General features: G+C 43.1%; 2 protein-coding genes across 3 annotated transcripts; one reads left to right on the plus strand and one right to left on the minus strand.

Annotated features, from left to right (window-relative positions):
- Positions 1 to 23,484: 23,484 nt before the first annotated feature.
- On the plus strand, positions 23,485 to 24,616 carry pou3f1 (POU class 3 homeobox 1). Its single transcript, XM_070912188.1, has one exon. The coding sequence runs from the start codon at positions 23,485 to 23,487 to the stop codon at positions 24,610 to 24,612; it is 1,128 nt and encodes a 375-aa protein (XP_070768289.1). The 3' UTR covers positions 24,613 to 24,616.
- A 25,893-nt stretch (positions 24,617 to 50,509) lies between these two features.
- utp11 (UTP11 small subunit processome component) lies at positions 50,510 to 52,785 on the minus strand. Of its 2 annotated transcripts, none has more exons than XM_070912322.1 (8): positions 52,623 to 52,785; positions 52,386 to 52,447; positions 52,147 to 52,249; positions 51,872 to 51,985; positions 51,396 to 51,489; positions 51,158 to 51,288; positions 50,864 to 50,974; positions 50,510 to 50,762 (listed from the first exon to the last, which is right to left on the minus strand). In XM_070912322.1, exons 1-8 carry the CDS (start codon positions 52,680 to 52,682, stop codon positions 50,679 to 50,681), a joined length of 759 nt encoding a protein of 252 aa, XP_070768423.1. In that variant the 5' UTR covers positions 52,683 to 52,785; the 3' UTR covers positions 50,510 to 50,678. The 2 variants fall into 2 exon arrangements, with proteins under 2 accessions (XP_070768423.1, XP_070768422.1); XM_070912321.1 differs by having other exon boundaries at positions 51,146 to 51,288.
- Between the last annotated feature and the right edge of the window lie 2,012 nt (positions 52,786 to 54,797).

Here is a 54,797-nt window from a genome sequence, read left to right on the forward strand (position 1 = left end):
TTTTAGTGTTTCATTAAAAAGAATCAAGGAATGTGTGGTTGTTAAATAAAAAATGGGTGAAATAAGATAAAATACATTTGATGTTAACAATACCATTTTTGCACCACAAACACCGTGTAGTTTAACAGTAATCAGCAGCTCATTCATTGAACAGCAGCCTTCTATTTTCTGTGTGCCATTTTGAATATATGCTGAGTTCTTTTGAGCCTGTCTTAGCACTTATGTTCATGTGTGTAATTTTGCAGCATACATGTCTGTGTATGCTCATCTGGTGTGCTCGTGTATGAGACTGAGGGTTTGATTTTGATTTGTAGGGGTGCTCATGTGTCACTTTAAGCATGCATATCTTTGCATGTGTGTATTTTTTCGTGTGTGTGTGTTTAGGCCTGAACCCAAAGCCCTCTAACTCAGAGTGTCGGCCAAACAGAGGCGGGGATCTCTACATGAAATTAGTCTCTGTGGGAAGACAAGAGGCATCGCTGAGGCCTTCTTTTTCAGCCAGTTGGCCCAGCCCACAGCTGCCCAGCCACTGTCACACTGAGAAGCACATGTCATTGAAAGGAGACATTAATTGCCTTGGTGCTATGGCAGGACGCTCACTAGCCGTGCTCAGGTGCACCTTTGCTGCTGCCTTGTAAATGAGATGCAGAGTGTTGGTTACAGTACCTCCTTCCCGGGGATAATTGACCCTGGGGATCCGCCTTGCAGTCCACCCACCCTTCTTCTTTCCTTGCTTATCACCTCCTCTTCTTCACCTCCTCCTGTCTTCCCCCTCTGTTGCCTCCAAGACAGCGCAGGACACCTCCTGATTGGTTGGTAGTCAGCAGGATGGGGTTGGCCCTTTGACCCTGCAACCTCCCTTCCCTTCTTCAGCGTCTTTTTCTTTCTCTTCCTGTCTCCAGCTCCTTCACAAGGGCATTCACGTGGTGATGCAGCCAGCGGAGACGAGAGGAGAGGGAGCTGCCTGACACTATACTTTCCAGACCACAACCTTTGAAGGAGGTGCACAAACCCCTCCCCTCTCTGTCTGTTTTTGAAAGTGCCCCACCCCACCAACCCGCTGCTTAGTCATGTTGTTTCTGTTGTCGCAGCTCCAAGTTTTAATGAGGTGAGACTCCTTGTTTACCACTGTGTTACTGGCTGGGCTTCAGCAGGCGGTGCTGTTTATTTACAGCGAAAGGTCCGCGCCGCTCAACCTTAATCGACCCATGCATCGCTCAATCAGAGGCGAGGGTATGGAAAACAAAGGCCCACCTGTATACCTGTGCACAGTGCAGTGGATTACCTTTCTCATCCCCTCCACTCACACAGACATTTTGTTAAACTTTTATGTTTTTTGTTCTCTCCTCGCACTGCTTTTATTTTTCTGTCCGTCTTGATTGTTAGCTTTGTCCTCCTTTCAAGTTAGTCTCTCTCTCTCTCTCTCTCTCTCTCTCTCTCTCTCTCTCTCTCTCTTTCATGTGCTTTGTTTTTCAGAGCACGGCAAAAACAGTTAGTACAAGTATACACCTGGAAAGCCATTTGCAAGAAGCCTGCGGCTGAAATCGCAGCCCCCTGAGCATAATATGCAAGGTGTGGCAGAGAATGGCACTGTTAATCTTGAAGGATTACTTTCTCATGGAGCAATTTGTCACAGGAAAAGTCTATACTGTTTGCTTATGTACTCTCTGCATATCCTCCTGTACCCTGCGTGTCTTTGCTTCTGCTGACGTGCTTGTGTGCACTTGCTTATGTGTGGGTGTTAAAATGTTGAATTACTGATCTAGTGTAATTGAATAGTGGGCCATCTGCTCGGATGTTTATCTTCATTTTCTTTCTTTTTTTTGCAGATCTATTCACACTTGTATATTTGCACGTGTCTGATTTCATCTTAATATGGGCGTATGTGTGTGTTCGTGTGTGCACGCGTGCGTCTCATCTGTAGCCTTTAACTGTCTGGAAGCCCCCTCTTTGGTGGAGAGGCCAGCCATGGCAGAAGAGGGCTGCGCTTAGTACGTTTCATGCTTAATTCTGTGTCAATTAGTTGACTGCTACCTTCCCTCCAGCAAAAGAACGCAGAGAGAAACACAAGCCCACAGAAATCCTCTGGCTTTGACAGGCGCAGTGTTCAATCATTTATCCCAAGGCCCCGGGCCACGGAGCACTGTCAACAAACATTCCATTGAAATCATATCAAGCCTCTTCTGTTCCCTCATTTTTGTACTCTCTCTGCTCTGCCTCTCACTCTTTCCATCTCCCTCTGCCTCTTTATCTTGTTCGTTCTTTACCCTCTGCTTCCTCTCTCAATATGCTTTTACCCACCTTCGCTCTTCTTTCTCTCTTCTTCCTCACCCCTCACCCTCTGGGGTTTCTCTGTCTCTGTAGCAGGGGTTTTAGTTCTTTCTTTAAGCCGCTGTGCCTCTTCTTCCCTCCTAGGACTTGGCAGCAGAGTGGTAATTTGTTAAGCTGTTCCCTGTTTGTGCTGGTTTCACCCCCAACTTGGCATGCGGTCAAGTTGTGGTCGGATGTCAAGATGAGCACCAGATATACCAAGATCACAGAAAATCATATATTTCAGCTTGAATTTGGTTCAGAGGATATTTTAACAAGGTAGGGATGGACGCATCATAAAACATAAACATCAATCACTGCATTTCAAGTGATACTGTCTATGCATTTGTATATACAACACCTTTTGACTCCTATCTTTTACACCAAGAGAACATATACTTTAAAACCTATGCATATGTCTTTGCAAATGCTTTGCTTTCAATATAGGTTGAAGTTGAAAGGAGTCTTTGATCACAGCATGTGGCGGGACTGAAGATCTATGATCTAACAAATATTGAAAGTGAGCGGAGGTATCATGCACTGGGCCACTCTTTAGCTTTACTACCTAACTTGATTCTTACACTGAGGAAATTAATCATTTTACACAACAATTAAAATATACTGTACAGCGATTTCATATCCATTAACCAATTCAAGGAAAATAGAAATTAGGCTATTTAGAATACATCAGCCAATTAGCTTCAAAGCTGCCATCACTCCAGTTTCCCCCGTTCTTTGCTTTTGGCCCATTGGAAATATGCTGATACAGGATATTTTGCAGGTAAGGTGGACAGAGGCCAACTCTGAGTTTTTTTCTTGGCTTCCTCTGCTCTGGGCTACAAACACTGATGCAGAGCAAAAGATAGAAGAGAAAAAAGGAGAGGAATCTTCCACTCCCTCCCCTCCCCTGAGCATTCGTCCCGAGAGAAACTCAACTCACCTGGGTATCTCTGTGGTGGAGAGTAATAAATAAATGTATTGGATTAATTATTAAAGACAGCCTAAACGAAGATAGATACTATCCTCTGAAGGCTTGGTGGTACCACAAGTCTGATCCTAACTCAGATGTTGTTGTGATTCCTGTTTTTCTTTTTTTTTCTTGGCTCACTGGTGGTCAGGAGACATGTACTATAAGTTTTCATATCTTTATTCTATCACATTAGACAATTCCTATTTGATTTTGCCTACTGTGTTCTTCATTTTCCAACAAATGAAAGATTCTCACAGTGGAGTGGGCATAATAACAGTTAGTGTGCAAAGAAAAAAAAAACAAATGTCTTCCACCAGCAACGATGCCTCAAACAAGTATTCGAAATTAACCCTGAATACATGACAACACTAATAAAATGGATCAAAGGGCGTACTTGAATAGGGTCTTTCTCAGTTCACTTTGAACAGTTTTTGGTGGGTGCACTCTCTTACTCAGCACAACATGAGCCACCCACAACAAAAAACACAGAACCTTTCTGCAACAATCACCACAAATCCAAACTTTTGTCAATTTATTTCTGAAACAAAGAAATCGTATTAAGAAAGATTATTTGCCCCGGCTGTGATCATCAAACAAAATGCATAGTGTGTCTTTGCACATGCTAGCCAAACAGCCTAAACTCTCCTCTGGCTATTCAGGTTTACCTCCCACAGCGGAGTGCCTCTGACTTGACAACTAGAAATCCAGAAGACAACAACAGGGCCCTTATATCAGTCCCTGGACAAAGCCAAATTAATATTTAAAGATCATTACTAATGCCCCGAAGTGAAACACAGAGACTAGGTAATTAATTGATTGAGCTGGGTGGTCCGCAGAGAGATTAGACCGGATGAGTGTTGTTTATCTCTGTTGTTATTGAAGTATATTTGATTGCTTTGAGCGAATGATTTCCTATTGAATGTAAAGAAGGGGGACACGCTTCTGTATGTTTGACCTGTAAGGCATATGCAGTGAGTTCATATTCTTGGAGTGATATAATCAGTTGGGGATTAATTGTCCCTTGTGCTTTCCCACAGTATGTATGTAGTGTAAATTTGCAATGCCAGTAATCTATTGTACACCACAGTTTACACTGGCGCTAAGTGGAATCTGTAGACCTGTTTTCACAAGCTCGTATAACAAGTGGATGGATTTCCTCTGCTGATAATAGCAGATGCACTTGGCAAGACAATAAGATGTGTTCTACATCATTTGGCCCACTTCCTGTATCAACTGTTGGATGTGAATTGAGTGTCAACAGAGTGCTAATTGTTGTTCGGCATTTTGATTTATCACAGGCGCAAGCCAAGGGAGAACAGAGGATGATTTTGCATTTGGCAGGCTGTCCCCATTCCCCAGCAGCATGCCAATGGTTTAACTTCCTGGTGAAGATTCAGTACCTTGGATAGAGCCGCCTGCTCTGTCCACATGCTGCATCACTCTATCCTATTTCCATACCGTATACAAATACGTGTACTATTGTTGACTGCACTATTTTGATCTGTAACTAAGTATGTTTATTCAAGTGTTGTACTTGTACTCCACTTGAATATTAAAATTTTTGCATTTGCGCCGTCACATTTCAGAGGGAGACATCAGACTTCTTACTCCACTAGATAAATCTGACAATTTTAGTTACTTACTGGTAAAATAATTTCCACATTAAAACATATGAAAAGCTGATAAAATAGGATGCATTGCCGGGATTTAAAGATGTTTTTAAAGTTGAAGCTAGTCCAGTACCAACTGGACTTCTTTAAATGCATGAACAAAACAACAGTTTAACACATCCTTCAAAACATCCTTAAAGGGACTATTCTTTCTAATGAGAACCTAAATCTTTGGTACTTTTGAAGCACAATTTGCTGCTGAAACTTTGGAGGAACTTAGATCATCTCTTTAGATAACTTTTCTACCACCACTGATGCTAGCAAGAAAATGATTGTAATGTATATTTTTTTACTAACAATAAAGTTACAAGGCATGCATTGACAAATGTCAATTAAAGTTCAACTTTGAAAATCTATTAATTTCAGACTTGATAACTTTTTTTTACCTTATTTTTAAATATAAAAAAAAAAAACATTTTCCCAGCTGTGAGCAGCTCTTCCAATTCCATTGTGTGTTGTATTGTGCAACATGAGTGTCGATCAACATCACACTCAAATAGAAAACAATTTTAGTGTGTATTCTGGCATTTAAAAATATGCTTAATTTTGACATTTTTCCAATTTAAACATACAACATACCCCCAACACGAATAGAATTAGCATATACAGTAGCACATGATAGGGACACTGGGTATGTGGCAAAGCTTTTTTGTCATTTTTTTGACTGCCTTTTTCTGGCAATGTAAATGTGAGCCATCATACACAAAACACATAAATAATGTTTTGGGCAGCGTATTGAATAAACTTTTCTGAGTTGCCCCAAATGTCCTTGGCTTAGAACACATGAAAAGGTGTTCTTTCTTTCTTTTTTCTATTTTCTTTCCCTTTTGAAAGCATCTTGTGAAAGGAGCATTCAAGAATCACCAGGTTTTTCACAAGTTTTTTTGGAGATGCCTGTCATGAATGAACATGACGGTGTGTTCCAGTGCCAGCTGGCAGAGGAAGCCTAGCACGTCCCAGAGATGAGCGAAGGGCCAGCTGGATGCCCGCCGAGAGCTTTAACACACTCCTCACCATTGCTGCAAACTCCATCAGCCCATCCTGTTAACTGACACAACACAACACTAATTGTGCATTAATCAGTGGGTTTAGTTACCCGATCCCATGAGCCTGTGGTGCATTTCAGTGGTGGTGAAACAGAAGTCGAATATTTGTGTTTCACTGTTCCATGGCTCCCTGGAGTCCTGATTTTGGCTTTCTGTTTGGCATGTAGTTAGTCAGTCGGTTAAACTTGTAGTTGAGATTTTCAGATTAGATTTAAAGTGAAGATTAGGGGTTACCGTAGGTGAACGCTGGCTGGATTTAAAAAGTGAGTTTTATTCATGATCATCAGTGTGACAGATGAACGCTGGATTCAATCGGATATTGTCAGTTTACATCTCTTACATTTGTTTTAGGCTTTAGGTCTTCACCACACAGTGCTGAGCTATGTTACTTGCCTTCGACAACTTTTACAGTAGTGATTATAGGTAAAGCCCCAATTCTGTATCTTCACAACTTCTCAACCAAATTAAGTGCAAGACTTTATTCCTGTGACTGTTGAGAAAGTGCGTCGTAGAGACGTTGTTTTATATATAATGATTCTCCTGAAATACAGTAGGGACCCTAAACAGCCAGTCATGACTGTGTGATATAGAGGAGGTACTGTGAGAAAATGTTCATTACACAAACGTCACTGAGTGGCTTTGTGCTTTGCTCATTTTTCTGCTTTAGGCGGTAATCAATCATCAAGTCATTTATCTCACACTGGTGCAGAGTTCTTTTTATCAACTGCCAGACTGCCTCAGCTGCTCCCTCAGTATCACTGACTACAGGTTTGTTGGCTCACTTTGTAGAAATTACCACTAGATAAAAAGTGAAGTTCCCATGCCTATCTGCTGTATGTTGTTATTATGAAAAATGTAACCTTACTGAAAGAGACACCAGATATTTGAAATGTAATGTTATGGTTATTATTTAACTGTACAACAGACAGACTGATTCACTCTTTAACTCTTTTTTTCTTTTTTAAAGGTAATGGTCAGTAACAATTTCGTCTACCAGCATCTTCTCACACAATTCATGTAGAGAAGTGAAGTGAAGAGAAGAGAAGTAGATATCAAGAACCAGAAACAAATTCTGGAAGGAATGCTTTTGCCATAAGTCACCCTTTGCATTTTTGGCCTCTTGGGATGTTAGCCGTCACAGATGCAGCATGTCTGGCCTCCCTCTACTGTGGGTCAAAGCTGGCTATGTCTGTGGTGGTAAAGCACTAAGGAGCGTGTCTGTCTCTGTGTGTGGGTGTATGTGTGTGTGTGTGTGTGTGTGTGTGTTGAAGGGGGAGTTGGAGTGTGGGTGCATGCAGATGGTTCACAAGCCAACCTTTCAATTAGGCCCGGAGTATAAATATCCGTGGCTGATTGGAATGTGGCGGCTGCTGGCACAAAAGGCTCTGCTTGGCCTGGCTCCAAGACCCCATCGCTCACTCACTCCCTCAGTCATGCTGGAAGCTGCCCAAGGTTACTCCGTCAATGGACGCAATGATTTCTAACTCCCTGTGTCCGCTGCGACCACCCTCCCTTCTCCATCCCTGTTTCCATCCCTCCTGCTCCGTTTCCCGCCAGCTCCATAGCTAACTTTACATTTGAAAGAGGCCTTCAGTTGAACCCAGTTGGAGGTTTGATGTCCCTTCTTTCCCCTCATACGTTTCTGTGCATCAACTGGATTTTGAAATTCCCATTGCAAAAGGTGTTAACTGTGTTTTCAGCTTAAACATTTCAAACAAATTTTCCCTATGAGATTTTGTATATACTCATATATATATATATATATATTTCTGCCCACAGCAACTCTTTGGGTTCCAGTCCAGTTCCTAATCTTATTTAGCTAATGCTGCAGGTGAACAGTCCCTGTATCCCGCCTGGGGAGACCCTGTATATCCTTCACAGATTATAGGGATGAGCTCCCAGACAACTTATCCCTCCGTCCCAAAAGCCTGTCACTGTAAGCTGTCTGAGAAATTATCCACACACCCAGACACATGGTGGTGAGGGTATGAAATGACAAAGCAGAAATGTTTTGGGAGAAGGATATGTTATCACTGTCACAGAACGATTTTGAAAGTTGTGTAGTGCACAGCCTACAAATAGGATTGGAATTATTTCTTTTACAAGGTACTCGTAAGCTGCTATCTTTTCACTCTTGATTTTACTTTTGATAGTTTGAGTTTCTCAACTTTTCTACTACTTTTTAACATCCTACAAAGTTGCAGTGACTAAAAAAGGGCCTCTGTAGCTACATTTGAAGATTTCTCATGTTGTCCTCACAGTTTCTCAAAGCAATAGAGTCATGCCCCACCAATAATATCATATGCCCTTTGTTAAAAAACCTCCCCGTTTCTTTTATCCCCTCACCCCTCCCCCGGCCCCCCTTCTCTATAACCCACCTACCCAAGCTGTGTCAGGGAAGCCCCCCAGTCTCTTATGCATCCCTCTGGAATCAGGAGAGATTAAAAATTAGGGGATTAGGTTCCCCTCCTAACCCTGTAATCCAACAAAACAATGCTTTCTAACGTCAGGCGAGAACTCCCGAGGCGTGGGTAAGTCCTCCATGTCAGTTATTCCTTATGGAAGGGTTCCCTCGGAAAAGACGCGTACTCGCTTTCTGTCTCCGACCACCTCCTCCATCCCAACCCCCTTTTTTTATGATGCAGGGCTGTAATGAGGCAACATGGGAGATGGGGCCTAATATCTGCTAATAGGGTCAATGGAATAAACTGTTTTATAGGGGTCACTGTTGGCACAAGGACGAAGGGGCTGCTAAATGCTTGTCTCCTCTGGTGCCAGTTGTAACTATGATTTTTTTTTACAACAACAATACAGTGTCAGGCAGTAATAATGATACCGATAACACTCAGGAGCCCCGGTGATGTAAGACACAGGCAGGCTACTGAATTAAAGCCCTGTTTTAAATATGTCAGTGCCACGCTCAGGCTGGAGCTATAGCTGGCCATGGGATGCACTCCTTTAATTTCATCGCTCTGTCAGCTTTTATTAAAACCCATTTGTCACAAAGAGAGAGGGAGAAAACGAAAAGGAGAGGGAAAAAAGTAGTGTGAGTGTGTGTGTGTGTGTGTGTGGGGGGGGGGGGGGGGGGCACAGATGGAGAGTGAGAGATGCGAAAGGAGGAAGGGGGGGAAGAGAGATATAAGAGAAAGAGATGTGGAGACAAAGAAGGGTGACTTTCCCGAGGTGCTAGATAACAGAAATTGTTGTTTTGAGGAGGGGCAAGTGTTATGGGTGGTGTTGGGGGGGGGTGCAGGAGGGATGGGTTGCCACCACCTTGGGGAGTGGGTCTTAAAGGTGGAAGACAGGGGTGGTAAGGAGGAGTGGGAGGGTCTGAGGGGCTCAGCAGGAGTGATTAATGATGAATCTGGGGTAGCGTGGACCGGTGGGACTCCCCATCCCCGTCTCCGTCCCCATCCTGCTCATCCACCTTCCCCCCACCCCTTACCCAATCCCCAGCCCTCGCCACCCCACCTTCATGCCCATTTGTAACTGTCTTGGGAGGGGCCATCAAGGACCTGGTGATGTGCCCCCTCATTTTCTTGAAGACAAGAATGAGAAATGTGTCCAGAAATGTGTCATATCCAAATCCAGCTCTTGAGATTTCTTTTGGAAGGCTACTGTTTATTAATGTCATTGACTCAAGAATAATTATTCTTCCACACTTCTTACAAGAGGAATTCCTTCAGATCTCAACAATGTGTTCACACACACTCACACAGTGACTCACATGCTATTCAGTGTAAAATGAACATGTTTTGATGTTTCCCTTATTGAAATCCTAACAGGATTACGTCCGAATTCTTGTCTTTCATTTTGAAGGTTTGAGGAAATCATGGGCGGAGAGAAACTTGCGCGGCATGTGCATTTATTTGTTTTCGCTGGGGACCAGGCTAGGGTTTCTGCCAGAGAGTTTATGTGCCTGTCTGAATGTGTGTGTGTGTGTGCTACAGAGTGTGTGGCAGCCACACTTTCCTCTGTCAAACAGCTTTGACTTGGCGGCGGATTCTGAAATGGCATCAAAGTGGCCTGCCGCCACATTTCCACCCCATCCTGTGGTCCCTTACTCCCTGTCATCTACCTCTAAGCCCACGCACCCCACTACCTACAATCAAAAGAAAATTAAATGATTCATTATATCTTCCCGCCTTCTTCACAAAGTAAAAACATGAAAAATAAAAGACAAGAAAGGGCTTTCAGAAACACTTGTTCAATGCATTTTACGTTCTTCTCAGTTTCCCTCGTTTCTCTTTCTAACTGAATAGTACATGATGGCACTTGACGGAGAAGAGGAGGAGGAAGACGAAGAAAAGGAGAAAGCAGAAGGAAAAAGTGAGTGAGAGAGAGGGAATAAAATGAAGTGTGACAACATATGAATTTCAAATATCCGAGGAGACATCAAAGTGCGCCATCCGGGGTGTCTCTTCGACAAGGACACTTTCTGATTTTTAATTCCGTCCCCTGATTGTATCGCCGAGGCCCTAACGAAGAACGGAGGAGCAACGCCAGTCAGTGGCATCAGGCAGCGAGAGATAGAGCAGGAAGGGAGGGTTAGAGTGAGGGGGAAAGAGGGGTGGGGGGGCATAGAGGAAAGAGAGAGTAAGTGAGATCAGAGGGGGTTAGAAGAGATAGATAGAGGAGGAGGAGGAAGGAGAGAAGAAAGGAGAGCCTCATCCAAACACAGGCGGCTGGGCCCTTTGTTGTCGAAGCGATCATAGCTCCTCTTTCATCAGACAGAGAAATGGAGAGGAGAGAAAGGAAGAGAGACAGTGAGAGTGAGAGCGATCCTCTCCTTTTTCCGCTGGGGTGACAGGGACATGGATAGAAGGAGGGCAACTTTTTTCACCCTTTGCACATATCAAATCAAGGCTCTTCTTCCAAGGACTTATCATGTTGCACACACTTTGAGAGCAAAATGCTTACAAGTGTAGCTAGGGGTGCATGTTAATATTATACTCACTTTAACCTGAAACAATATGTCTGTTTACACTCAGTCGATTAGCTAATGTCAACACAGTGTCAACACAAACTGTTATATATTGCTAATCGCTGGCCCTGTTCACTCTTCCTCCGCTTTACAGTTCAGACGGCAGCTCACTACCACAGCAGTCTAATTGCCTGGGAGGTTCTCAGCAGGAGTGTGGCAGGCCTCTGGCATTCCCATTCCTGGCAAAGCTCTGTGCCAGTACTGCCGCAGTGCCAGCCCGCCCTGCCCTGCATCCACGCCAGGGGTCTCATAACCCAGAAGGATCCCCCATGATGGGCACTCCCCACAAGGCCTCTTTGGAAACGGATGGGAAACCCCAGGGAAGCAGCAGAAAGGTTGGAAAGGTCATATTACTGGCATGTATTCGAATGTAGTGCACGCTCTCCTTTTCTCTCTCTTTGAGACACACACACACACACACACACACCATCATATAGCAATCATCATTTTTTTCAGGACTTTATTACATGTTCGATAAAAAAGCAAAATCACATTCATCCCTGATATTATCTCAAATATGATAATATGATGCCAATATAAAAATCAAGTCATGCACTCTGAGATAAAAGCAAGAACTAAGAGGGCAGATCAGGGTCAGTACACCATTTAAAAACGCTTTTCTTCTTTTAAAGAGGGAACAAAACCAGTTTAACTGGTGCCATCAATCACAGAGATGGTGAGGTTAAAAGCATAAGACTTAAGGCTCTTGTACTTTACAAGTCTGGATGTAAGGGCCCTCCGGTCCACACCAGAGTGGAGGCAGAGCTGCAGGCGACTATAGCAACACACCTGGGTTTTATAGCTATGCGAGTGTTACCTATCCCTACATGCGTTACCTCATGGGCTTATGTCACAGCGTGGGGTTGTGGTCTACAAAACTGGTTAGAGATGTGTCTCAAATCTGTGCTAGTTGGTTAGAAATGCAGTAAAGTGTAACCATCCATTCATTTGATTCAAGAGGGACAGTGTGACAGCGTGTTTAGTAATCATTTTGAATTAATACTTTTTTTCCCCAGATCTCAAAACTATTAAAAAGTAATAGACTCAATAAAGTCTCTTATATGTTTTAACAGACTACCACTATTTTAAAAGATTCTTTTTTTCACTCTCAAATTTGGCTGAGACCTTGATTGACATTATGGAACAGCATGTTGGAAGATGAGTTTTGAATGTTTAAGGCTGAAACTGATTTTATATGATAAGATTGCCTTGTGAAGTTAAACTAAAAACATATTCAGCGATAAAACTAAACAAACAAAACTTTTGACTAAACGGTAACATCCTGCTTTTCTATCAGATCAGAGAATTAAGACAGAAGGTCAAGCGCACCCATGCCATGCACACTGCACCACCCTAATACACAGACACACTCACAAGGGCCCCTCCTTGGTTATGGAGAGGGGTGCATGGTGAAGCAGCTGGGAGACGTGGAGCCACAATGGCCCTTTAGGGCGAGACAGCCCTAATCCGTCCCCCGTCCGACAGCGCCAGTGAAAGGAGGCCTGTCAATCATTGCATGGCACCCTCGGGTCTCTGAGATGGGTGTGCTCAGATTTAGGATTTACTGTACCCCCTCTTTTGTGTCTTATTAAAACCTCTTTGCAGACAGACAGAGATACATGTATGCACGTGTGTGCATGCAGGCACACACACCCACAAACACACACATGCATATGCAGTTTGTTGCTTCTTGTCGGTCACAGCTTTATAAACCCTGTCTGAGCTTATGTGTATGTGTGTGTGTGTGTGTGTGTGTGTGTGTGTGTGTGTGTGTGGGGAGAAAAAAAGACTAAAAAACAGAAAGAAATGCAGATGAATGATAGATTAATTTGTTTACGCTGACACGTCATCCTTAAAGAAACGCCAGACCTCAAAAAATAAAGTGCACGTCAGACAGAAATTCATTCACATTTTTTATTTAGATTATTTTGCTTAATCATTACACAGTAAAATTATACTTCACTTGCTTGTACATATGATGAGGACATTGTCAATTCAAATGAGCAGTTGTACTTCAAGGAATTACATGCTGCCTATGTTAATGATGGAGACAGCCATGTAGAAGCAGGGAATGGGTGACGATCATTTTGGATACATTTCATAGGCCTGTTGTTACACACACACACGGTTATGGATGGAGAGGCAACCGTACAAACAAATAAGATGCAAAGGCAAAAACACATGCACACATACACACATTCTAACACACACACAGTAAACAGTTATTTAGAGGTGTCAGACACTGCATGTAATATCTTCTGGCACAGTTGCTGTGTGCGTGTGTGTGTGTGTGTGTGTGTGTGTGTGTGTGTGTGTGTGTGTGTGTGTGTCAATAAGCCATCAGCTGAGCTGAGCTGCACTGTCCGTTGCAGCTGGGTGATGGTGATCAAATCTAACAGACAGTGAGGACCGGAGCACGCTTTCTGCCTCAGAGACATTGAGACAGAGAGAGATAGAGAGAGAGACAGAGAGAGAGAGAGAGAGAGAGAGAGAGAGAGAGAGAGAGAGAGAGAGAGAGAGCGAGCGAGCACTAAGACCGCCTCTGGCCACCATTATCTCTTCAGCGCGTGACTGTGTCCATGTGAGTGTGACAGTGTGAAAAATAGAGTGTTTGTTTGTTTACTTACTGTGTGTACGCCTGTGCATGTTTGTGTGTGTGAGTGTTTGCTTGCTCATGTGTGTGCCTGTCAGTGGATCCAAGTGAGTGTGTGTTCATATTTGCTGTTCAATATGCTGAAGCCCATCTCACTGACTGGGAGATAACTACTGAGCCAGATGACATGGCGGGAAGATGCTTCTTTTCAAGCGCTAATTCAACCCCTCCAGCCAGGGTTAAAGCTCCTTAAACTTCTCCCTATTTCTCTCTTGGACGACATTCATTCATCATAATTATTAAAGTGGACAAACTTCTCTCCGGCTACAAAAATTTTTTTTTTACCTTTTGTAAAATTAATTTAACCTGCTGCTATGGGAGAAGAGAGGAGCTAACCCACTAAAAGAGCACACTGCAGGTTTCAGGTAGTAACTAAAGGTGGACGGATTGATCATATTTGCAGACAAGACAGTTGATATTTTCAAAATTCAAGTGGACACTTGTCAGAAAAATGTAAACTTGATTTGTTTAAGACTAGAGATTAGACTAATTTGTCAACCAATTTACAGAAGGGTCTAAGTACAGGATATAGATCCATGGAATTCAAGAATTACTGTCTGTCTTATCTTCTATGTTTTATTTCCTTGTATGTAGTGTATTGTCTTTTTATTTATTATTGTGTATGTACGCTTTTATTTCCCCCTACTGGGACAATAAACTTAATACTCAAAGCAGAAAATAGTCAGCTCCAGGATGTTGCTAACAGAAAACAGTGCAGAGCTGGGCTGGCCGGGAGACCCACATCATTTAACATACTGCCAAAACTACCCCACCTCTGCAGCCTGAGCACCCCACACACTCCATCCACACATCAGTCACTGCTCGCTGTGTGTGTGAGTGTGTGTCATTGTGTGCGAGAAGAAGAGAAACAGAGATGAATGACCGTCTAATAACTCACACAATACAGCTAAGCCCCATAATGAAAACTGTTGATAAGAAAAATTAACATAAAACCTAAGTGGTACAGAACGAGACAGTGGACATAAATGAAAAGGCTCCAGCGCCATAAATCTAAACCATAAACACAAATATATATGACTCACACACGTAACTCAGAGACTTCCTCATCCTAGGCTGAAAAAAATGACCCTAAAGGATATGTACACATATCTGCTTCATCCTCATTTTTGCTTTTTGTTAGTTCCCGCAGAGCCGGGCCCTCCACTCATAGCACGGTGCAGTAAGTTTTAATGGTAAATCAACAAAGGGCCGACATGAAAGAAAGGCTAGCTTTCCAGTTTGCAGGGTGAAGAATTATTCATCAGCACTGTAGTGTTGCACTGCAGGCGAAAATCCTGCAGCAGCGCTCCATTTTAATTGCCAGAAAATGACTGTAAATGATACAGAGAGAGAGGAAGAAGGGGGCAAAAAAAGGAGACAGAGGGAGAGAGAAAGGAAAAAGAGAGTTGGAATTGGAGGTATAAAGAACGGGGGGGAAAGGACACCCCCACCACCAACAGCTGCCCCCCAAATTGAAGGCCATGGTGATAAAAAGCTATGTGGCAATCAGAGAAGTGGAGTGTCCCCCCCAGCAGCCTAAAAGAGAGATAGTGAAGGGAGAATGAGGAGAGGAGGGCGAGGGGAGCGCCATCAAAAAAGGAGTGGTGGGATTAGGTCTGAGAGAGAGTTTACTACGCTCTTTTTGTGCGCCGAACCTGCAGGATTAGAGATAACAAATGTTAGCCGAGGACGGGCACCTGCTGTGAGCCGAGAGGAGGAGGAGGAGAAGAGGGGAGGAGAGGAGAGAAGAGCTAACCCGCTAAAACAGCAGAATGGGCTTTTGTGGCCCCGTGCAGAATTAGAGGAAAGAGGGCTGAGCGGGGGAGAGAGAAGAGAGGATAAAGAGGGAGGGAGTGCAGGGGCAAAGAAGTGAATGGAACGGGTACAAAGTAAATTTGTAATTGTCAAACAGATGAAGGAGCTGAGATTTTGTGGAGGAGTAAACATTGAACTTGCTAATCTGTAGACCTCAAAGCCCGCTCTGCTCACAGCGACTGCAACGCTGTCGCCAATATGCGTTTCTGTTTGCTTGAATCGCATGGCCCCCGTAAATCCCGAGATCAAACTCCATGTAAAACATTTTTTTTTAAAAAGAATAAAGCACAACAAATTTTTGAACTTTGTGAAGTCTCTCAGCTCTTATCCATCCCACTCGCTGTGTCCTAAGTACCTTTGCACCATCCTCCTCTCCATCTCTTTCCGCCCCTTCGCGGAGCTTGGGTGTGTGTGGCTGAAATTGCCGCTGGGGCCTGGGGACCTCCCCGCCTGCTCTCTGCAATGACCCCAGCCCAGGAAGCACTCAGACTGGTCAATCAACAATTAAAAGCCTGTCTGTAGCCACTAACTCAATTCAACCACTCAGCTTAGTGCTGCGTTACAGCCGAGGCACCCAGACAGAACCGAGACAGACTCAACAGCATTGACCCCTCCGCTCCTCCTCACATACACACACACGCCGTGGTCCGAGCTGGTGTGGTCACTCCTACATAGCCTTACCGATGCTTGAACCTCAAGGGGGATGTCTCGGAACAAATGCTTCCCCTAGGTAAGCAGCAGCGCAGTGGATGCACACGTGAGGCAGCGGCAATTTACCTTGAGGCCTGGCCTGGACAAAAAGGTCACGACCTCTCTCTTGCAAATGTCTTGGTACCTGCACTTCAACCTGAGGGTTTAACCCTGCTTAGCGTTCAATACAGAGTTTGACCTTTTCTTTGGTCTGACTTAAGGCATTTACTGTAGTGGCCTGTGCATTAAAAGAGTCAGTGTGTGTGTGTGTGTGTGTGTGTGTGTGAGGGTGTGTGTTTCCAATGCAGACATACATCCATGGACAAAAACACAGTTGATTAAACAAGCACTTAAATAGAAATTTAATTTAAATAATAAGACACACACCAACACAAATATATGAATACGAGCTTTCACCCTCACGGATACACACTGACACTCTTTTACAAACACACACACACACACACACACACACACACACCCTTGCACGCTTCACTCACCCCATATGTTTCCTGTTTTACTGTTTCATCATTCACTCACTGTTAAAAAAAAAGACTTGGAAATGTAATATAAAAACAAAAGGCAGAGAATAACTGCAGGGGCTGGTAAACGAAGCATAAAGACCCCGAGTGACCGAGGGGAATTATTTGGCTCCATTAAGCAGGCATTAACATGAATTACTATCTAATTAAAATTAAACAGCTCATTAATAACTTTGCGGTGGGGCCTTAGTGTGGAAGTTCTCTGGAGTGTGTGTGTCTGGAGTGTGTATGTGTGTGTGTGTGTGTGTGTGTGTGTGTGAGAGAGAGTAGCTGTGTTGTGTCGTGGCCAAGAGAGCAATCAAGTGGGATAAAACTAAGCAGCTGCCCCAAAGGAAAGTCAGGGCCTGAGAGGGCTTACCTGTGGAACAAAACAACTATCCTGAATTAGCCAAGTGCAAAGAAGATGTTCTTCACCAAATAAAGTTAACTTTATTCACAGTTGCAGTTGCAACAGCAAAAACTGTATTAAAACAAACCAGAAATCGGCACCCCTGTAGCTTAGAGGTTAAGGTGCCAACCATGAACTGCAAATCCGACTGAGGCCTTTTGTTGCATGTCATTTCTTCCCCTTTGCTTCCTGTCACCTCTTTAATGAAGGCATGCAAATGTCCATAATTGCACTTTAAAAAAGTAAAATAGAAATCCATGTAGACTGATGAAAAGTCTTAAAAACTGCACAGCACAGTGTGGCTTTGTCAGGTGAAGACTTCAGATTGTCAACGTATCAATAAACCAGATGAAATGAAAATGAATGTATTTTTTGGTTTAGAAAACAGTTTTTAAAAATCTTTCTTTAACCCAATATTGAAGGATTTTTGTAAAAAAACAAAACAAGGGGCCATGTAATCCTTCATATAAAACCTGACAACCACCAAAGACTTTCCCCAAAAATACAACAGCAACAACATGTCTACATACTGTAAGTGAATAAGTGATTCTGTCGTCCTCACACACACACACACACACACACACACACACACACAAAGTCATGCTTGTTCGTGCTCAACTATGAAATAAAAGGGTAAAGATGCTGGAATGGAGCCAAGCAGAGTCATGAACAACAGACTTTCCATATCAGGCAACATGTTTGCACACTTGCACACACACACACACACTGTGACAATATGTGTGAGACACGTCGACTCACTCCTGCTGTGTCCTGTTTGGGTCGTGGCCTTCGTTGCAGCCTTGCAGGATCTGTCAAGAGAAGACAAGACAGGAACAGAGAGAAATAAAACGAGAGAGGGTCAGAAGTCTCAAGATCATCGTGTTACCGGTGTTGTCATCATCGTAACAAGAACACATCGGGGGAGAGAAGAGTGTGGAGTGGCAGGCAGGATTGCTGGAGACACGGTTGATGCTGAATGAGGATGGCGATAATCATAACAATAATGATGACTGTTACCATGACTGGCAGTGACAACAGACAGCCCATATGCACAAAAACAATGCCACCTGTAACCTGTTGCCTGCACTGGTTTACCATAATGCCACATCAGCACTGAGAAACCAAAAACTTCTAAGCCTCTGTGTTTTGATAATGGAACTTCATTGTTGAAATCCACAAGATTGTCCAAAAGCGAAAACTCGACAATATAACAACAGAATAAGGTGAAGGAATAATGATAGATAGTCCTCAGAGATGGTGAGTGAATAACATAGAGAGAGGGATATGGGGTTAGGCCCCAAATGTATGCCAGTGCATGCATCAGCCACCCCCCTCCACCTCTCCCTCTTCTTCCTTCTCCTGGCCAGAAGCTGTTTACCTCTCTATCAGCGATGCTTTCTAAAAGCAGGGACCCCATCCATATTCACCGGCCTCAAATTCCTCTGCTTATCTCCCCCCAACCCTTGAAAAACCTCCCCGTGTTCCCCTCTGCACATACATACATACATAAACACGTCTTTATGGAGGCAAGAGGCAAACGCGCTGGGCCAGGAGGGGGTCGGGGATAAGAATCACCTTGAATTCAAAGTAGAGGATTGTGGGTCCTCGGCGGGCGGACGGACAGGCAGCCAGCCACACAGGCTAAAGCGTGACACACAAACCACGAGACAGGTAGAGGGAGGCTTTAGGGGATGGGAGCACATGTGTGCACCAGGGGCCATTGACAATTCAGGGGATTTGGAATAGTGAGGTGTGATGCTTATGAAAGCGTGTGTTGTTAGATGATATGCGTCATTAGGTGGTCGGTGCATGTACAGGTTATGTTTCTGCATGTGCACGCCTAACGTTTTGTGTGTCAGTCTCTGCTACAAGTGTACATCTTCAACCTCATGGAGTGTGTGTTAGACATGTGGTCAGATCAGGGAAGTCTTTTGAAATTCAGAGTTATAGATATTGAAATTTTGAATGAGATTTTGTTCATTTGCCATAAAGTGACTCCAAAGAACTCCAAAACCTCAAATGACACAAGAAATATCTCTTTTGGCCACCTCAGAAGTTATTCAGAAATCTAATTGGATTAGCTGTTATTCCCAACATGGGGATTTACATGAAGTGGACAAATCACTTATGTCGGTGGCTGCTTTGAAAATGGGAGCAGGAGACTGGCTGATAAGAATTGAGAGTATAAGTGAGGGCTCAAAGAGTGCTTGAGCAGAAGCAGAGACACATGGAGTAGGGGGGACCAGTACCCCGTTCCTCTGCAAGCTGCGTTGTTTAGGGATTGAAGTTGGGAACTCTCTCCACTACTAATTGCGCGCTGGTGCCTTTCATGAATATTCATTCTGGCGTGTTCAGACCCCGCCTAATTAGCCGAGAGATAGAGGAAGAGACTCGCACCTTTTACCACAAGAGAAGCGTTTCCCCCCGTCGCATTCTCAGGGGGACGCTGGCAGAATAGCCCAAGTTCATTAGCCAAAAAAGAAAGGGAAAAAAGTTACCTGAAAAGCACTGGACGATTTGGTCTTCAAAATGGATGGGCAAACAGCGTTTTTTTCCCATTGCATATTTAGTGCCTATTACGCATGTCTATCAAAAAAAAAAAAACTGGAAACGAAATACAATTATCTGATTGAGTGAGTTGGTGGATATTATTCTACTCGCTGTAGTTGGGGCGTACATCACATGAATTTTAAAATCTAAACATAGCTTGTGGCAGGTCGAAATGTTCCCCCTGGAATTGAGGAAGATTTGTATTTAACATCTAATATGAGGCCGAGGCCGTTTTAAGAGTGTGAGTGTGTTATTTTAGGTATACCTGTGGTAATAAATCCCGAGGATTCGGTTAAACTTCATTTCGAAATTAAATATTTGCATATTTATAGCCTTAGAATGAGGACTAAAATAACCATACTTACTTTTCGCTTTAAAAACCTCTGATGCATGTTTTAAAGTAGAGATTTGATTCTTTTAAATTGTTTTCTGATAAATAATACAATTTATTATTTTATTTTCTGCTCTTATTTCTCTCATTTTATTGAAGAGTACAGAATAATTTCACAATTCCCCTTTTAACTTTTTGTCATACGTCATTTTTATACATTAGGCTATTATTTATTCTTTACACTGCATCCTGACTGCACTGATACCCAGTCAGAGAGGGAGACAGAGGGAAACTTGATTAATTGAAGGGTCGATGCGGTCCTATTGGTTGAGGTGCGTCCTAACAATAACTGCTGCATATTAAGTAGGCTGGGGGAAAGATTAACACGTGACTGACTGAAAAAAAGAAAAGGCCCTTCATTCTAATAAATAAACCCATAAATTACAGCAGCACATAAATACACTCACTGCGTTTAGATGAACATCTTTTCCAAAAGTTAGAAAATTGTGTTTCGTCAGCAAAAGCATGAGTTTAGTGTCCTGTCCTTGTTAAAATGTGTTTTCAGAGTGTGAGTTTTAATGTCCCTCCAGTTCCTGCATGTTCACATTATGTCGAGACATCACAGGAAAGAAACTCGCGAGAAAGTGAAGAATAAATCAGAGACTTGAGTTTTCAGGGTGATACAAAGAAAGGACTTGTGCACACACTTATTTCTGGTAAAAGGGTCACCCAACTTCCTCGACACTCATCTCTGCGGTTCATACTCAGTGTGCCTCGCAATTTCTTTCCTTTTTTTCCCCCATTCTATTTTTTAAATCCATCATATCGAGCTCATTTCCAGCCGCTTTTCCTGTACGGCCTGTCATTCACCACTAAGTTCTGTGTGATCCCTTTCATCGAGCGCACCATGGAAACCTAGTGCGTCCTGGCAAAAATGCACCTCAGCGCACACAAGGCCATGTTCTTTACAAAAGGGCCAAAGCATCTGGATCTTTCTTTTCCAGCAGCTCCTCGCTGGCATGGCAAAGCACAAGACTGGGTCTGTGTGGCAGCAACCACTGCTTTTTATAGACTGGTAGACAAGAATGACTGAATGGCTAACGCATCTTCATTAACTGAGAGCTGCATGGAGCTCCGGTCCCTTATAGCTGTGACACACAGCCTGAGGTCTCTCAGGAGTTTAAGACTCTGGCAATAAGAAATGTTCTGGCTGGGATTTCCCATTAACAAGTCGCGTTAGAGAAGCATTGTCCATCATTGTCTTACGTGTTATTTTTACATTGTATACGATTTCCCCGGGTGTTACACTATTAATTACACAAAATAATGCTCAGTTGAATACAGATATGTATTGGTAGGTAATGTTATTATAGTTCAGTCTATTCCATGTTAAAATAAAGCAATTTCATCATGCAAATTGTTGTTTCTCGAGAATGAAAGAAAAACAATGTTTGCAAAATGCAACATATTAATCATCAGAAGTGTTTCTTAAAATGAGACATATTACAAATGCCGACGATAAAAAAAGATACATTGCGTTAGAAACATCTTCCTATATCTTAAAATCTGACTTTGTTACTAATAAATTGCCCTAAAATGACACGCAGGTAACTCGCGCGGATTGTCTCCCACTCATCCCAAATAAATATATAAAAGGAAGGGTGGACAAAAACCACGCCTTTCAAGAGATGATGACGAGCACCTGTGACCCCGACAACATTTTCCACACACACACACACACACACACACACACGCTCACACACACACTCGCTACATTGTTAACGCTGGAGACAAGAGTACAGCAAGGACGCGGTCACAGCAGAAAGGAGACAACTTACCTTTTAGTCATGTAGTCCCGGATTAAAATGAGCACTAGAGTCGAGTCGTCCTGTAAATAGAAAGAAAATAGTCGCATGGGGAAGATGACAACAAACAAACACGCGGCAGAGATAAAAAGGCAAAACATTGCTTTCAGGTAAATGATTAAAATGGGACTGTTGCGCCTGAAAAACCTTCCAAAACGCTCCTGTTTTAGAAGGAGTGGAACATGTGCCTGATTGCAGAGTTTTAGGCGAATGGAACGGGAGAGATGTAAGATTTGTTTAAAGCCCCGCATTTCCATTTAAGAACGTGATTGTGTTTGCAAAGATCCCTTTCAATCTTCGCATCTCCCCCCCTCTCTCTACCCCTCAGCGTCTCTGAGGCTGCTTTGCAATTCATAGAATTGGTAATTTGCTATTGGGACAAAACGTGAAGGGAAAAATAATCAGATCAACCGGGAGAGGTAGTGAGGAAGGAGCCAGGAGGAAGAAACACAAGGTTTCTCTCTCCAAGTTGCTGCCTAGTAAAATGCTTCGAGAGGTAAATGATATAAGAATATAGCTTATTTTATTTTCTTGAACTGGGAAAATCCAGAATAAGTGCAGCAGCAGCTTGGCAGTGAGGACACAACGTCCTATAAAAATTAGATGTGATTGTTTTATGATAGATTATAAATGATTGTTATCAGATATGGCATTGAACCTCGATAACGTCTGTATTGTTCCGTTCAGGATTTCAAAATAAGATAGTGAATGATGTGAATAAATTGTGTATAATATCTGTCACCTGCACCATACGTGTGTGTGTGTGTGTGTGTGTGTGTGTGTGTGTGTGTGGAGGGGGGTGTAGAGGGGGGGAGAGACAGAGAGAGAGACAGAGAGAGAGAGAGAGTATCTTGGCCTATCATAACTAAGTGGGTGGTGATGATGAGATCATACAACATTGAAAATTACCGAGACAATACAAATAAATGACATACGCGGAGGCTTTGAAATAGAGCAAATGCTTTCAAATTTGTCACACATTTAAAGCAGCATTCACAGACACGTCACATAGCGCTTATTTACACGCCTCTCGTCGTGTGGGTGGCTGCAGAGCTGGAGCATCGCGCCTTATAATCTATTTAAAATGAGGAGCGCTATAATCATCAGTGACCTATTATAAAGGTGCACGGGTGTGTGTTTGTAAGTGCATGTGTGTATGTTGGAGGGAGGGAGGGAGGGAGGAGGGGGGGGGCAACCCTTCAAAAAGATCTCCGTACTCCCCCACGTGGTTATTTGCAAAACAACCGATCTAAACCCAGGGAAACCTAATCAAACCCCGCTGCTGCAGCCCTGTTCACCTTCCTTGGAGAGATTTGGAGAAAGTAAATCTAACGGACAGACGGGGGGCTATCTGTGCGCAGGTACACGGAGTGAGAGGACTACTGTTAAAAACTCAAAGAGACATTTAATAAATAGAACATATGTTTTTTCTATAACATATGTACGATCGGAGCTCTTTCCGTCCTGTGCGAAAAATGCGCTGTACCATGCTCTGAAACCCTGCGCCTATTGAATATGTCCCCAGTGGGATTGAATCGGAGAGGAGCCAATACAAGCGGAAGGGAGGCGTGTCTTCGCTCTTCCCCAAGACCTCCCAGAGCAGGTTGTTGCGTTTTGGCTCTAAAGCCTGGAGACCTCCGAAGTGCTCGTCAGTTTTCGAAGTAGGAGCCATGGCGACAACAGCTCAGTATATTCCGAGGAATAACTCCTTACCGTCTAACCCGCTCATGCATCCGGATTCGGACAGGATGCACCAGGGGACGACCTACAGAGAGGTGCAGAAAATGATGCACCACGAGTACTTGCAAGGGCTTGCGGCTACCAACACGGGACACCCGATGAGCCTGACGCACCACCAGTGGCTGCCCACATCCAACACCGACTGGTCCAGCGGCACCCACATCGGACAGCAGGAGCACAAAGCCAGCGTGCAGGCGACCCGGGAGGATCTGAGCAGCGGCTTCCACCACAGATCTCACCTGGTGCACCAGCAGACGCAGAGTGGCCACCATGGTTCGTGGGCGCCTACTACGACCCACCACTTATCCCCGCTGTCCCCAGCATCCAACGGCCACCAGTCGCTGGTCTACTCCCAGCCTGGATACACGAACCTCAACGCAATGCTGAGTCCCCAGCCCGGCTCCCTGCACCATGGCATGCGGGACCCGCTCCACGATGATTCGGGCAGCCACGACAACCAGATGGAGTCGCCACAGCAGGCGTTCAGCCACCACCAGGACCATTCGGACGAGGACGCGCCCAGCTCCGACGACCTGGAGCAGTTCGCCAAGCAGTTCAAGCAGCGGCGGATCAAACTGGGCTTTACGCAGGCGGACGTGGGCTTGGCCTTGGGCACCCTGTATGGAAACGTCTTTTCTCAGACCACAATCTGCAGGTTTGAGGCGCTGCAGCTCAGCTTCAAGAACATGTGCAAACTTAAGCCGCTCCTAAACAAGTGGCTGGAGGAGACAGACTCAAACACGGGCAGTCCCACCAATTTGGACAAGATTGCTGCGCAGGGCAGGAAACGAAAGAAGAGGACCTCCATTGAAGTGGGGGTGAAAGGGGCGCTGGAAAATCATTTCTTAAAATGCCCAAAGCCGTCTGCTCATGAAATCACCTCTTTAGCCGGCACTCTGCAGTTGGAAAAAGAGGTTGTCCGTGTTTGGTTTTGCAACAGAAGACAAAAAGAGAAAAGAATGACACCAGTGGGGGTCCCTCACCCGAATATGGAGGACGTATATTCCCAAGCAGAGACCCCTCCTCTACACCGCACACTACAGAGTCCTGTGCAGTGACTGTTTTCATGAACAATCCGAGCATTTCCGCGGGGGGATAGAAAAGGGAAAGGGACTATGGAGTTTACAGTATTTAAGTTTGGCTTTTGTTTTCCTGAGAGAAAAGAGACATGGAAAAGTTGAACAGATGAGTTCAGCCCTTAGTATTCGGAGATCGTCAAGTCCAACAAATAGATGGCAAGAGGGGAAAATGTTAAGAAAAAAAAATCAAGAAAAAAAAAAAGAAAAAAAATTCGCTATTACTGATTCCGTGCGCATTTAAAGTGAAACAAAGATCTTTATTTACCAAAATTATATGGAGGGGACATGCATATAAAGTAAATTTGATATCCCATGGCTGTTTCAAATGGGGAGTAATTAAATGTGGCAACTGAGGCCATCTCCTCCTGGTGTACCATGAACTGTTGGCGCTCACCAGAACGAGGTGGTTGCCTGAAAATGATCAACACTGGAGACGAGTAGCCTACACTGAATGAACATTTTGCTTTTTCGGGCTTAAACTGATTAACCAGATTTCTGAATATTAGTGTATACTTTCTTTGTTATATTAAGTGTGATGTTTTGGTTTGGAAATACTTTAACTTCAGTGTCTCTCTTTCTGCAGACTGTCTATGATTTCTTTCATTATTTTGCTATAGGTACTGTAACTCATCAGAGCAGCCTCTCATTTTTCTGTTTACTCAGTGGGAGTTGATGGTGGAAAAGTGAGGGAAATTATGGCACCCGAAAACACTCATAATTAAAAGGTCAGACACATTTCCGAAAAATGTCCAATGCAAGAGGACTTCTAAGACCTCTTGCATGCCTTAAAAAGATATTTAAAGCTTTGCAGCTGACCACGTCGAAATTTGCAAAACATCACCAGACGCTAAAAAGGGCAATTCTTAAAAAAATATATTTTATTTGGGGGGTTGATTGTTTTCAAATTATTATTTTCTTTGCATGGAGCACTTATTCTTTCGTTTATATTATTATTGCAATTTTATATTCGTTAATAAAATTGTGAGTGGAGCTAATCTCCATAGGCTTAACCACAATAAATCCCATGTTTACAGGTCCACCACAGAGCGCTGTCAGCTCACACTGCTTACTGCCTGTTATCCTGTTGTATTCCAAACATTTCAAGAGAGATTGGTCAAATACGAAACGAAAAGTAATAATAACTCAGGTAACTTCAGTGCCCCATGTCGGAATATCACGCCTGTACATGATATTTTTTTGTTCCTCTGTGTTTTTTAGATGTTTTAATCTGGTTACAACCACACCGTTTTCCTTTGTCCCACATATCCATTGTATTATATTAAAACGCTGGATTCGGGGGGAAAGAAAATAATAATAACTCCTTATGGGTAAGCGATGAAGGGACTTAACTTTAGATATATTTATTTTTTTCTGACCTGAAAGGAAATCTGAAAATCTCATGCGTTGTGTGTCATTTCTCAATGCTGGACCAGTCCAAAAGCCTACAGCAGTGCTATTCATTACAGATGAGGGAAACATTTTTTTTTTTTCAAGAAAAAATAATAATGATAAAAAAAGATTTTAGAGAAAAATGTTGCCAGGATTATTTCCGATATGTAAATATGTCCAATATGTAAACTTGTTCTTGTTCTGAGATATTGTTTTGTTTTTGTTTCTTTCCGGGCAGTTTTGTACACTTACTAATTCCAAGAAGATATTTTAATATGATTTCATTTATGAATCTGACCATTTATATATATATATTTATTTCTTAAACGTGTTTGGAGCTTTTTGTTTAGCTCTGTTAATGGTTATGTTGCAGTGGATTTCAGTATGTTTTTCTTTTTGTTCACTACATTGGTTGTATGTTGATTGCTAAATGTAGACTGCAAAGTCACATTTATATTTATGTTATAGTAATATTTTATTACTTACATAAAACATATATACAAGAAATGGTCTTTTGTCTTCATTAAGATCCAAACCACTCGTCCTTTGTTGCTGTCTATTGTAGCATCACCAGGCAAACAAGATAAACATGATCATAAAGTTTATTGCTGTTCAGTGTGCTGAGCATCGGGAAGTGGTCATCACACCATGTGTTCAGTTTAAATAGCAGTGATTCGTTATGTAACAGGGGGTCGTTTAAATCAGAAGCTGTGTACATGTGCTGTTAAAGGGAATAGACAACAGTATTTTACCTCAGGCATTCCCTGCTAAGTTCACACAGTCTCTGACGTTGTTCACATCTTTGTGTAATAATCGCAGTATTAAATTGTGCAATATTAACACGGATTATTGTCTTTTCATTGAGTGGTGGTTATTATTATTATCCAGGTGACGTATTTATTAAGAGTAGCCCAAATAGGCCTTCTTCAATCATATTGAAATTTGAGCTGTTTGCTTTATATAAACCATCGACTCTCACTTGTCATGTTTGAAACATTTAAAAGGCGAATTGCGGTGAATCTTTGATCTGAGACAGAAGTGCCTGCTGGCAAAAAACAAAAAAATCAGCCTCTTTTCCAAAGATAGAGAGAGGAAAAAAGCATATAAGATAAACGAAAACGGCAGGCCCTGAAGTTTAATAAGAGCAGGCAGGCCTACATTCCCAGGCAACACATTTCACTGTTATTTATCTCCTAAATAAATATTCCATTTCTCTGAATCTCACATTAAGTATTAAAGTTTGGCCCTTCTGTCTTCCGTGTAATCACGGGCCACAGCGGCAGTGCGCATTGTTTCTACATTTACATCTACATATTAGAGCAGGATATAACTGGGTTCCATGGAGAGATCCATTGCAGGCGCTGGTACATTTTAATTCCGTCCACCACATTCACGGTTTCATTTCGAAATGTTCAAAATCACCGTGAAAAGTGAAAAGATGTTCAGTAGCAGTCAAATTCTACATTCACGAAGCATCCAATCTGAAAGTGTAGCTTTGTTGAAGAAGCGTAAACTTGTCTACATTTAGGCCATTATATCAGCGATCACAAGTTATTTCAATTAGGTTAGTTAACAGCTGCACGTTTGTGTTTTATTAGGCTGCTTTCTCAAGTGTGCCGTTATCAAACAGGAGTACGCAATACAAAGTTTGAAGTAGCGTTCACTGTCTAAAGAGAGCTCAGGTCAGAGTTTGGAGCACACATTTAGTCGCCTGTTATTATTTTCTATGCCATTTGCACAACTCTGACACCCAATACCCACGAATATTTTTCGTAATTCGATTTTTTAAAAAGATGAATTTGTGTGCGTCAGTCGAACAGCCGTGTCATTGAAACAACATCGAAACAACTATAAGTAAGAAGGCACAACATAAGACTGCCGGATTTTAAAATCGGCCTTTCGTGCAGCTGTGATGCAAGTGGGAAAAAAAGTGTCTTTGCACTGGCTGAGGTGGTCAAACTGTGGGAGAGGAGGCCAACATTAGGGAGCAAACCAATTGCCAGAGAACAGCGGGACACAGGCGCCCCCTGCTGGCAAAACCTGGGAACTGCAACACCAAAGCTCTACCTCAAAGTTTGTTAGAAAGGAACAATAATAACAAAAACAACAATATAATAATGAAATAATATAATCACCATTGTCAACATCATGTCAGCTATGTATGTATGATTGTGTAAAACACGCACAGCTCAAACATGCATGGCAAATAACTCCATTTGCTCAATTACTGTATTCTGCATCTTTCCAGAAGTTTACAACAGAGACTACGTTGTGTTTTCCTTTTCATGTCATATATCAAGCCAATAAATAAACCTCATTGGGTTGAGGTGTTCGACACTTCGACACTGCTGGAGGTAAACTGTTGTTTGGGCACGCAAGTAGCCTTGCCCCCTGTTATCGAGTCCTCAATCTGTCACTGCTTCGCTGCAGTGAGCCAAGAAGAGAGACATCGGGTCCCATTTCTAAATGTGACACGGTCAGGGATCAACCATCAAACCTCCCAGTATCAGGACAACCACTCACACCACTGAGGGCCTCTCAGGGACCAGTAGAAACGGACTGAAATGCCATGGAAAACACAGAGGCCTACAGAGTGAACATAGATGGGGAAACAGAGGGAGTCCACAGTTGACCAGAAAAGAGAGATTGTGGTGACTGGTACCAACTGTTATTATTTGATCATATGCAGTTTTTATTCTGTAGCATATGGAGGGACACAACCTCCATTATGCCCATAAATCAATAATACATGAGCAGAACTCATCACAAAACAGCAAAACCCAGCTATTTGACCTACGAATCACCACTGTTCACCCTCTCCTCCTATCCTCCTATCCCCCTCTCGGCAGTGTGCTCTCCTACACTGAGTGGGCCCTCGGCAGCACTTGCAGAGGAGCTCCAGCCTCAGCAGTGCCCGGGCGCTCGCGAACACGGATGCCTCCTTCATCAGGGAAGTATCGTCACACACAGGAGATGTGGATTAGTGATGATTAGCAGGGATTATGGCTGGTTAATGGTGGGAAAATACATTAGGAACCATCAGCTCTGGGAGGGGGAGGGGATTTCACTCACGCTAGCGGATTTGCATTGATCCACAGCAAATGAATGAGGATTAGCAACATCAAGCTATCTGCCAACAGATAAATAACATTAAGCGTATTATACGCCAACGCCTGTTATTAATGACATTACAAACACCACTACAATGCTGGCAATTATGGAAATAATGGGAGCTGAATAATTCACTTGGTTGAAATTCTTGGGATTCCAGATCATCCTCATGTAGAGATGCGGGGTGATGCTGGAGAGCCATGCTACTGGAAGCCAGAGAAGCATATGTTTCTGGGTACCACTTTCTAATAAGGCATGCTTTAAGGGGTTTATACATTGTTAATGGCTTCAGTAATGTTAAATGATGGTATAACCGCTTTATAGATTAGTAATAAGCCATTTGTTAGAACAAGTTTTGGGTTGCTAAGCTCTAAAATACCACAGCTTGGTGTATATTCTCCTCCAGTGACACTTGTCTTTCGCACCAGTGGATAATTTGATCACTTACACTATGGAGGGGGAGCAAATGAAGAGCACCAGGACCAAAACCCATCCATTAGATTATTGTAGTAAAAGAAGTCTTCATTAAATGTTTTACTCACTCCCTTATGATGCAACAAGTGTGCAGCTTGCAAATCCATAACCTGGCAACCCAATAATTGTCCTTATTAATTGCTTATTATTTAACTATAAAGTATAAACAAATGATTTATTACTCACCAATAAAGACAAAACAGTATACCTTATTAAAAAGTGCTTATTAGCTTGATGCGACAGATGGCAAGCTGAGAAAAAAAGCACATGAAAAAATGCAGTGCATCATTTACGCCGTGTTAATAAGTCATTTCTCCTTTAATATATACATCCTTTTCATTTTATGGCAGGTAATGTCAAAGTTCAATTGGATCAATACTGAGATATGATTGACACTGATTAAACTGCAAAGACAGGGCATCTACAATACACATCTTCTGCATAGCCACATATTAGTCTGTAGGTAGGAGGAGTGCGGAGGAGAAAATAGTGCTCATTCCTCCATCTAACCCACATTCTTAACCTGACAGGTGAAAGAGCCTGTAGCATTCTTACTCTCTATTACTACCTCTTCCTCCAGCCGAGTTCTCCTCTCCTCTTTTTTTACCGTTTATGTAATAAATACTCCACTCCCACAGTGAGTGGCAGAGAAAGGGGGGATGGAGACTGGAAAAAGAACAGAATAATGCATTTTTTCATCAAAAATTCCTTCTCTTCCTCTACCTCAAGGTTTCCTCCTCTGAGCCACTTGAAAGATGGGCAACAATGTGGCCACACAGTGAACACCTAGTTACCATATGAAACACTCCAGCAGTGAACTGGAGGAGACGGAGACGGGAGAGGAGAAGTCTTGTGTTATTTATGATACTGGGCCTTGTAGCTATATGGGTTCCCCCTTCATGTCTACTCCAAGGTATGGCCCCCATATGCGAAGGGGTTTAAGTGCAGCTTTAGAAAGTTACTCTCCCCTCCCCTCTACATCTCTTTGCTCCTCACTCTGAGGTTTTGAAGAAGAGAAGTAGCCCGTCTCCCTCTTTCATGGCTTTGAGGGACATTTCATATCGCCTCAGGTGTCTGTCAGTGTGACTAACAGTTCTGAGAGTGGAGAACTAATATCTCAGGAACTTGCCTCCAGGCAGCAGCACATAGATGTTACTGTTGGTGGCATACAATGAGAAGAAAGTCATACTTTAGAGGCATTCAGCAGCAGCAATTACGACTGATTTAGCGAGCTGGTGGGCATTAAACAATGGCTGTGACAACCTTAGCAGGTGATAAGAACACAGTGGGAAAGGCAAGGTAAATGCAATCATCTGTACCGCACAAGCTGCCTTCATTTTGTAGGATGTCTGACAAAAGGTTGCAAATAGCCCAAGGAAATGTATAAGGGATAATACACTAACCAAACAAAGCCGTAATAATAATGGGTTTATTTTTTTGGTCTTTTCATGGTGACACATCTGAAATCACACAGCACAGCTGCTGAGGAGGCCTTTTAAACTACTGCACAAGGTTGCAGAATTAATTGTTGCGCCTAAAAGAACAAGGCATTCCCATGCTAAAGGTTGTCCCCTCTCTTCACCTTCAAGCCTGGTTTTTGTCAACTGTAGCGATGGTGTTGCCTTCTGACTTCAATAACAAGGTTCACTGCAGAGAAAAGGAGAGAAAAAGAAAAGACAAGGCCCTGCAGTAGAGAGATACACTGATAAACAATAGGAAGGTCATCTAACCTTAGAGCACACTGAGATGTTCAGGGCCTTCCTTCATCAAGGATATTCAAAAAGAGAAAAAACCTGGCTATTCAGAATTCACAAATGTATAGGCTCAGGAGCTGAAAGATCATCTTTCTGTATATGCTGAGCAGCTCTATTGTTTCTTTAAGAAGACATATGGACAATCTAGGAAAGAATAGCAAAGGATTCTTGCACAGAGATCTTGGCAGTACAAAAGTAACAGAGGAAGTTCCAGCTCTGCTGTACATCGTTTGTGTGCCAGCCCTATGATCCAAACCCAAACAATATTCTTTGCTGTTGTCCTTTACCCATGACTGATCCTTCGTGTTATGCATGCTGGAATGGATATTATATTGTGAACCCCTGCAAATTGGAGCCGGACAATAAACAGATCATCAAAGATGATTCCGCTGCCCCCGACAGTCTGCTTTGCCCTGCGATGCTGAGTTCAAAGGACGAAGATCGGTGGGCAAATGAGTGCCGTTGCACAGCGCACAGTCAACTGAAACAACAACAAAGATAAGGCTGATGGAAATAAATACATAAAGCTGGAGGAGAGAGGAGAGTGAAAAAATAAGGCAAGCTTGGGGAGGGGGGGGGCTAGACACAGTACAGAGATGAAATGGAGACCTGCCACTGTGCTCAAGGACACCGCGTGCCACTATGTAATTAGAAATGTACACAGATGATTTGGATGCAGCGATATGATTAGGCAAAGCAGTCCCCAGTCTTAGGCCTAATCAGCTCACTTCTGAGAGATACTCCAAGACTGCTGGTGTGTGTGTGTGTGTGTGTGTGTGTGTGTGCGCGTGTGTGTCTACTAGAAGTAGAGAGGGTGTTACACACTACTAGGCATCTCTCCCCTCACTACAAGCTCTGGGAGGGTACACTAGAGAAACTGGCATACAGATGCACATAAAGTTAGACATCCAGAGATGGGGAAACACATAGGGATGGCTATGAGCAGACACTTAATTTGAACACGCAAACACATGTGCACGACCTGCTTATGATGGGAATTAGGATTGATAGAAGAGGGAGCTATAACCGCATGTACTGCATGTATTATGAACCCTTGCTGCTGAGCCAGTGTCAAAGACTTGCAATGGTGAAAACATGTGGCGAATGAGAAGAACAGAGGGGACTGTATACATAGTGTAGGAAACAGATTGGCATGATGAAGGATAAGATGAAGGATAAGATTAAGGGGACAATGAAAAGAGAGAAAGTAACGTTGGCAGGAGAATTCATCAAAGAGTTCTTCTGAAACAAACATGGTGAGTAATAATGTACTTGACTGGAAGTAGGATTCAAGAAAATCATGAAAGAAAATGTTTCATTGTTCTACTCTGAGTTGCTTTCAGGTCAAACTTCAAAATGCATTTTAAGGTCAGCTCAAAAAGAATTGAACAAAAACACCTTAAACAGCAACACATATGTGCCCTGGAGCTTAATGCTAGAACATGCACAAAAGAGGCGATGGTCTACAAAGACCCGAGTAATGAGCAAAGGCCAATTAAAAAGAGCTGCTCCCTCCTCCCTCCCCCTCCTCCTCATCTACCACCTCCCTTTCTCTTTCTATCTGTCCTTCTGTCTCTCCTCCTCCAGTGGCTTGTTATTGATCACCTTTAACCCCGTCTCTCAGTGGTGTCAAAACTACCATTTAGGGTCATCCCTTGGGCTGAGCGTGTGTCGATCGCACCCTGCCCCATAAATCATTACTGGGAGGAGGGCTCAGAAGGGTCTGGCTTGCCTGAAGCGCAGAGGGAAGGCCTGACTTTCACACACACATTTCGGTAGAGCCCAACCTCATGCCCCTAGGGGTCAAGGGTCATCGATGGTCCCATGGATTAGCACCCAGACACCCCCGCTAACCCTGGCTTCTCCAGCCAACCCACCTCTATTCCCCCACGGGCCTGGCAGCGGCACCCCTTTGATTTTTAAATAAGACAAAAGGTCAGTTGGTGTCCTGACCTGTCTTCGCAGTGATCTCCCTCCCTGTACGTGACAGTTCTTCTTTATTCATGATGGTTCCTAATTTCTGTCTTGTTGCCGCAAACTGAATGAAGGATGAGCAAAGTTTTATGTAAGATGTAAAGGGAAGTTCACAGAACGATATGGTCGAGAGAGTTTGTCTGTGGCGCGAATGACTGGTGCTGCGGGCTACAGGAGGCTATTGTTGTCACTGTGTATCTGTTCGGCTATCTGTGTTGGTCTCATACAAACTCCCCTTTACCTCCTTCTGGGCTGGAGGCGCCTCATCGCCTCAGTACACGGCTGCATATCAGCCAGATGCTGCATCCACCCACATCCCTCCTCCTTTTCTCTTTACTCCTTCTTTCCCCTCTCCACCCCCCATGCTTTCCTCCCTATGTAGAGAGGCAAACAAACAATTCTCTCCAATCCACTCTCACTGTCTGACTGCTCTAATCTGCCTCTCTCTGCCTGTCTGTCTGTCTACCTGCTGCTCTCCCTGCAGTGGTCAGACTAGGTTAGGTTCCCCTCCTCAGTCACAGTCAAGGGGCCTGGGAATGAGGGGATGATGGGTAGAGGTGACAGGTCCTTTGTTGGGGTAAAGACTCATGACCCATGGGTAGGCAGGCAAAGGAAGGGGTAGGGGAGTCACTCTCCTCAGGCCCTTCATATCCCTCTGGATGATGTATAGTTGGAGGTCATTTTGTCACTTGTTTGTATTAGTTAGCGATCAGTGGTGGATTATAACCACATGCAATTACTTGAATAGTATTTAAGTATGACTTTAAGATATTTGCACTTAAGTATTTTAATATTCTGCTACTTTATACACCTACATCACTTAATTTAAGAACACATTTGTATTTTTACTCCACTACATTGATTTTAAAACTCTAGTTAGTAGTACATTGCAGAAAACCTACAAGCTTACACAGTATGATACTATGTTATGGATTAAACTACAGTATATAAAATATATATTATCTCCACCTTGACCAGTTAAATATGCTGCTTACACGTTAATGCATCAGTGATAATAATCTAATATTATAATATGTAATAATGACAGGAACCTTTCTGCATAATGAGTACTTTACTTGTATAATTTCCCCCCGGGGATCAATAAAGTATTTCTGATTCTGATTTAATACTTTAGGTGCAGTACTTCTGTACTTTCACAGTAAGTAAAATAATGTAGTAAAATTTGGTATGCAGTATTGGAGTATTTTTACCTGGTGGTATTGCTACTTTTACTAGAATCTGAGTACTTCTTCCATATTTTCAGCAATTTTGAGATATTGGACTTTGGATCACTCTCACACCAATCAGCATATACAGATGAAAGGTGATCCACTGATGATGAGGGGGGATGGTGGTGAAGCGGAGCAGAGGGTATGGATTTGGTACCCATTGTTGGTAGGGGGTTCCCATGTGCCTCTCCACCCACTCCCCCCACCCACCTCTCCCCTGCGGGATGGCTCTACCAGGGGGTGTAGGCATGGGACAGGACACTCCGCCACCGAGGGGATTAATTGGTGTGGCACCTCTTTGGTGCACATGGCCAAAGCAATTAAATAGTGGCCCTAGGCCTTCAGTTTGCCATTACTAAACCTGTGACAAAGCAGCAAATTGGGCCTCCATACTTGTTTCCCCATATGAGCGCATAAACCAGAGAGATTAAACAAATTCTGCATTTGTCGGCAGAAGTTGTTGAGTGAATACGGGGGAAAGGGACTACAGGTATGGCAGCATAAAAGACATAAGGAAGGGGAATGATGGAGATTGAAGATTTTAAAGATACATTCTTTAAAATTTGTGCTATGTGCATATGTTTGGATATGTGTCTATGACTTTCTGCATGGACATTTGAATGCACTATGTGCAGAGTGTAAGCAGGGTCTGGTGGCTTTCTTATCTCCCCCACTGTCTCTCCCACTCCCTGCAGCTGTCAATTAGTGAGCCTGGGTGTGTGAAGGCCTTGTGCTCTTTCACATGAGCCTTTGTTGCTTCTCTCTCTCTCCCTCTTTCTGTCTCCCCCGTGTTTGAAGATTGAGAAAAGACACAAGGCAGGTTACTGTAGCTCCTCTCTGGGGTGTTGGTTGCTGTCTGCCCCTCTATAAGCCTGCCTGGGCCTGAAGCAGCAGACCACAGTGCCCACAGAACCTTCAAACACAGGAGGGAAAACACAAGCCTGGCCATGGAAAGCCAACCTCCGTCAGCTAAGCATGGCTGTGTCAGATACACCCTCACCTCTACCAGCGCAGAAAGACGAATGACCCTTGAGATGTGCACATACAGTATATGTATATTGTGTGATGTTTGTAGTCGGTGTAGGTGAATGTGAAGGAGCAGAAGGAAGAGGAGAAATGCTGAAGGGAAGGGAAAGAGGAGGAGACACGATGAGAAAGAAAAGAGGAGAAAGGGTAAGGATAGGAGGTGGTGGAGAAGGAGGAGAAGAAAATGAAGCGAAGATAAAGAAAAAGGAACAGGAGAGGAAAGAAAAGGAGGATGAGTAGCAATAGGAGAATAGATAAAGGAAAGGATGAGGTTTATGAGGGAATGAGAAAAGAACTTGGATGAAAAGCACCATCCTATTTTTGTATATAAGCTATTCCTATCTCTTTTACTCTACACAACAAGGGACCCTTCTTTGGTCCTGCAGTTGTACTTAAAGCACAGTAACGTGCATCACATGATGTGATATATAAAAGTCTTTGAAAGTAAATGAAATATTCCACATCAGCTGTGACAAAATAACCTCCTTTACTCTCAATTACCAGTTTTTGTTTTTATAGAAACGTTAAAGATTTAGCAGTTCACAGGTTCTAAGCAGGGGAGAACCAAAATAGAGCCAGAAAAACACCTCTCCATACAAATTTGAAGCTGTTTTATCTGTTAGCTGTCAAATCAAAACTGAGAGCAATTCCAGGTGCTGTATTGAATAACTGGCAGCTGAAATTCAAGTGGCTTAGCTAATAGTGGTTGTTCTATTAAATACAATTTAGCCTATAAAGAACCACTGAAAGAAGCAGACAACCTTTGTCAAACGAGGGCCAGACGTGTTCACCCCCAACCACCCAGCAGCCCAGCCCCTACAGCCATCCTCCCCAGCCCAGATCTCCAGACACTAGGCTGGAGAGAGGCGTGAGGAAGGGGGCCAGACTGCTAACCATCCATCACATCCGTCTGACCCGCCCCGCAGTGCTGAAAAGACCACGGTTATCACTCACCCCTGACACGGCCATCGACGTTTGCCCTTACACGTGTGTGCGTGCACAGACACACACACACACACACACACACACACACACACACACACACACACACACACACACACACACACACACACACACACACACACAAAGACACACAAAGACACTCAAAGACACTGAAGCACATAGACAATCCACAACATCTTTGCAGTCACTCCAAAATGTCCCATCACCTCTTGTCCTTCCCTCCATTGAACTCTCATCACCATCCATCAACCCTCATCATTCACAAAAATGCCAACACGCTCAACAGATGGCTCTAAACCAATAAGCAACCATGACAAATGCCAGGTAACTCCCAACAGGGACCAATCACTTTAGTCTGCATCCTCAACTGGAAAACAGTTATTTCCAGTTGTGGAAAACAGTTATGTAAAGCTAGCGTCAGCTTCGACCTAGACTGGTGTGGGCTTTTGTGCTGATCCGAGTTTGGCGTTACAATAGCTTGTATTGTCCCACTGCCTCTCAGCTTTATTACATATGTATGTGTTGATTGCTGCAAAACAACAATGCTGGTGCATGGCATTAAGCAGTAACAATAACAGTGATGCTTGGCGCTCCTACACAGCGTTGGATGTTTATCCAACAAACCCCTGTGTTGACGCCCAGTACCCAATGGTGTGAAATACCAGCCGAAGAGCCAGCTTGGGAATATCATGAATGGGAACTTTATAGAATACTTTACTGTGTTGAGGCATATTTCAGTGATTTTAACTCTACACACTAAAAGCAATTACAGATCAGGGATTATTGACTATTGCTGTATATATCGTGAAAGTCCTCCAAATAACTTTTAGTTTTGGCTGTATCCAGAGTGCTTTGTATTGAGTCTGGACACTTTATCTGGACACTTTACTTTATTCTGGTCACTGCACTGTTTGTTATTTATCTTATTAACTTATTTGTTATCGAAACAATAGCACCTTCAGACCACAGCAAATTCCTTGTAATGTATGTTACTTGGCAATAAACAGTTTCTGATTCTGATTCTGAACACTAAGCTTTGTAAAGGAACCCAGTGAGATCCATACTGTGTAGATGTGTGAAACTGATACAGAATCCATGGCACAATGGACACACATGAGTGAGCTCCATAGGCTCAAAGGTCACCTGGCCCACCCACGTCACTGTGGTGTAACAAGCCAGTGTGGAATGCCAGGGGGTCGTCCTGGTCGAAAACCTTGGGTTTGTCACCCGCTCAACCCTCAAAACATCGTGACACACCCGAGCAGGCCAAGCAATGTGCAACCCCCGCCAGCACCCTGTGGTATCAGAGACCTCCCCACCCTTGGGTCCCATTCACACAAACCCACATATGGGCGTACGCGGACAACAGCCATCTCTGATGCCCTTCTGATTCTCTCCGTTGGCATTTAGCTGGAGAAGTTTAGTGTGTGCGTATACGTGTGCCTGTGTATGTGTGTGTGTTTGTTTCAGCGGCGAGGGGGGGGGGTTGAGGTGACAAGAGTTGTGGTGCAGATGTCCCCACAGCCAGCGGAGCCTCATGAATGGTGACTGTTGTGATGGTGATGGGGAAACGCGTTGGAGGCCTGGCCTACGCACTCCAGTCATCTGAATGGTTGGAATTCAACATGGTCGAAAAGACAAGCTCATGCGTGCAGACTGGAAACAATGTGCCCTCTTTATTACTTTCTCTCTAAATCTCTCTGTCACTCTCACTTCTTTCTTCTTTGGCTTTGAATCATTCCCCTTCTGTAAATGTAGCTGTAATTTTCATTGTGTTGACGGTTTCATTGTGACGCTAATCTTTCATGGTACTTTTTAAAATTGTTGTTGAGCATCAAAAATTACTCTTTATATATGACTAAAAACATGAAAGCAAATTGATTAGCTTTTAATAATACAATAAATTAAGCAAATCGTTCTTAGAGGATGAAGCACAAAGTATTGAAACAATGGAAAAAAGATGGATAGGAAGTCAACGGGTAATTGATTTGAAGTGGAAATGTTATGATTGATCTATTGATTAGCTGTCTGGTGCTCCAGCCCTTTTTAACAGCAGACATACGGCTTCACTCAGGGGACAATGAAGCCAGGGCCTCTGAGGGACACACAGGTCCACCTATTTACCATGCGACCATCAGGACAAAGGAGAGACAAGATGAGGCTGCCTCTTCAGGCTCTGTCCTATTAAACATCTAAGAACTCGATGCTTGGTCAAACACATTTTGTGACTCAAACGCTGTTTACATCTGAGAATTTATTGTCACATATCAGCATTTTTCAGATGAAATGATGTGACTGATATTCAATTGACAAAAGACAGAAGAGGAACTGACTTTATGTGTGCCGAAAACACATTTTTTCAGAAGAAAGCATAACTGTTCTGCTGCTCGGTTGGCCCTAGATTTTCTTTACAGTATACTGTCAACATTAGATGTAAATGAGAGCACACACTTCCACAGATGCACATAAGACATCTATTGCCAGTCTTTCTCAGAGTTACAGTATTTATCTGTCCACGAGTGTGGGAATGTCCTCGCACACTGTCTATACTATTAGCTAAACCAAACAACAAACATGAATTAACAACAGCTATACCAAATTTGTGTTATGACACTGACCCATAGGACATGGTCAAACACATTGGAGAGTATGCATTGTAGTGAAACCTATATACATAGATAACTAAAAATGTCATATGCATTAGCGAAACAAAGCACATACATTAATGAAAAAACTTTAACAGACACTACTGAAACCATGTGCATACACCATGTTTGTTAGTCTTTACATTAGAATAGATCTTAAACATTTTCCATGACAAATCTGCTTGATACCATTATGTATCTACACTTAGTCTACCTTAGTCTAATCTACACCGAGGCACACACAGCTTCCTTTCCTTCTTTTATTAGTGACAGTGAAGTGGACAGCCAGACTACAGTGAAGTCCTTTATCCTGACTAACAAACAGATAAATCACTCAGCTCTGACCCACGCACTCACACACACAGGGGAACGACAGACAGTAAAAGTCCGACATGTCCCAAGAGAGACCAAGAAAAGGATTCTTGTTTGAAGCAGGAAGGGGTTATTGTTCACTAGATGCCAGGGCGTGGGCACCCAGGCAGAGATTAGCTACAGGGAAACATTATCTCTCTGGGCCAGTTTACAAGACCCAGTCATAGTTTTGTCATCTAGGTACTTTATGTTCTGAGTGGCTCTTGTCTCCCATAAGAACAAAGTGCGGGCTTGTTGAAGAAACCCAGAGGGGTGAGTCCCTGCTCTCCTCCCACCTCCTCTCCTCCCCTCTGGCCCCCGGACCAACGGCGAGGCTGCTGGAGTTCAAGCCTGGCCACGTGCTGGCCATTACACTCCCACGATGACCTTGTTGAGCTCAACATTTAGAGTCCCATAAAAACATTATTGTCCGACTCCTGGGATCATTTGTCCACCACCACAAAGGCTCAGAGAAAACCAAAATGTTAACCCCCCCGGGGTTTTGCGGAGGCACATTTTTCAGATTCTGCCCCTTCTCCTCCTCTCTACCCATCCGCCCTCCCGGTACCACATTGCGCCCACACTGACGTACTTCCAAGCGGTGCCCACAGGGCACTCCTACACAAACACATTCAGATATGAAGAGGGCTACTTGGTCAAAATGCTGCCCCATAAAATAGCCATTTTGTGTTTTGTACTCCCAAAGAGCAAAAACAACAATAATATCCATTCTCTTCTGCATACCATCACCATTTCAGCTTTTTTCCTCTCAAATGATTGTCTTTTGACCACAAATGTTCCTGTTTGTCATCTATCCATCCATCCGTCCATCCATCATTCTCTCTATCCTTCCTTTTTCAGATGCATAACTATGGACCCATAACAGCTAAAAGTCCCTAATGGTCATTTAGTCTCTAAATATGTCCATTTCACATTGGCTGGGTGCTTGTACCTGCTGAGTGAATGGGCAAGGTCGTGCCAGCCTATTAGCCATATTAAAAACCAACCCATTATGGTAATTGGGGAGGTCTAATGCATGTACAGGTTGCTTAGCGCCCATGTATTAGCTCTGATAGATGACTCAGTGATTAGCATTGAAAGGTACATTGTAGTACAGCCCTGCCGCTTGCCCCTGTGCTTGCCGTCCTCTGATCCTGTCTCTCTATGTGGTGACCTCTACTGTGGACACTTAGGTCAGTTATGCACGTCCCTGACCAAATGTTTGCTGCTGGGAATCAGAGTGACCACTATGGACAAGGACATTCGTTATTCACTGTGACAATGACGAAGAAATTTTACTTTTTTATTCTTGGAGGACTGAAAAATATACTTCTCTTCCGTTTGGCTGGCAGGACATGATTATGGTTAGAAATTGGGGAAAATACATTTCATCCTCACTACCTAACATTACATAAATGGACTTAAGATGCGCATTTAAATGTCGAAACTGTACACCCTGGATTCTGGTTCTCTAGTACAACACACTCACACACTCAAATGAAGAGTACATTCCAAAAAAAGATTTTTAAAAGCCAAACATCTTGTGTAATTATTAAGTAATTAGTACTGATCAACAACACTGTCAATTTCTGGTCTTTCTTTTATATCGGGACAATCTTTTTTAATCAATTTAATCATTAAGAATGCAAATCGCAGAATTAAAAAAGCAGTCTTGAACGGAGAATATGGGAAGGAGGTAGCAAGCACCCACAGTCATACTGACGAGCGTTAATACTTCACTACAAGTTTTTAATTTAGAAATGCATAAGGGAAATGCTTTGCCTTGAGTATCCAAATCATATTTCATTAAATTTTACCATCTGTCCTGAACCACCATCACCCATCCGAATCCCCCTTTTACTGCTAAACCACAGCTCCCATCCCCTGCTCTATGAGCGGCCCTGACTGGGTCTCTCAGGGAAGGGAGCACATTCTCCTTTCATCCCCTCTTAGAGGACAAACATCAGTCCCATCTCGCCGCCCATCCATATTCATGAGCCGCTTATAAATATCTGATAGCAGCCTCGCTACAGCTGTTTAGCTGGGAGAGCAACGTAAAGCGCCTCGCACATACACACACACACACACACAAACAAACATTTTGACCAGGTTGTGCATGCAGGTGCACATACATACATACTTAAACATGCACTGTATTGTTTTCCCTTTCACACATATACATACACTGGTCGGAGGCCATATATCGGCCCCACATCTCCCAGTGGTTCTGCCTGTCTGGCCCCCTGATAGCATCGGCTCATTGCAGGGCTATCGCTCTCTCTCATTCTCTCTCTCTGGCTTTAATTAAAGCGTAAATGTGACTACAAAATGAGAGAGGAATCCTTAAGAGCGTATTTACCTTCCCTCTGACAGGGCTCATGCTTATCAGTGAGGCGAGTACTGGAGCCAAGAGACAGGGACTTCTCAAAGGCCTGAGTAATCGCTCGGGCCCCTCTCCCTCAACACACATATACGCACGCACGCACGCACGCACGCACGCACACACACTTCCTCAACCTGAGCATCACCCATCTTGTGACGGCTCTCTCCCTGTTTGATGCATATGGAATACAAATGCTTCACGTTGGTTCTCATCAATTTCAGGAATTTAAATTATCTAATGAAACGTACAGTAAGTACAAAGAGTTTAACTAAATCAACAATTGTAACACCTCATTAAGACAAAACAAAACAACATAACAGTGTGTGAAAGGGGAATTTCTTATGTTCATTTATGTGGCTGTAGCAATTCATGCTAATTATTCTTCTATTAATTCCAAACAAACAAAGTATTTTTACTGTTGCTGGAACATTTTACTTTCTGTGCGCCAGAGGATTTTTCCCTGGAAAGATGTAATTGACACCCAGGTGTTTAGAACAGGGAGTGTAAAAGCTCATGAAACTGGTATCAGTTGTACTAATGTTCTACATGGAATAATAAGAGAAAAAGCAATGCAAAAACGATTTTGGCTGTGAGGGGATGGCCAGGCAGAGTTGAGGTTGAACCTCAAGGGTCGGAATATCATGTCACAGTAGCCAATCATAACTGATATCCATCGTATATATTTGTTGTAAAACATACAATTGCAGGTTTTTATTTCACTATAGAAATAAAAAATGTTACCAAATAGCTGCTTATTTACATGTCCAGCAGACACGGAGCAACATTGGCATTGTCTTTAAGTCCTATATTCACACTCCTTTAGCTCCACCAAATGCTGAGATATCTGGTTCTTTACCAGCTAAATGTTCACCAGCTAGTCGCGTGTTTTTTCCTTTGGCTGGGAACAATTCTGATGAGAGTGTGAGAGTCAACCAAAACTGTAAACTTTTGTGGGAATCAAATCAAAGAACTGAGCTGAAAGATGCTAAAGTTCTCCGTAGAGCTGAAGGGAACTGAGTCTGATGATAATTTGCTGTTGGTTCGTCACTATGAGCTTCCCCTTTCACATTCATTTCATCCATTGCTAATATGAAAATACTGATAAGAGCATTTTACCCGTGTCTTTATTTCTAACCTTCATGCCTGATAAACAAAGCTGTCTTGCATTTTTCCATATGTGAAAAGGAGCCTTGGAGTCATTTACAATGTAGAATCCTTGGGAGAGGAAAACAGAAGGGGCCTTTCTTTCTAGTACTCCAGATTTGAGCGATGATATGAACACCTCCATGTCACTGTCTGGTAGTGGCTTCCTAATCACATCCCTGCAACTGATGCTGAGGCAGAAACAGAACGTGAGAGGAAGGGTGAGCAAGAAGAAGAGAAAGGAGAGATAGAGAGAGCAGGGTAGACTGAGAGAGAGAGAGAGAGGCAACTAAAGGCACAATCTTGGAAATCAAATGCCACAGTCCACTGCATGCTTATTATGGTACAGAACGACAATATTCAAAAGGTGACATTGACATCAGTGGACAATACTGCCAGAGATTCCTGCACTTTTGGGAAGGCAGAAGCCCCCAAACTGCACTTCTGAGGAACTTTGCTAGTGTTCCTTTTCCTTTCTTTTTATTCTTTTTTTATTTACTGATACCTAACCGCTTCCAGTCGCTCGTCTTCTCCTCCAACTCATTAGAAACATTAGAATTGCTGATGCCGGCAAGAAAACACATTTTGCTTCGGTCTGAAGAATATCTTTGTTCTGTTTCCAATACAAATAGAAGGAGATTTAAATATTGCTCCTCTGGAGTGTGCCTGTGTGGCTGTGAAAGAGAGGAAGGCAGAGAGAGAGAATTTGAGTGTACTGTGTGCATCTGTGTGTTGAGCCGCGATTGGTTGTGCATACGAAAGGATGAGAAATTGTGTGAGCTTGTATGTGTGTGTGACACTATGTGTGTTCCCAGAGGGTATTTCTGTTCCTTGTGTGGAGTACAGTTAAAGTGAACAATAGGCAGTGCTGCACTGCACCCTATGCAGCGTGATACTACAGAACATCAACAAAAGGCAGACCACAGCTTTGTGGAGGAATCTGAAATCCTACTTTACTTTTGGAAAGGGTCAAAAATGTTGTGAGCTTTGAGCCAAAAAGGTCTTGAATATCAATGGTAACCCTAGAGGAAGGTCTAATAGTTGGATCAGATGGGTGCATGACTTTGACCCTCAACAGACAGAACACATTCAGTTTAACTGTGCACTGCAACAGGTGCATTAGTTAGTTGTTGTAGCCTTGTCAGTCATCAAAAAGTCGGGACAAAACAGGGAAAATGATGATAAAAGCATATTTAATTCACAAGAAATACACCAGATGTTGAGAAAGCGTAAAGAACACGGTAAAATGAAAGTACACTTAAGCGGAGGATTTTGAGGCAAAACAGAAGTGAAATACAAAAACCAGAAAGGAAAAAAATGACAAAGCGGAAGTAAACAGAAGATGGGGAATTGAAAAGAGAAAGGGGAGGGAAGGCTGAAGCTAGCTAGCTTTCCTCATTAGCCATGCAGAGCATCTTGGCTCCTCTCCCACACCTCCCGGCTCATCATCGCCTGGGCCTTGGCTGCCAGCGCACCCCCACCTCCATGAACCACCCCTCTCTGCCTCACCCCCCCACCCCCCTTCCATCCCCTATAATCACACCCGCAATCGCAGCCCCTAATTAGGTTAATTAATTTGTATCAGCCCTTGTAGGGACTTGGCTGATGAGGCAGCCATAATAGCATCAGCGATTGCCCCCCCCCCCCTTGCAAAAAAAAGAAAATTAAGGGGGAAAAGATCTGATGCACGCCTGTCTGTGACAAGACAGGACTATAAACCATGGGGTCACAGTTACCTCCCCACCCCCAACCTCTCTCTCAACCACGTCTTTTCTCCCCTCTAACCCCAACACATCCCTTCCCCCTGCTCTTGTTATTCAATAGGGGTGACACTGACACCTAAATAGTGATATAAAACCCATCGTGCCACAGTGCTTCATTGTGTCCACTAGAATGAAAACATCCTGTATAATAATAATAATTGAGTCTGCATCTTCCCAATGACATACTTCGATGCATATAGAAGTGTGGTGTTTTGCTTGTTTGTTTACACTTTCGCAGTCTGTCGTGGTGTTCCAAAAGTGGGGGGAAAAAAAGTGCACGGTATGATAATGATTCTCTTGGCGGTTTGTCTCTGTAGTCGTCAGAGAGACCGATTGAAGCATCGCATTACAATCAGCGGCCCTCATCGCCCCTCATCAGGCCACTGACGAACAAACTCTGATTAACACCCCCATCTGATTACTGCAATCACCCAGGCTAACCACGCACAAGCACTGTCCCCCCACCAGCTCACACACACATGCACACTCATTCTAACACCTCACAGTTGAGCAGATATGACACGCACATGTACACAAAAAGTAGCTATCATCACGCATAGTCACGTAGTTGCCATTAAAGAGGTAACCATTAGAGAAGCAACACACTAACAAATTTGAGAGACAAAAAAGTGCAAGAGCAGAGTGAGTTTGTGTGAAAGACAGAGAATATTATGATGAAGTGAAAATGAGCTTGACAGAAGAAACTAATATAATGAGTAGTTTTCAAAATCTTATACACCTAAGTACAGTGTCCAGTATGTGTATTGCCAGAATATTGCTCAATTTCAAAACACCCCCCCCCCTCCTCCATACACAAGAACTGAGTGCATTCAATTGTGATGCAAGCAGACACGTGCATAAATATACACACACACACACGCAATCTCAGGCAGACAATGACACGGGGAGGCTGTGAGACAAGGACAGATCCGGTAGTTAAAGCGTAATGAACACGTCCCCGAGGCGCGCGCCTGGCATTCCCCTGAATGATGGACTGACAGTAATACCGGGGCAGATGGGTGCCCTCCACGCCCCGTTCAACACCACACACACGTACACACCCTCCCTCCCTTGTTCTATCCTGTCCCTCTCTCCTGCAGAGAGATACCCCCTGTAGGTCTGATGTGTGTGGGGGGGGGGGGGGGCTCCTGTATGTGTGTGTGTGCGCACCTAGAGGTGGGGGGCACAAGTATGAGGCCCCCGTCATGATTTAGGCTCCCATGCAAATTTAATCAATTCGAGTACCTCTCGCCAGCCAGGGCTCATTAGCGGCAATTTAAAAAGGGGGCTCTGTGATCCCCACCTCCTTGCATGAGCTAGACATTCAACTTAGGCGCACATGCACACACACACAAACATGCTAAGATACACACACATAACCAAATACTCACATACAAATACACAAAAACGCACACACGTCAGGGGCACTGTCAAGGCTGTAAAGATTTTCCTTCAGACGTCTTCCCCCTGGCATGGAGAGAGACCCTGCCTGCACGCCAGCCGAACCCCCCTCTCCTCCCCCCTTTTCTGTCCCTCCTCTCTATCCACTACTTCAAAAGCCCCATGACACCCAGCTTCAAGTTAAAGGAGAGAGGGATCCGAAGATAAAGACTACCTCTCATCCCCCACCTCTCGCATTCTGAGACACCCTCCCAATACTCAAACCCCAGGCTGCCTCTCTCTTCTCCCCACCTCTCCGCTCTCTAGCTCTCCGTAATTGGGGGATCGATTAGTATTGTCCTTAACCATCCTTAACCTCGGCTCCGTACGCTGGCTTTGGAGCAGGGCAGAACTGTGTTGGTGAATAATGTGGGTGGAGCTGCAGCACTTGTGGTTTGCAAAGATCAAGTGCCAGGTTAAAAACCATGTTGGTAGGTGACAGTGGTTTGTGACTCATTTGTATTCTGTATCATCTAATAATAAAGAAAATCTGACCATAAAATCACCTGCTATTGCTTAAGAAATAAGGGTTGGTTCACCAAAATTACAATAAAATATTTTGTAGTTTTGTCTTTTGTTTTTATTTGCACACATTTTGTCTGTCTTTGAGGTTTCTGCCGCCACCCCAATACAATTGAGGTAAGCATTGAAATATTACATTTTGGAAAAACATATACAACACTTTCCAGAAACTCTGGATAATGCACAGAACACATTGTCAACCATTTTCATGCAGATATTTCTCCCCCCAAAAAACAATGAGAGATGTATAATATTTAGAGTAACTTGCACATTGTCACTAGAAAGAAGAGTTAAATTTTTTGAATGATTTTTTTCTGCTAGCAGCACAATGGAAATTTTGTTCACTGGCAGCTGAAATCTCAGGGATTGAATATCTCAAAACCAGGGCAAGTAAGTGAGAAATAATATGTAATTCGGGTGAACTGACCTTTTAAATGAAATTGATCATTTCCCCCAGATAAAAGAAACTAAATATCAGAGTCAAATAAAAACTACTACAGTGGTATCTCAAGGTTTACCGTTGCTATAACTGAGTCCTCCTGACGCTTGTTTATATAAACCTGGAACAATGCAAGTTTATTCAAAATGTACAGTATAGTACAGTATTAAATAGACATTAGGATCAAAGACACTGATCACAAAATATTCGCCTTATTTAAAGGTTTTTTTTTTTCCATAATGTTTTACAACTAAACTTGTAGAACAAAGATCCATTGTATTGTAGCCCTTCTTAACCAGGCTACACTTTTACTCTCTAACAGTTACTATATATTGGGGTCAATGTCATACCCTGCAGCTGTGTGACTTCCACATAGCCCTCCACTTCTAACTCCCCCATTCCAAAAAATGACTGTTCGTTTGCAAATCTCCAGGGTCATTAACTTTAGAGATGGCGTTGGGGGGGTGGGGGGGGCAGGGTGCCCTGTGCGAGTCGTCAAATGAATTACGAGGCTTTTGACAATAGAGAAATGCCTGTCTATATCTTTAAAATCAGAAGGTCGCCCACTGCCCACCCCTGAGCCCTGCCACTGCACCCCGGCATAAGAGTCCCGTTGCTGGGGGGAATGAAAGGAGAGCTTGAGGAGGAACAGTGGCCTGTCTGTACTTGGATTGCACAGTCAGATAGGGGTCCCGGAACTGCGCACATAGTGTTTTGACCCCTGGGCTCTCCTCAAAGACCTCCACCCCCTCCGCTTATGGACGCTGGGCCTGAGGGTCTTGATACACGCACGCTCTCTCAGCAGTGTGACGCAGTAGCAGAGGGCAGGGAGGGCGGGAGGAAGGCGTAAGGAAGGAGGGTAGGAGAATTGGCCGAGGACGTCAATCACTCTTTTACTGGTCAACGCTGAAATGCCACTGAACGACCTTGCCGGGTCTTGTGCGTGCTTGTGTGGTGTACAGTGAAATCCACACATGCATGCATATACTGTATATGTTTACTGTGTGTTTATACACATAGTCTAATACATATTTATGTATTTTAAAACATCCTCATCAACATTTCTACCACAATTAGGAAACGGTTAGCTCTGTACTGAGTTTTAAATGAGAGCAACCATTCCAAGTGGACACCCACCATCACTCTTTCCCTGTTTTGGCCCACCCTGAGGTGTTGGCTCACCTTTGCTCTGGTCAGCAGTGTTTGGGCCAAGGCCTCTGGTCCCTCTCCTCCAGCCCGTCCACCTGTCACCGCGCCTGGTGACATTTCTGCTTGGCTCCCTCTCTCCTCTCTTCCCCTCCAGTGGCTCCCAGGAGAAGCTGATGGATGGGCCCTGTTTATGAAGCTGCTGCCACCACAGTGATCAATCAAACCTGGGTCACTGTGATCTGCTGCTGGGCGCCAAGTCTTCAGTCTATTTCACACTATAGACTGGAGGAACCACACATACAGTTTGTTAGTACTCACTACATTCACATACATGGTCACATAGAGGTTCTTGGAGAGACACAGCACTATTAAAGAACAAGAAAAGGATACATTTTGTGAAGAAAATTTGAATGTGATTACCTGAAAGATGGTACTTCAGTAGAGAGCCTAGAAGTCTTGACTTTAATGTGGCATCTGAGCTAATCCCAGCTCTGCCATGGCACCCGATCAAACTGATCAGCATGTGCACACACTTTCCTAAGAAGTCAAAGTAGCCAAGGACCAAACACCTGTGTGAGCTGGTGTGACAGCCCTCATAGGCCTTTATCATGGAAGACATTTTGACATGTGGCAGTAGGAAAAGCACAGGTGTAAATAATAAAAATGAATGATGGCTGAATTCCATTTAGCTGCTTCAGTTTTTTGCTGCTGGTATTGTCTGTCCCATGTGTATCGAGGCTTACTGGAAAACGGTAATGGAATTAGTAACACCTTTGCTTTTCTTACTATGACTAAATATTGGGGTACCCGATGATCTGTGACACATCTAAGGCAGCGTCACATCAATAAGATGAGGATAAAGTGTGGAAACTGATGTAGCTGTGACAGAAGTTACATTTGTCTCTCAAGGGAGCTTTTTAAGGTATTCTTGCATAAGCACAGCTGCAGCTAATAAAATTAATAATGGGTAATTTTGATTAAAGTACACTAATGAGCAAGCATTGCCAATAGTAATATTATTATCAATGCTTGCTAACTGACACCTAAATCATACTTAATATTATTAGCTGCAGCTGTGTCTACCCTGCTGTGACATGTGAAATGGGTCTGTTGGAGGTGCATGCTGCATCTTGAGTCAAGGGGTGCAACAAAGGTGTGTCCTTCAGAGGCTCTGAAGACTTCAGCTGAACCTCCGGCCTCACAGACACCAAAACAAATAGCGTATATGTGGGCTCCTTGTCAAACGCCAAGATAGAAATGTCGGGAGTTTATCACCAGGAAGTTACCCTCAAATGGCCAACAAACTGGTAAATAAGTTCCAAGATTTTCAAGTTCACAGGAGAAGTTACTTCAACAAAAGATGGACACTTGGCAGTACCAAGTTACTGGTACAGATATCTGTATAGCTTACATTTTCTTTAACACCCTGTGATTAACAACTTCATGGCAGCTAACGCACAGCAGGGTTTATGCTTGGCTTCAATTATTTATACCTTGGATGAATGCAACTGACTTGCTTGCAATGAGCAATGGGATACTGAAGGATGCCAAAGTTGTGTCCTTCAAATTCTGGCAAAAGAAGAATGCATTTCTTAGTCGTCTTTTTAGAGAAGCATTTGAAATGGAAAATCCCAGACCCTTATATATTATGAAATACGAATGAAGGGATCAGCTCCTCAGTTAAGAACCTACTGTGACACAGACAGAACACATCAGTGACATCTTACAGAAAACATCACAACCACCGACTCTTAAGTCTAAACGTTGGGTCATACTGGTGACTTCCAGCTTAGTCAACTCTCTATGCATGTACCAGTGTCTTCAGCCACCAACAGATTTTTTTTCCAAATAGTGTGATGAAGAACACTAATGCCACCTACTGGTACATGAACAAAATACAATCTACTGCCACATATCAGACAGCTCAGCTGACTGGAGGACATACAACATCTTCAAATACAGCCTGAGGCCTCTTTCACTTATCATGCCGTTGTCTCTTTCTATTTTTAAGTCTCATCATTGGCAATAAACACTTAAAGAAATACATAAAAATCAATAAACTATGGTCCCAAAACGAGATCGACCACAAGTTGTATAAGGAAGTCCAAGAAATCATATAAATGTGTGTTATTCTGTTATTTATTTGAAAGAAACAAAAAGTCTTAGATAAATATGTACAAAACAGCATAGCTGCAGCAGTGTGAGGGAGAGAAAATTATCCCACTTCTGTGCCGTGGTCTGAAGTCCATTCTTTCACCATTATCTCACTGGGAGAGTTGGTGACTTCTTCTCAGCGTTTCCTCTTGGCCTCAAACTTGTAGATAGCTGCAGCATTGGGTGTCTCCTTTTTTACCTTCACTTTCTTGTTTTTATCCTGGGGCACAGAGTAAAAAAAAATCATCCTAATGTTGATTTGACATTCATTCATTCATTTGAAAGTGAAACCAAAATGCCTTTTGTGATTAAGGACCTCACCTGTAGGTCCTTGCGGGTCTGAATCTTCTGGCTGATTACAAACATTTTCTTTTCTCTGTCAATCCTCTGGGAAAGGATCTTATACTGGTGCTTCCTCTGCCTGGCCAATTTCTACAGTCAGAGTGAGGAGAAAACACGAACCATCAGTGGGTTGAAATGCAGCTTAAACTGAACCTTTGAGTCACCACAATATGAACAAAGCACTTTTTTTTCCCATTTAGACTTTTCAATTCAGATATATGTCAGTACAGATTACTGAGACCAAGGATGAGGCTGATCTACATTCATTACCACCTTCACAGTGCGAGGCTGTACAGCTCCCCGGATGCTCTTAGTCTCCAGAGTTTGTAGAGTTGGTCTGTTGTACACTCTGTCGACCAGCTCGGGAACTGTGTTGAGGTGGTTCGCCAGGTCAAACGACTGCACTGCAAAGAAACAGTAAAACTTTTCAGCTTCTCAGGTGACCTATTAAAGCCCACAAATGTCTGTCAACATCAATTCATATAATTACCTACGGAACATTTATATTTACCTTCTTTCTTGGAATCCACAAAAAATGTATGGCTGTTTTTTTGTTTGCTGTCTGCATCCAGAAGATGGAGCTCTCCTTTCAGCCGCTCAATTTTCTGAATGCAAATGTTAAACACGCAAAGATTACGGGGGGGCAATAACAGAAGGACGGTTTGGGGAGAATTCATTTCATAGTGGAAGGTAAGGTGAGGTAATGGCCAGAACACATCTGTAATTTCAGTACCTTCCAACACAGACAGTTCCAGTAAAAGCTTCAATCTTGTTTATGTTGGGTTCTGACCACGGCTCAAAAGACTGACCAAAAATCTTTTTAGTACCATGAATGTTTTGTAGCTAATTATCCAGCTGTCAGTGTGCATAATCAAGTCCATTTCTGTTGTGTTCTTTTATTCCAAATTTAAAATATGTCTTAAATTAACTTAGTCAGGTACAAGCAGTTCTCAATGTTTCAATCTATTGAAGAATAAATAAACGTACCTTAGCCTCTGCAACCCTTTTCATCTCCACATATTTGATATCCTGCGTTCTCATCATTTTCCTCTGCTCCTCTGTCACCTCCACCTCGGCATTTTTCGCTACGTGAACTCCATCCTGTCAACGGGCCACAAAAATAAGCCAAAGGTATTAAATGCTTCGGCCACAGAGATCAGATGACAGGATTTACAAAGGGTAGGCAACTGGTTTTTCTCTGTTCAGCTGATTTTTGGCTCAAGATGCCCGTATAGTTGCTCTGATGATGAAGATGATCTCACCTTCAGCTCAGAGCTGATCATTTTGAAGTAAAACTCATCTGGGTTCTTCTCCAGAGCTTTCTTTCGCAGAGCAGAAAGAGTGTTTTGTTTCTTGTGGTAATCACTACAAAACAAAAAAGTGTAAAGGTAAGCTCATTACAACAATTATTCCTCCACCATGTTTGTCAGTACAAGTTTTATGATTTTGGGTCCAAAGCCTGAAAACACAAAACATGTCTGTTAAACTTGATTCTACTCACTCTGCACGGAGTTTGTAGTCTTTCTTCTTCTCCAGCAATCCCAAATGTTTCCTGAAACCAGGCTGGTTGAACAAAATGATACAGTTAAGACAACGATATACACATTAAATAGTAATTATCACAGCGTGTGTCACAGGAACGTAACATCACATTTACTGGCTTGGTGACAATATGTAGACATCTTCATAACAGGACAGCAGGCTAACGAACTAGCTAGCAAGACACTGCAATGCTCACCTGAGATCTTTCATGATGGTTTTTCTGTCGGGACTTCAACGCTTTCCTGAACGAAGACATTCTGGGAAATGTCCTCGGGCGTGATAAAGGAAAATAGTTTAGTTAAAGCAGGTATATGTAAGGCTTTTCTGAGCAGTACAGATACTGAAACCTCCCTGCTGCTTCAGAGCTTCCCGGTAGCTGAACACGTGGGTTCCTGCCTGCTTCAGCGCGTGTTGTTTTTCATTTCCCTTCCGCAGATTCGCAGCTCATCGCAGGAGATGAGTTATGAATCATTACCGTGGTGGACAATTTACTGACACTAAAAATGTACTTTTGTTACCGTTTGTTATTTGACAAGAAACAGAAAAAAAAACAAAAAAAAACGTATTTTCTCGATATATTAAAGTGCTTTGAATTTCATGCTACATGTTGTAGGAGCGCGTAACAAACAGTAGGTGGTGCTGTTGCACACAAGTGTGGTGGGAGTAGCACCCTGTTGCACATTTCCTGCTGTATGAGCCTTTGATTGTGGTATCAAAGTATTTTTCAGTTGTGGACAGTAATTTACTGTACTTATATACAATATTATATAATATTTGTACTGTAAGTGTTTGCGGTTGATGCAACTTTATACTCTCACTACACATTTCACAGGGAAAAGCTGTACTGTTTTACTTCACTACATTGACTGCATGGCCGCTATGGTTACTCGTTACGTTGCAGATTAAGATTTTACACAACATATGGTCAGTTTATAGACTATGAATGATTGTTACAGATTTAGCTACTCCACAGTATATAAAGAAGTTAAAATTTGTTCCATCTTCATTAAACATTAAAATGCATCTCACATCTTTATGCATTAGTCATATTTATCCATTACAATCACATACTTGTATTACATTCACAGGGACCACTCTGCTGCATAATAATACTTTAAGTACATTTTTGAGTGTTTTTGAACATTAATTGATGGATGGAAATACAATAACATATGAACCACTTAATCACCCAATTTCTCAATAATGTTTCTTATCTCATAGCCTCAAGTCATTTAAGTTCAAAGTCCTGTAATATTTCATTTAGCTTTAAATGATCAAAACCACAAACACTGCATTAAAGGGATTACTGGTAAATGGAAATTGGCTTTATTATATTCATGCAAGCATAAGACCAATGCAATTGTTATCTGTCATTTTCAACTTGTATACAAGCCAGGCTTGGCGCAGGATCCACGTAGAACAAGTGAGGGTCATCACAGTGCTGCTGACTTAATATGTTTTGGCTTCCGTGTTCAGACATCAAATTATTTTGGTCATTATAATGAGGGCTTGCATTTGCCAGAGTGCACAGTTAACACTAATTGGTAACAAGTTTATGTTTTTCCAACATGGACATTTATTGCATGTTTCCGTTGGGGTTCCAGACCCCTGTTTTGATTTATGTCCAGACCAATAGACCTAAAAGAGATTACATAGAAACTCTGTTTTATTCCTTAAAACATTCACACACACGCACACTCAAACAGGAACCAACGCATTTGAACTCAAACATTTTGTTGTTTGTATCCTACAGGTAGAACTAACAGACCATGATTTTAGCTCTCATGCAAAGAAAATAGATATACACATGTGAAGGGCGTCTGGGCAGTTTTCTTCTCTCCATTTTCAGAGGAAAAAAGTGCTATAGGAACTTGAAAGATGAGGGGGTCATCACTCTACTCTGGGGGAAAAGACTATCCACTTCCTGACATGATATTTTGGATAGAGGGCAGACAAAGACAAAGCCGCAACGGCACCAGTCCCCTAATCTCACCCAGACTCCCAACTCTTTGTGGATGTGAGAAGAAGCCAGTAGGACAGAGAGTGATATTCCACTAAACAGCCATTTTCCCCCCATGGCAGCTCACTATCCCCCCACCAACCGCAAGGAATTTGTTTTATATGTGTGAGATTTGCACGGCATGCAGAATGTTTTGCGGGTGATTAGACCTATGAATGGGATCAGTGTTTCCACATTATGTCACAGACTTGTTTATCAGTCGGATGGCTAATGACCCCGATTCCTGTGAAGGTTTCAGCCCAAGGCCCGACGGATCCACTCACCCACTAACGTGTTTAACTAGGCAAACCCAGAAAGCAGCCAGGATTTACTGGTTAAATGTCTGCGTTCTGACTTACTTGGCTCCTTGCT

Source organism: Enoplosus armatus, chromosome 9 (assembly GCF_043641665.1).
Source record: "Enoplosus armatus isolate fEnoArm2 chromosome 9, fEnoArm2.hap1, whole genome shotgun sequence".
Lineage (NCBI taxonomy): Eukaryota > Metazoa > Chordata > Actinopteri > Centrarchiformes > Enoplosidae > Enoplosus > Enoplosus armatus.

Excerpts from the sequence above, each read along its gene's own strand:
- utp11 (XM_070912321.1), bottom strand. The coding sequence starts at position 52,682 with ATGTCTTCGTTCAGGAAAGCGTTGAAGTCCCGACAGAAAAACCATCAT. Across the intron at positions 52,448-52,622 it reads ACCATCATGAAAGATCTCAG|CCTGGTTTCAGGAAACATTT; the intron begins GTGAGCATTGCA and ends TTGTTCAACCAG. Across the intron at positions 50,975-51,145 it reads CTGTGAAGGTGGTAATGAAT|AAATTGGCCAGGCAGAGGAA; the intron begins GTAGATCAGCCT and ends CTCTGACTGTAG.
- pou3f1 (XM_070912188.1), top strand. The coding sequence starts at position 23,485 with ATGGCGACAACAGCTCAGTATATTCCGAGGAATAACTCCTTACCGTCT.